The sequence below is a fragment of the Sprattus sprattus genome (assembly GCF_963457725.1).
Source record: "Sprattus sprattus genome assembly, chromosome: 19".
Classification (NCBI taxonomy): Eukaryota; Metazoa; Chordata; class Actinopteri; order Clupeiformes; family Clupeidae; genus Sprattus; species Sprattus sprattus.
The window spans coordinates 4566332-4637883 of NC_137917.1; the positions used below are offsets into that span (position 1 = coordinate 4566332).

General features: G+C 44.1%; 4 protein-coding genes across 6 annotated transcripts in view; 3 read left to right on the forward strand and 1 right to left on the reverse strand.

Moving 5' to 3' along the window:
- Positions 1-4305: 4305 nt before the first annotated feature.
- Positions 4306-12554, reverse strand: ttc24 (tetratricopeptide repeat domain 24; the record flags this gene model as incomplete). Its single annotated transcript, XM_080857357.1, has 11 exons — positions 4306-4408; positions 5629-5773; positions 5957-6048; positions 6175-6233; positions 6365-6442; positions 7693-7814; positions 8084-8212; positions 8856-9062; positions 11033-11234; positions 11788-12081; positions 12345-12554. The coding sequence occupies 11 exons, from the start codon at positions 12552-12554 to the stop codon at positions 4306-4308; spliced, it is 1641 nt and encodes a 546-aa protein (XP_080713483.1).
- Positions 12555-14066: 1512 nt separating this feature from the next.
- iqgap3 (IQ motif containing GTPase activating protein 3) lies at positions 14067-28994 on the forward strand (the record flags this gene model as incomplete). The annotated part of the gene is made up of 38 exons (XM_080857590.1): positions 14067-14100; positions 14509-14596; positions 14781-14937; positions 15109-15186; positions 15271-15347; positions 15463-15530; positions 15662-15775; positions 15937-16115; positions 16385-16466; positions 17521-17684; positions 17960-18047; positions 18288-18451; positions 18859-19019; positions 19496-19611; positions 19737-19900; positions 19999-20089; positions 20297-20464; positions 20857-20999; positions 21294-21464; positions 21827-21910; positions 21997-22068; positions 22200-22269; positions 22361-22569; positions 22839-22991; positions 23092-23255; positions 23480-23704; positions 23960-24100; positions 24238-24322; positions 24704-24936; positions 25129-25261; positions 25511-25613; positions 25744-25891; positions 26192-26279; positions 26656-26868; positions 27576-27742; positions 28101-28229; positions 28372-28480; positions 28881-28994. The coding sequence occupies 38 exons, from the start codon at positions 14067-14069 to the stop codon at positions 28992-28994; spliced, it is 4947 nt and encodes a 1648-aa protein (XP_080713716.1).
- A 2408-nt stretch (positions 28995-31402) lies between these two features.
- LOC308380005 (transcriptional repressor p66-beta-like) lies at positions 31403-56797 on the forward strand. Of its 3 annotated transcripts, XR_013969009.1 has the most exons (12): positions 31403-31532; positions 43315-43710; positions 44306-44639; positions 45563-45694; positions 46095-46226; positions 47095-47265; positions 47712-48075; positions 51269-51471; positions 51972-52208; positions 52911-53148; positions 53620-53888; positions 54042-56797. XR_013969009.1 is itself a non-coding variant. In XM_080857281.1 (11 exons), the coding sequence occupies exons 2-11, from the start codon at positions 43316-43318 to the stop codon at positions 53754-53756; spliced, it is 2343 nt and encodes a 780-aa protein (XP_080713407.1). In that variant the 5' UTR covers positions 31403-31532; position 43315; the 3' UTR covers positions 53757-56797. The 3 variants fall into 3 exon arrangements, 2 of the variants coding, with proteins under 2 accessions (XP_080713407.1, XP_080713408.1); XM_080857281.1 differs by having other exon boundaries at positions 53620-56797; XM_080857282.1 differs by having other exon boundaries at positions 52938-53148; positions 53620-56797.
- A 9541-nt stretch (positions 56798-66338) lies between these two features.
- Positions 66339-71552, forward strand: part of bbs9 (Bardet-Biedl syndrome 9) — a 149337-nt gene continuing 144123 nt past the window's right edge. The window contains exons 1-4 of the mRNA XM_080857808.1: positions 66339-66437; positions 68244-68364; positions 68647-68797; positions 71184-71248. Of these exons, the coding sequence (XP_080713934.1) occupies positions 68253-68364; positions 68647-68797; positions 71184-71248 (328 nt within the window). The 5' untranslated portion in view covers positions 66339-66437; positions 68244-68252. The remainder of the gene's footprint in view (positions 66438-68243; positions 68365-68646; positions 68798-71183; positions 71249-71552) is intronic.

Sequence of the window (71552 nt, forward strand, 5' to 3'; positions counted from 1 at the left end):
CCCGTCTTCCTGCAAAATGTTTCCAGAAAAACTTTAAGAAGCTTTTAATTGTTAAACTGTTTGAATACTGATTAACCAAAGAGAAAAGTTGGGTTTGGTCAAAGCACTAATTTCTGTCTGAGAAGAGCTCCAGTTACAGTCTCAGAAGATTTGCCCTGCTGAAGAGCCAGCATGTTACTCTGAGATGAGATGCGATGCGAGTGGCTAATGGACTTTATACAGTATGTAGGCAAGCTTGTCACTGCAATGTGTTACAGTCCAACTAAGGATGATACGTGCTGCCCTTAATTCCTTTCATGGTATGAGAGCAACTGTTTATCTCAGGCATGTGGCAAGCCAAATAATGCAATATATTACAGCTTTCCATCTGTGAAATATGAAACACCTGGTTACAGACAATATTGTGATATGCTGAATCCAAAAAGGAGATGACATGGGGTATTATGATGCTTACAAAGAGGTTGTTAATCTCTGTTAATCTCAGGTTACAAATTCGCCACCCAGCAGCAGTAGCACCCCCAAAACTCTCCATACCCTCATAAATACTTTAAGAGGAAAGGAAGGTTTACTTTAATAGTCTTTCCTCAGGAAGCCTTACTGAATTCCCTTCTGACCTACAAACGAGAGGTAGATTGACAAAGGCATAGATTAGGCTGTAAATACATCCTATGGTGACCATTGTCTGACACTAATGAGTATTAGATCATTAAGAATGGCAGATAGATGGTTTCCAATTCAGCAGCCATTTCACTCTTCACCATATAACGTCCTTCAGGGATGATCCGAGGTAGAGTCACTGGATCATATTATGACAAAACTAGACAAGAAAAACAAGGCGATTAAAAATAGCACTGTTTCCGACCTTTAACCTCTACACTCCTGACCTACCAAGTGTTTTGGCTGATTAATTTATTATTGACTACCTGTCAGTGCGCTCTTGTCAACCTAACCTCATTCTGAAATCTAAAAGCCTCTGTATGTGTCCCTCCCTTCACCTCCACTACAGGATCATCTGTCTGACTCACCTCTCACTGTACTGTCTATCAGCCCCACTGTTTAGGATCCTCCTGGGCCTAAACATTCTTCCATCTTCCCCTGAAAAGCTTCACTAATATCATCACTGTCAGCTCAATACAAAGGCATCTAGTGTGTGCATTCTGTCAACATTGTTTAAGTTATTTAGTTTGCAGTAAAATTCACCTTGAGGTAATTGACACACTTGAAGGGAAAGATAACGGTAGTCCTCAAATTTAAATGATACTGCCTTTGCTGGAAGTGACATTTCACCGATGCACGAAACCCTTACTGTTGTTAAATTGTGGGGGTTTCTTCTGTTACTCTTGTGATTTTCATGAGATGTATACAGTGAATAATATTGAGATACAGTCACCAATAAAGCATGAGTCACGCCATATTGTATTACCATGTTGTGTATGGCGCACAATACAGCCATCGTCATCATGGCTGAAGTGTTTGTTTAAAAATGACCAGTTCCAAACATCTCCTCTGATGCCTTTGAGCTCAGTGGAATAATGAGCACTATCGATCTGTGTAGTCCTCCTTTGTGTTTTTAGATTATTATTTAGACTGACTCAAAGCACATTTAGACCTTCAGGTAAAGTAGGTAGGGTACACATTTTCTTCTGTAGTTATGCTGCCTGGAATTTGTGCATGACCTCAAACCGATCACATTTAGCTATTCATTTGGGTAGTATGTATTTGTAAGATCATACGAACAAAGTTTACTTCATGATGTAGCAGAGACCAGACGCAGTATATCCCTTCCAGCCACAGCTTCTACTTTTCTATGCACCATTTTTATTTTGTTCAGCAATGACGTGCATTGAAACGTTTATATTCTAGGATAGGTAAGGTTACTTGTCGGTTATCACACTCGTGTGATTCAAAGAGGTGATGCAACAACTGCAACAGTAGGCTATAGACCCCAGGGTTCCAGTTACAGATTGTGTATTGTTCTGGGTAACTGTTGAGGAGCCGGCTCATTCCGTTTGGTTGACCACTGCAATTATGTCTTCAGGCACCTTGGACGGTGCCTGAAGGACACATGGAATCAAGTTTCACGCATTGGTCGTAAACTTAACCGCATAAACACAACTGCAACACGGTTAACTTTCCAGAAAAGCAGCCCTGCAGATATCATCTGATTTAACCTTTTCTCCAACCTTAACGATAACATAGCTTTTAAGGAAAGGTGTTGACTTTCTGCATTTTCTTTTTGCTGACTTGACACACCGGCTATTGAATGGTTATTACGACTTCCTCTGCAATCCACCTTGTCACTCAGAGTGATTCGAATAATTAAAACGGTATAACCGTTTTCTGCAGAGCAGAAATGTTTAATTTCATTGACTGATGCATGGAATCTTCAGATAATGCCAAGTAGGAAGTGTTATTTAAAAAAATAAGACATATTTCAGGTATTACATTTTAAACAAACACTATTCAAATACACATTGAAAAAGTGAATACCTGATTCCCCACCTTGTGTTCTGTTGAAGTCTTTTCGTGTAAATCATTCATGGAACATTCATGGTCATTTCCCGAATCAACATGCATTTTGCATAATAAAAAAAAATCCTTAGTGAAATTAAACTATTTCCACATGGTATCAGGTGACATTATTCACCGCAATGTGGAGTCTTTTCGTGTGCCGTGACGTTCTGGGTTCTAGGTTCTGTCAAGCAAGTTCCTGGTCGTTGAGAATTTCCGTCCGTGGTACCAGATATACAATTCGAACATGTTTAGCCCTTTTTGTTGTTTCGTCCAGTATCTGACTGTAACTCTCCGCAGTTCTCGCTTCTCCACGCAGCCTGCAGCTCTTCTGCTTAGTAGGCGAGTGTCTGTGCAGTAAGTGCAAGGCGGTTTCCCAAGCAGCCGCAGCTGTAGCGCATAGACGAGACGACAAGAGAGCGCTGTGAAGTAGGCGACACAGCGGAGCTGTCCTCACACAAGTGCTGAAGCTCTCCTGAGCGTCCGAACGCTCATGTCAAAATCCATCATCCAGTTGATTGACTGCGCGTGGAGACCCTTTATAGTCAAACACTGACAGCAATGCGTGATGGAGGACTCTTAAACGTGAATGCCTTTTCTCTTTTGAAGCCAATAACAAAATTGTGGTGTACATCATCAAGCAACAAACTAAAACTAAAGAAAGTGCTCCACAAATTGACAAACAATTATGACAAGTAGGCTAAGCTGTTCAATGGGCATACTAATTGCTACCAAGACCTCACAGATGACACACAGGTAACATATTTTGTACCACAAAATATAAAAGTATTTTCATAGCATTGTGACTATAAACTTGGCTAGATTTATATGTGCAAATGCTACTGACAGCTCTTAAATGTAACCAATTCAAGAATGGCAGTATCTTTTTTGAAGTCTGACCACAAATCTGCTGGTTGAAGGCAGCATTATCTTGGTTTCAATCGGCCCATTACTGAAACGATGCATGACATAATAATTCATGATCTTTCTGTCATCTGCAACTTATTTGGCAAACCTTTTAGTCACAAATTTGCCAGATTGAAATCTAGACCTTTGTGTCACCATGTGCAGTACCCTTGTCTTTAAAATGTCAACCACAAAGGAACAAGCTCTGGGCACTGAATGTGATTCAGATAAAAGTGTTTGCTGATAAAGCATCTGGGTGATCCCAGATGTTCATGCTGGTGTTTTATGGAAGCCATGTGGGAGAAACCTGATTTAACATGTCTGTCTTACACTAACATTTGCAGGGCCCCAAATGCATACATTAATACATAATTCAACAAACCAACAAATAAATAAATACATTATTGAATGAATAAATATGCAAATGAATAATAAATACTTCCCACAATAAAAATAAAATCCACAAGATTGTCCACGCTAGTTGGATACAATCACATAACGGTACAAAATCTGGACTTCCATCTGACAAGCACTGGCGCGGCATTCTGACTATTCCCAGAGTCTGGCTCTTCTGTACCACTAGCATCTGTGTGTTGGGCCACTGGTAACTCCCTAGAAGACACACACACACACACACACACACACACACACACACACACACACACACACACACACACACAAACACACACACGTCAGTAAAAACATCCCTAAAGAGAAATGCACAGTGTCCAGTTGAACAGCACAAAACTCACTTTCTTTGTTCTGTTGTCATTTGTTGAACGGTTTCATCTAAGAGGTCACCTGAGAGGAAAATGAAAAACTATGTGAACCACCAAGTTAAAATGACATGGAGTTTGTAATTATCAGATGGGTACTTCACTGAGACCGTCAGATGTAGCAGTACTTACTTTGCTGTGCATCTGTGGGTGAGTCTGAGTGGGGTGGGTCCTGGTTCTGAACATCAGGTTTCTCATATGTGTTATTCAGATTCCTGGCACATAGGGAGAATGAAGTTACAGTGGATTCCCAGCTGTAGAGCAGACATCTCCCATCCATTAATCCGTAAAATCGGTAAAATGCACATCTGCAATACTCAAAGATAACTGCAACTGAAAGCAAACGCAACTCAAGGCAAACTGGTCCAGGTGCCGAACATCTTTAACATTTATACACTAATCATCGGTTCTTCTCAATGGTTCCATCAGCCTGATAAAACCAATGGCCCATATTGGACAGAGGGTGCTGTGCGATATACTGCCCCACAGCAGAATGGGAGGGCCAGCAGTGCACCCAAGGTCGTTATCCTGCTCATTAATGCTCTCTATATTGAGTATTGCATATCTGTGGCCCATCCTTTCTCTAATCAGTGTCACAACAGACTGAAAAGACGACTCCCTGTAAATGTTAGCTAGTTAAGTCAGGGGGAGGATAGCATAGAGTGACACAGAAACACAGATTTTATGAGTCAGCCGACAGTGTCCCATGCGTTTCTGTGTAATGTCAGTATATAATGCCTTTAAAATCCGGGAGATTAAAATATAGGCAATCAACATCTGGCAATAATAGAATAAACTACATATGTCTTTGCACTGAGAGCAAAGACTGAGGGGCAGATTTTAATGAATTTTGTAATTCAGATTGCGTCTTTGATTCGTGTACAGGGGAAACTTCCAGAACCAGTATTCTGAGCACCAGTTTGGCTCATTTGTACTATTTAAAAAGAAACCTTTACTTTTGTTTGATTATTTATGTCTTGCCATCTCTTTTTCACTTCATCCAAGTACATGTAGCTGCCTGCTACACCAGTAATTTTGTTTGCTTTAGCTATACATTTTAGCATTTTTCTTTGAGTGGTGTAGAATTACTGCCCTGTGTAGAATTACTGCCTTTATCTCTCTGCTTGATGACACATTATTAGCATGCACTGTATGTCTTCCTTTCTTTTCTGTCGGTCAGTGATTCCACTCAATTACACTTCCATTGGACAAAGCTTCATGTGAAAAATATTATAGTGGCTTAATGTTCCAGAACAGCGATCAATGATCACCAAATTCTGAAATATTAAGCCACTTTAAGCTTAGATGTTTAACACAGGCCAAATCGCTGTTCATGCAGTGCTCTCCAAAGTGGCCGTACATGTGTACAATGTGAACACACATCTGTGTGTGTGAGTGAGTGTGAGTGTGTGTATGCCTGCAAGTGTGTCCTTGCCTGTTGGCCTCTGGAAGCACAGACAAATAGTCTGGCTGCTGTGTGTGGGGTGCTCCAGGATGTGAGTTTGACTGTGTGTGCAGCATCACTGTCTCTCCATGAGGCCTCTGTTCTCCATCTGCCCCTGAAGAAGAGGCTGCGGCTCCTACTGGGAGATAAACACACACGACCAGAGTCACAACCTTCACATACCACTCAACACGAGTCCGGAGTCTTATATGTCATTCTGTTTCAAAATCAGATGTAAGATCAGAACAAATATACCCTTTGAACAAACAGAAAACGACATTTTCCAAAAAGATGAGAGACTAAAGGTTGTGGTCCTTACCCAGAAATCCATTCTCTGCTTTGTGGTCGTTTAATTGATTTTTTCTAAGTGGACGGCCCTGAAAAGGCTCCCCTCCATTCATGTCTGGGACTCTGCAGTAACAAAAGAGTGAACATTAAGACAGCCATATGGATGCAACAACCCCCATTACATACTGTATACATGCAGTGCAGTTTGAGCCTAATCATTTTAACCGTGAATATGGTGTTGATGGTTACCTTCGAGGCTGTCTGTAGAAATTGCGGTCCTGATTGGCTCGCCGTGCAGCAGGGGCCCTCTATGGGGCACAAAAGCACGTGTGATAATGAAACTCAATAAGGCAGCCATTACAGGACATTGCAGACACACGTAAATATGAGTGTGGGGGAAATCCCTCCTGCAGCAGAACATGAGGATGTATATTCCTACCTGTTGTAAGGAGAGCCTGAGCTGCAGGGCCTCACTCAGTCTGTTGACAAGCCTCTCCTGCACCGAGGCGTCAGAATCCTGCAAGGCACAGGCAGAGTACCAAACAAGCTTTCATACAGAGAACCAAACAAGCTTTGAGACAGAAATACCTGACTCTGCAAAACACACAACTCTGAATAGAGATGACTGCTCAAGTTCGACGAATACAAACATATCCTGAGTAAGTCCTGAATTTTGCTGTATAAAAACATAACAAAGACAAGTTAACAGAAAGAGACCAACGAAGAAAAGCAGAAAAGAAAGGATTTAGTCCCAGCCCGAGATAAAACAAGGGTAAACCACAGAAGTCTGTGGGCAGCAGAGTAGATAAGGACGAAAAGGTTCAGAAGCCAAGCATGAAAGTAAGGTCAAAGCACCCATCAAAGGGACAGGAAGCCAGGCACTTGATGGTTTGTAGTTGATGCTGTGGCAGTTGGCAAAATTAGCTATAAAATGAGCTGTATTTTACGATGCCAATTCGAATAGACTGAAGCTAAATGTACACATACCTTGCATGTAATCCATCTGTGTATTTGTTCACAGGTGTCTGCATTGTAGTTGTGAGCAAGTGCCATTTGAGGGTATTTTAATCCCATGTTAGTATACTGGCTTTGAACAGGATGTTTTTTTTTTTTTTTTTTTTTTACAGATGTTCAACTAGCTTATCTGTGTGTTTTTGTAATTGTGAGAATGAGACGTGTGAATGAGACATGAAGTAGATGGATACATTAGCAATGCCAAGGCTTCCTTGAGCTCGTCTCCAACGCTCTCTTGTGGACTCTTGTGGCTCTGGCAGTAGTCAGGCTGTGCCCGTTCATGTGTGTTGGAGGAGTGGCTTTGGAGGAGTGGCTTTTTCGGTTGTATACTTTCAAAATCTATCTTACTCTTGCTGGTTTCTCCAGGATCGCTGCCCTAGCTTTAACACCAGCATTGAGGTGTTTCATCGATTTCAGTACAGTCATATCATTTAGTTTACAGCTAAAGAAATAGTAAATTAAGAAATATTAGGAAATATTAACAAGGCTTACAGTGACGCAGCTGAATATTTGAGATATTCCCTGACTACCTTTTGTGTATGTCTTGATGACTATCTCTGCTGGCTCCAGAAGACAAAGAAAGAATTCCTCTGTGTGTATCTTACATTAGAATTAGTTTCTGTGTCTCAAACTCTCGAAGATGAAAATATTTGGTTTCTTAAAGGAGAAGGAAATTTGAAGGCATAGCCACAAAAACAGATATTAGGACATTAGATAACACATATGTGACTGAAAAAAGGCATTGTTTCTCACCTTACACTTGGATAACACACCTAGGGCTTGTTTGTAATAAAGTGTGGCTTTGTCAGGGTCTCGAAGCTGAAGTCGATTTTCCCCCAACCCTTCACAAGCCTGCCACTGGCCCATGCAGTCCTCTGGAGAGGAAAACACAGGAGGAAGAGAGTGATCTATTAACAAGTCTGCTGTACATTCAGTTAAGTGAACACTTGCCCCTGAAGCCATTTATCAGGAAGGTGCAGCACCAATAAAACTTGTGTGAACAGATCATTTCAAATGTACAAAAAAAATCAGTTGAGCAACATTGATTTGTTTCTATGTGCATTTGAATAGGCCTTGAAAGGCTGTCAAATCCAGATATCATCAGCCTTCTGCTGTTAATTAGAAACCACCTCATGCATGATACCTGTGTCTTTGAAGGCCTGCAGAGCGTGAAGGTAGCTCTCGCCGGCCTCCTCCAGCTCTCCTAGCTGACTGTGAGCAAAGCCCAAGTTACTGAAGCACCGGCCCTGTGCCCGCCGGCTACCCTGTGACCCTGGACGGAAACGGAAACAGAAAAACTCTCTGATCTACTCAGTTCTTGAGTTTCAAAGACCAACTTAGAAACATATTTACTGTACATTTCAAAATGTTTTTAAGGTAACAGTATTTCTCTGCACGAGTCAATTTTTGTATTCTGAATCCATGTCTTAAATTGACAAAAAATATATTCTTTATCAACTGAATGTGTTAAAAAATATTTTGAAAAGATATATAAGACAGCTTTAAATGAATATAAATATATATTTAAGTAAAAAAAAAGAGTAACTGTACTGAATCCATCACAATAGTGAGCCCACAGCATGCAGTAATGCTAACCAAGATGGCAGATTTCACAGAAGTGCTGTGGTAAGCTGCTTCTGGTCACCCCTGGGGAACAACTATGCCTGCACATTCCATTTACGTTAAAGTAAATTGCCTAGAAGACAAATCACTGACATCTACAGGGAATTCCATTACTACATCAAAGGTTAGAGCCAGAAACCACCAGGAAACAAGGGGCAAAATACAATTTCTAAACATACAGATGGACAGGGCCATTGCCATTTACTGCACATTTTTGGCATTTCAAGCAGTCAAATGTTAATGCTACCTGTCTAAATCAAACTCTTATCATAGTTGACTTTTCGGTGACTCACCGTGTAAGGCTGCTGCCTCTCTGTGGAAGTCCAGCGCCTGCTGGTACTGACCCAGGGTATTGTGGACCGCGCCCAGGTTCTGGAGCACCACGGCGAGCCTGCGTGGTTTGGGCCGCACTAGGGGCAGGGCCTGCTTATAGCACTCAGCTGCCTCTGCAAACAGCTTCAGCTGGGAGAAGCTCAGGCCAAGCTCATTGTACAGCTTACCTGTGGTACAGAAAACCATACTTCACCATACACACAACACTGACTCTGGTAAAGAGCACAAAAGATCTTGTGAAAGATCATGTATTTACTGACTACTAAAAACATTCAGACAAGCATTTGCTTCAGAAGTATCCCATATTATGAACTTGAGGTATTTTAGACACGTAATGATTACAAATTCAGCAAATGTATTGGATGAAAATGATACAGTTGAATGCTGAGTGGCCTTATCTAAATAGTGTTCTCTGTGCAGTGTATAACTGAATTTTGATCAGCTACATTAATTAAAAAAAGACCCGACTTGACACTAAATGCTCAGTTTGGGGAGGGGTAGATACGCTGAGCAAATGTGACTAGAATGTTTGCCAAAACAATTTATTTCAAAAGACAGCAAAATCATTGTGCAATGCACATATATTTGTAGAAGTAAAGAGGCTTTTGGAGAAGCCAGAACTTCCATGAAAACTAGAAAATGTTGTCATTTTTAAGAGTGTGAGTAACAATCTAGTCATGTGATCATTTGACAAGTTAGATATATGGAAATGCATTGCTAGGACAACACCCAATCTGTGCCACTTGATCATTTCACCTGGATCATTCTTTTGACGATGTCAAATTAAGTCATATTCTATTTAAATGCTTTTAAAATATACAACATGAATAATATGTAGATCCAACATTTATTTCCAAATTAGAACATTAGCCCTGTATTCAGGCACGTGCACAGATAGACCCTAGTGGTGCTCAAGCACCTGCCCTTTTGCCCTGGATGAGAAAAGTGCCCCTTCTGCTGGAGCCAAATTCTTTCTTGATTCATCAATATTTAAGAATAAAAATTAATTTCTCTGTTATCAATTCCTCCCAAATGTGTTTTGATATCTGACGGGGCATTTATTTGAGTTCTTGTAAGAATGTCGCCCCGACATGCTCTGTGACGCTCACAGGCCCACGCTGCGCTCCTCCATCCTCCTCCTCCTCCACTTAATGCTCATGCAGCTGAGGGTGCTGAGCGCAAGGCCAAGCGGCTGCAGCCTACTTCTTCTCTGACCCGCAGCATCAGACAAACAGGTAATGACGGTGTAATCCTCAACGTTGTTTGGTGATGCATTAACCTCAACATTAGCGCCGCTGAAAATATTACGTCGCAACTGGTCCGACTTTTCCTAAAAAAATAAACAAACTCAAAACTCACGAAATCCGTGATTTCAAAGCCTTGTCCATCTGTTTACTGACGTCTGTCATGTTAAATGAAGAGAGAGATGGAGAGAGAGATACAGGCAGGCAGGCAGACAGACAGGCAGGCAGGCAAACAGGCGGGCAGGCAGATAATTTAAAGGCAGTTATACTGTTCTACAAATTAGACAAGTTCACTAGTTTTGTTTCATTTAAAATGAAAGGTAGGTCTTAAGTTGAGCTACATGACAGTCTGGTGAGGTATATTTTGGTATATTATTAGTGTAATGCTGCTTGTGCTTAAACTCAGTAAAACAGTAAAAACGAAATGTGTGTGTACTGTGTTGTCAGCTTTACAGAGATTATGTAAGTCACTCTTGATTATTATGCACAACATCGATTTATCTCATTTACAAAATTGGCAGCATAATTCCAAGAAAGGAGAGACTCCAAAAGCAGAAGGACAGGGAACTGCAGCAAGCAGCTCAGGGTAGCAGCTCTCTTTTATCTTGGATCAGGCCATCAACCAGTAAAACAAATGAGGGAAAATCAGTAACCCTACCTGGTTCAGAGGAGACCGTCACATCAACAATAAATATATAAGTTGAAAATATCCTACTGTGTTTTGTATCTATTTATTTATTATTATTTTTCATAAATAATTTTGGCGATGGGTGCCCTTTTTTTTGGTTTGAGCACCTGCCCCCCAAAATGTCTGTGCACGTGCCTGCCTGTATTCCACTATAACACATGTGATTCCAATGTATTTTTTCAGTCTCAGCTCTGAGGTGACTCACCAAGTAAATGTTGGTCCGTGATGCTCACACTGAGCTCCAGGCACTCAGACAGCATGGTGATGATGTCCTCAGATGAGAAACTGTCACACTGGAGCATGTGAGTGGTGGCCTCCTTCAGGGCTACGGCTGCAGAGTCGAGGCGGCCCACCACCCGGTAGCTCTCTGCCGCCCTCTGGAAAACCTGGGCTGCCTGACTACAGTCCTGTGGGACAGAGAGTCTATCAGATGAGATGAGATAATCGTGCAGCTCAGCAGATAGAGTTGGGTTCAAGTACTGAGAAGCACAAGCACTGCAGAAATGTCTTAGTGATGCTGTGAGTTGATTTAGATAACATCAGTTGATAGTATTTTAATTCAGTTGCCTTCATTCATCACTTGACTTCCCTTTCCTCAATTTCAATTGAGGAAAGTTTAACTTCCTGCTAAACTGGTTCAACTGACGTGACCAGCAAATCATGAAACTATCTTGAAACTCAGCTGTAAAATTCAGCTGACAATACTGCTGACATATTTAAGGGGTAAATGTACCAAGAGCATCTATGCACTAAAGGCAATGATGATTGTTAAGGTGTGCTGTGAAAACATTGTCCTCTGACATTTTTATCTTTCACTAATTTCCCTGTGTTAAACTTAATGCTCTACTATACTCTTTTCCAAAGCCTTCGCATTTAACATATCTCAGAGAAAGTGAAGTATATTATAAATCAGGATTAATGTAACTGGTGTTGCCCTGAAGCTATTGAAAGATGAATGACCTTCATGTGGAGGTGGCAGCGGGCCAGCTTCATGCAGGTGTCCCCCTCGCTGCTCCCATCTCCCTGGGAGCGATAGAGCTGAGCAGCCTGGAGATAGTGTCCTGCAGCCTGGGCCTGGTCCTCCAAGGCTTCGTGAGCCACACCCAGGTTGTACTGGAGGTCTGCCACCCGTTCCCTCCTCTCACCTGGCTGGGCTTTCCGCAAGAATTCTAGACCCTTCTGGGGCTTGCCAGCCTCCACATAAGCAGCACCCAGGTTGAAGGCACATGCTCGATGGACTTTCGTCTCCTTGATCTGAAGATGGTGTGCAGCATAAAGTGTTGGGTTTGAGATAAAGCACAAGGGATTACATTAACTTTAAGATTTGATCCTACATCTTAAGTAAGCTTAAGCTTAAGTAATCTTCTGGGGCCCTCAGTAACAAAATAACATTGATCTGTTTTTCAGCAATCATTACAACATCAAAAAATCGACAAAATTGCAGTGGAATTGTGGATTATTTTCTCTATTTCTGGAACATATGAATTGACAGGTTGTTCACCATGAGATAACTGTACCTCTACTGCAGCTTTGTAGGCCTTCTTGAAGAAGATCAGGGCTTCAGCACAGTCCCCTCGTCTCAGCGCACTGTGCCCAGATGATGTTAATTTATCAATGTCTGCCTGAACCTGTGATTCATCTGCGTTCCCACTTTTACCTCTCAAGCTACCATCACTCTTCTTCTTTCTCTTGCGGCCCTCACGGGGTGAAGGGCCACCAGAAGCCATGGAGAATAGATCACAAGGATTCTACATGAGAGCATGGTGGGAAAGCTAAGAAGAGAGACAAGGTTACATTACACCATGTAGGACAGATGTTAAAACTTCTTATCATTAAGTTTGAAGAACCCATGCACACTCTTGTGCTAGAAGACCACCTAAAGATATTGCATAGAGCAAATAGAGAAGGGCGAGGCGACCGCCTCATTCTCTTTGCAATGATTCACCACCACTATTTAAACTTTAATCACCAGTCTAATGTGACAGTGGACAGTGGGTAGAAATGTGTCGAGCCATCGTTTGTTTGAATTGCGTTAAACTCAAGAACGTTCTTGAAGAACCGCAAAAAGCTATTACTCTGATACTTTGTATGACCAATGTCAGAACTCAATGAACTCACGTTAATGTTAGCAAGTTGGCTAGCTATATAACAGTTGACTTAGCTATTGCCTGCTTCCGCTGTTGTATCCAGTGTGTATTGGGTTATACGGGGTGAACAATATGTATCGCTGTCACACTTACCCGTTTTCCACAGATCACAGAAATTCACGGATGTTCCGTTGGCGTGAGTCGGGTGTGGTGTTCTATCAACAATCCATCTAGTTCCCTCACAAAATGTCAAACTATGCCAATTTATACAACATTGGCTACGTAGCTAAACTATCCACCACCACAGTCATGTTTCAGTTAGCTTGGATACCTGGCTAGCGAACTCAGTTTACCTCCGTTGCTATAGTAATGTGACGGGCAATTTCTTCTCTTGTTGAATGAATGTGAAGGATCAATGTCTGAAATAAATATAAATATACATTTAAAATAAGTTTTATGCATGGCAAATATCTGTATCACAAAACACAGAATATAAGAAGTATGTAATAGGTAACTGCAACACAGTCCATGTTATTGTTTTTGTGATCTAATTGTTTTGTTTCTATTTTTTTATTTTTTTTATTGTAAAGCACTTTGGTCAGCGTGAGCTGTTTTTAAATGTGCTTTATAAATCCATTTGACTTGACTTGAGACATTTCAAGATATGTACTACAACAACCACAATGCAAAGCCTTCTGTCAAAACCCTGAGCCAATGAGGAGGCGCATTTTCTAAGCCAATGATATGCCAGCGGGATATTCAAACTTCATGGAACGTAAACAGCCCAGTCGGGTACATTAGACCAGACTTTTGGGGGAACTGCAGACGAACCTGTTTGGAACAACGCTATCCTCCGGAAAAAACGTTAGACGTATACAAAGTAACTTTGCAAGTATAAAAGCAGAATATAACGTGCATGGGGTACTAAAGCTAGCTACAGATAGAAGATTTCAACCTGAACGCAATTTAGTGACATCAAGGTCAGCTGTAGCTAGATTGAAATTGATGTTGCTAATTAGCTAGCATTGCTAGCTAGGTAGATAAGGTAATATCGGTAAAAAACTAAATTACCGTTGATTACAATCAAAGACCTGTTATAAGACCAGCTTTAGTAAACTTTGCGTTAGCGGAAACGCCATTTCGAAGCAGAAAATGGGTGAACCTGGTGGACAGACACGTTCAGGCTGTAAGTATCGTTGTCAAATATGACTAGGTCATTTTTATGAAACAAACGTTGTATGTTGGTGCTAATTGGCAGGTGTCTGCTGATGTTTGGCAATGTAGCTGCACAGCTAAAGAGGGTATTTGAAGCTAAAAACAAATCACTCCTCAATTAATTGAAGCAATATAACTGCTGCGTGCTAAGCACTAGGTGTTCATGAATTAACTTTTGGTAGCGACATTCATTTGGACTTTGGCAAAACATAATCTTTCTAGATGACTAGCTAGCCAACGTCACTGCTTTCGACTTGCTGCTCGCAGCTTTTATCATGCTTCACTTTGTACAAAAGTGGCTATTTTGTTTTCTATGGAAGTGGGGTGAAGGCCTATTTGCAGTTGCATTATTGTTTGATACAATTCTTGTATTACACAGATGAGCGACTGACAGCAGAAGAGATGGACGAACAGCGTATTCAAAATGTGGCATACCAGTATTTGTGCCGACTGGAGGAGGCTAAGAGGTTTGTTAAAACGTCACACTGAAACTGAAACAAGAATTATTACTTTAGGGAAATCCAGTATTGAATAGTTTTTTTTTTGTCTCTTAGATCGGAATCTAATCTTTACATTTCCTCCGTTGTATACACTGCCAATCATGAGTTCATGAGTTGTAAGTTTGTCTTGCCTATGTTGTATGTATAAAAGGTGGATGGAGGCATGCATCAAAGAAGAACTTCCTGCTCCCACTGAGCTTGAGGAGGGTCTTCGGAACGGAGTGCTACTGGCAAAGCTGGGGAACTTCTTTGCCCCAAAAGTAGTACCTCTGAAGAAAATCTATGACCTGGACCAGGGACGATACAAGGTTGGCTAAAGAGGAAGACAGAATTCTGATGCACTTAGAAGCTCTTTAAAACATTTATCAATCCAGGATGTGTGTATAAAGTTACAACCTCAGTCATACGTGAAATTTCAAGTATGTCGAATGAGTTTGTGATTGCGCTTTTTCTATGCTGCATGTTGTGTTCTCCATTAGGCAAATGGGCTGCAGTTCCGTCATACAGACAACATCAATTTCTGGCGCAATGCAATGGTGGAAGTTGGAATGCCATCGGTAAATAAGTATCCAGACAAAAAAGTTTTCTTCAGCATGTTTGTAATCTAAAACTTTAACATTGAGTTAATTCCTCTCCTCCAGATCTTCCATCCAGAGACCACAGATATCTATGATAAGAAGAACATGCCCAGAGTTGTTTATTGTATTCATGCCCTCAGGTAGGTATCTCCATGTTTGATAGAAGACGACCTAGGGTTTGGTATTGGGCATGTCTGACATTTATAAGTTGTTCTTTTGCATGGTCCTCTAAATTCAAGCTCATTGTTCCCCCAGCCTCTACCTTTTCCGTTTGGGTCTGGCCCCTCAAATCCAAGACTTGTACGGCAAGGTCAAGTTCACAGGTATAATCTTTCTCTCAGTAACACGTTCTTGTGAATGGATACGGTGTCACCTGTCACTTGAAGGTCAACATGGTTATCAACTCTGGTATTTTCGAAACAATATGTTATCGCATCTGGATGTTTGTTCACAGAGGAGGAGATCAACAACATGAAACTGGAGCTGGACAAATATGGCCTTCAGATGCCAGCGTTCAGCAAGATTGGAGGAATACTGGCCAATGAGATATCCGTGGATGAGGCTGCTGGTACGGTCAATCACAATTTTGTTTACTACAGAGGGTTGTCGGTTCACATTGTTTACACAATCTAGTCAACAAACTGCATGGTGCATGGTACTTGGTGAAGGGCACTACCGTTTGAAAAAAGCCAGTGTTAAACCAAGTCCTGTTCTCATTTTTGGCTCCAGTGCACGCTGCTGTGATTGCCATTAATGAGGCTGTAGAGCATGGCTGTGTGGAGGACACTGCTCAGGCTCTGAGGAACCCCAATGCCATGCTGACAAACCTGCAGCAGCAGCTGATGGCTGTATACCAGGAGATGCTGCGACAGGCTCGATCAGAGAAGGCTGCTAAGGCTTATATCAAGGTTGGCAAAGAAGGCATTGTGATTTTTCCTGGGCATATGGATGGGCATAATAATAAAAACATTGTTCATGGGGTAATGGACCCTATACATATCTTGGCAATATTATCAGGCATTTGTATGCAAAGGGTAGGGCTTATATGAGAACCAGATTTCCTCTATATGGTTTGAGTGAATGAATGCAATGCATTAACTGAATATTTTCCCTCATTTGTCATTGATAACATTTTATATGCAACAACACAGATGATTATACACCATTTTTGTTGCAGATCAATGGTTCAGCTGAAAAGGATATTTATGAGGAGTATCTCACCCAAGGTGAAATCCAGGACAACATAAACAGAATTAATGGTGTGTATAACTCTTCCTTCAGTGATTACTAAAACATGGTACATCTTTCAAAGCCATTTCAATTTCAGGCTGTATTCCTCAAAAACTAAATATTTGTTCTGCGGATGTTAGTTTACCTTAGTGGATGGGTTTCCAAACTTTTAATGGCAGGCCCCTTTTTGACAATAATAACACCCCTTGCAAAGACTGAGAACATTGACATGTAACCTGCAATGTGACTTTTAATTATGAAAAAAACAAAACATCTGCTGTGTCATAGCTTTTCTTAAACATTGTTTCTAGATTTGAACAGTTACGCTTTAATTTGATAAGAGTTCTGATTTAAACCAATATTTATGTCCTTTTGTATTAATAATTAGGCTAGCTAGCCTTTCTAACATTCAGGCTTAAAGGTAGGCAATGACCGTATTATATACATAGTACAAAGAAGGCTATAATCTCACAAAATAGGTCAGTTATAGTGTACTATGCAGTAGGAGCACTACCATACAAATTTGAGCTGTAGTTGGTTTTTCTAGGTTTTCCGTTCCATTTCTCACCCCCAGCCCACACTCCCATTGCTGTAACTCTGTGCCCTGCCCCACTCTTTGGGAACCACCACCTTTGTGAAGGTTTTCATATTAATGAACATGTGGTCCTTGGAACTGCAGGATTAACAAAAGAAAGGAAGCTGCACACTATGTTATGTACTCTGCCAGATAAATCAGTAGTTTGATACACATATTAGGCAAAGACAAATATCATGTATTATACGAGGTGGCACTCGTAGACAACCAGGGCATGGTTTTCAATGCTACGCCATTATACCTGACTTATACATTAAGCTGTACTGTAACGTTTCGTGTTTCCTAGGACGCCCGTAGCTAATTATACATTGGCTGTGACTGATGTAAGACCAAGATATGTGTTGCATTAAAATTTGTGCCTCATTAAATAAAAAAAAAAATCAAAGATTGACCCAGAAAAAGCAAAGGATGTTGAAGGTATTTACATTTTCATTTACTGTGAGTGAATGAACTTTGAGTGTACTGAAGTGTTGCACATGACCTTGCAGCGCGCGCAGCAGTGGAGAATGTGGATGAGGCTCTGGAGTGCGGCGATGCCCTAGTCCTCCTGTCCGCTCTGCAGGCCCCATGCCTGGCTCTCAGGGGGCTGCTCAGGGACAACAGCCCCTGGTACCTGGAGCAGCTGGCTAGTGACCGTGAGCAGAAGGCTGTGGTAAGGGGGCTTCAGTTACCTTTGATGCGGCAAACCCTATTTGTGTAATTAAATTATTGTTGATTGTTATGATCATGAATTATTGATTTGTTTACTATTAATTATTATTTGCACAATGGAACTATGGTTAACCTGGATTCTGATGTCTAAATTTGTCGTATAAAATATGAATGGTCCCATTTGTACGACATGTGATGCCAGATTAGAGTCTGTGTCAGAGCTGGTGGCCTGTGACCCTTTACCTGATATCCTGTATCCTGTGCCTTATCGCGTAGGACATCGGCTCTGTGGAGCCACTGGACCGTGATGAACTGCAGGAGGGGATCACGGTGGCTAACGAGGAGGTCCAGCGCTCACAAACAAGTCAGTTTCACACCTCAATCTCAGAGAGAACATGTCTATTCAGTGGTCTTGATTTGATTTTCACAAGCTGCTGTGAAATGTTGTTCTTTCCCTTTGTGCTGTCCTGGACAACCTGTGCACGTACACATATTGTGCAAAAAGTATCTATGTGCACGCACATTAGCACACAGAGGTTTATGTATACGTATATACTCATGTAAAATTACATTTAGAGATGATTGTGTATATGTGTTCATGCAGATCAACAGGCTATCAACAAAATCAACGAGGCCCTGCAAAGGGGGGATGCCCGCCAAACGGTGCGTGCTCTGATGAACCCTGATGCCCAGCTGCCAGATGTCTATCCCTTTGCTGCTGACCTGTACCAGCGAGAGCTGGCACCACTTCAGGAACAGTGCCCTGAGGTTGGCTTTTAGCACTTTTGTATATTGTTTCACTTTTAGCCATCAATATAAATGATTGATTGGTGTCTGGGATGTTTTGTGACATGAGTTCACTTGAGATTGATATGGTCAGCTGCATAATTCCATCTGTCAGAAACTAATCTCCTCGTTAAGTGCCCAAAATATTTCCATCCATACTGATGTGTGTGCATCATGTAATTTTCCTGTATACATAATGAACGCTTGCCAGCTGTTATAAACTATGTTCATGTTGTGTATTTTGAATTTTAATTAATTATGTAACATTAAATAAATTTAAGGAATGGATAATTTATTAATGTTGGTGTTCTTCTTGATTGGCCAACATTCAACGTATGGTGCATAATCACTTTCATTGGTCATTTATATAAATACTTTTTGCTCGTTAGGCTGAGCTGCAGCAGGAAGAGCTGTTTGTGGCGGTAGAGATGCTTTCAGCCGTAGCTCTCATCAACCAAGCAGTGGAGGCTCATGACTTGGGAGCCTTCTGTGCCTCTCTGGTCAGCTCTGCTGCTGGGCTGGCAGACATCGATGACAGCCTGATCCAGAGGTGAGGCCACAGGAAAAGAGGGTTGAGATCAGTCATGCTGTAGGTCCTCCTCCTACAGATCTCTCTCTCTCACATACTCTAAGCCCTGTCACACAACACATTATTCAACTCATCATGCCCAACAGGGTTGTGGTTTAACATGCCCGAACAGAGAGTACTTTTATGCAGAATGATCAACACTTAACCTTTAGTTAAACAGATTGAGTATGAACGTAACAAAATTAAGGTCATTATTGGTTCAATACTCAAACACCCGTACAGCCCCTTTGAGCTCTATTTCACAGAGCATTTGAACTCTATTTTTAAGTATGTACTTTTCTAGAGCAAAAAGCAAGTGTGGCTTAGGGTTGCAGATAGTGCTTTGTCAGACGGCTGCATGCCAACACTTTGATCCAGTCAATGGTGAAATTGATTTGTTTACTTGAGTGAACAGTGTGCACTTTGGGGCCCTGTAAATAATGCTCATTGCCTTTCAGGTACTTTGAGGAGCTGTGTGACTTGAAAAAGAATTCAGGCAGGGCTATGCTGACCTGGAATGACCTGCAAGGCGGCCTCAACGCGGTCAACACTGCAGCCCAGGACGAACATGACCGTGAGTGAAATAGTCATCAGGCCAGACATGAAGTTCAGCCTCAGAGAGTAACCTATAGAGTAAATCCACCTTTGATTTGTTATGGGACACTAATGCAAATTCTGGCTGCTTCCCTCTAACATCAGAGATCCTGGCCATCGGCATAATCAACCAGGCCCTGTGCCGCAACGACCCACAGAAGCTTTTGTCTGCGCTCTTGCTGCCCTCTAGTGGCCTGGAGGAAGTGCAGCCAGTGAATGCCAGGCGCTACCACGATGTTTTGCACAGAGCCAAAAAGTGCAAAGCTGAGGTGCAAACTTACACTACACACTGGATTTCAAACTTGCTAACCTGTGTTAACACCCGTGTAGGGAGTGCTAATTGGAAGCACCTATTGACCTTTCACAGCTGAGCAGAGACCCGGCTGCCGAGTTGTGGTTGGCTGATATCCAGGATGCAGTGCAGTTGGCCAATCAGGACAACTACAGAGCTCTAAAGAGTGAGTTCTCTATACACATGCACACCTCCCTCTTTTTACGGTTCACTAACTCGGACACTGGATCACCATTCTTATCAAAATATTATACAGTCCATCTGTGCAAGTGTACCACTGAACTTTGCTTTCACGGATCATACAGCCCTTTGGTTATATGGCATGATCATGTGTTGTACCTCCCCGAGTGTTAACGGTCCTCTGCTCTGCCAGTGTGCCTGGGCCTGGCTGCAGTGAACCAGGCGGTGAAGGAGGGCAAGGCGAGCCAGACGCTGAGGGTGCTGCGGCTGCCTGAGGTGGCCATGAGGAGCGTGGTGGGGGACTGTGCCGCCGCCTACCAGACTGAGCTCACGGCCCTGCTCCGCGCCAAAACGGCAGGAGGTCAGTGCCCATTTCCTCGCATGTGCCTCAGGGGTTAAATTGCTTTGTCACATGTTTTGGGACATGACCTAAAGCTTCTCACTGTCCATGTCTTTTAATGGGTATCGGTACCGATATACAACATTTGCATGCCACTATTTATATAAACTGCAAGAGAATACTTACAGTACTTATACTTATACTTATAGTACACATATAGTCTGCATTTATTTCGGAAAGTAATCATGATTATGAGCACTACATGGCAGTCGTTCCTCTTCTCCAGGGTAAATACTATGACCCATGATGTAATGTAGCTGATGTCAGGTAGTTTGTAGGTTTTGTATTCCAGGGAATGAGTCCTTGAGACAGAGGTTACTGATCGTGTATCTGTGTGTGTTTGATGGCATCAGGTGATAACCGAAGCCCTTGGATGCGGACCAAAATCCAAGATGGCAGCTCCTATTACTTCCACCTGCAGAAGCTGGAGGGCACCTGGGACAGGCCCCAGGGCTTTGTGCAGAACAGCATGTTCCTGGCCCATGATGAGATGCAGGTAACTCTGTCACAGTTTCCCAGCCCTGTATCCACTTCCACATGTCTATTATTAGGCCCTTTAATGAAGAACTAGTGCCATGTGGAAGATGGGCATAGCAAGAATAATGATGATGAGATTTTGTGTCATTTTTAATACATTCATTAAAAAAATCAACCAATACAGTATTAAATAACCGAAAAAAATGTTACATCTGCGTGTGATTTGTTAAGTGTTTGCAAATCTTCATGATCTTGTTGACCACGCTGCCTTACTCCACCTCAGTAACAACTCTAACCTTATTGCCCCCTGCAGGCCATTCTGAATAGTGTGGCTGGAGCCCACAGCAGGGAGGTGCAGTGGAAGGCCAGCAGTCACCTGGTGGTGGCGCTGCAGGCTCGAGTCAGAGGCTTCCTGGTCAGGAGGAAGCTGGCACACCGCCTCCACTTCCTCAACACCCAGCTGCCTGCCATAATCACCATCCAGGTGAGCATCCAGTTCTGTGGAACTGGCTCCCTCACCACACAAAAATTAAATACTAATTTTCCTTTATAGGGGTGGGCACACCAGAAATGCATCAGCAAGCCTACTGTGCAAGTGCATGCTTCAGTGACCTTATCATATCTACCATATCTGTTTTAATAGTTTCCCTAGATTCCTGACTTTAATATAGGCAATGTAATATTGGGCCCAAAAAGTCAAAAGGTGACTGGTGACTGGCTGCTGAACTATTTAGCCCCGCACTAGATTCACTGCAATCTACTGGAAATATGATTCTAGACTGAAATACAACCATTTCACAGTTTGTTTATGTAAGTCATTAATACATGTTTTGGCTGTGTTCTTAGTCTCACTGGAAAAGGTTCCTTCAGCAGAGGGCCTATAGACAAAGGCTGCAGTATCTCTACAGGAGCTGGAGGGCTGTTGTCAAGGTAGGGGATTCAGAACTGTTACTTGTCTTAATTGTTACCTCTGAGTCAAATGTGTCAAGTGATGTGAGTTTATGTAACCTCCTCAGATCCAAGCCACTGTTAAAATGTGGATCGCCCGCAGGAAGTATCTCGCCCGGCAGAGGTATTTTAGGAGACATGTAAGTATGCCATGCCATAACATGTGCTTCCCATAGTTATTTAAGGTTATAAATACACCATAGTGTTTAATTTCAACAAAGAACAAACATTAATATGTATATTAAAATGTATGGTATGATTTTTGTTTCAGGTTGGCGCCATCATTAGAATTCAGGCCTTTTTCAGAGCCAACAGGGCTCGCGAAGAGTACAGGATGCTGGGTATGTTGCACGTCACCAATCCAGAGGTGGTAACGAACAGTCTTGGTTAGTTCCTGTTTAAACCGCATCCGTTTCCTCCTCTTCTCTCTAGTGCACTCCACCACCCCTTCCCTGTCTGTGGTGCGCAAATTTGCCCACCTGCTGGAGCAGGGCGATAACGACATCCGCCAGGAGGGGGAGCTGCTGCGCCTGCGGGAGGACGTGGTGCGCAACATCCGCTCCAACCAGCAGCTGGAGGCCGACCTGGACATCATGGACCTGAAGATCGGCCTGCTGGTGCGCAACAGGGTCACCCTGCAGGTGAGGAGGAAGAGGAGTCTTGAATGTCACATGTGGAGATTTGTTTAGGTGTAGCATCAGATGCTGACAGTCACACAAGTTCTTGCATTCTTGTTTTTCCTTGTAAGAGAACTAAGATCTGAGCAGATCTGATCAAAGGTCTTGGTGGTTGACTTCCTTTGACAAACATCACCAGCACATAAACTGACGCTGCTAGTTTAGCTCCAATGGCTCCTCCCCTGCTAACACTTTTCGTTATCTTTGTATCTCCACGTGTCTCTTGAGAACAGGAGGTGGTCTCACACTGCAAGAAGCTGACCAAGAAGAACAAAGAGCAGCTGGCAGACATGATGGACTTGAACAAGCACAAGGGCCTGAAGTCTCTTAGCAAAGAGAACCGTGAGAAGCTGGAGGCCTACCAGCACCTGTTCTACCTGCTGCAGGTGAGTGCTAAACAATTTAGGCTGTTGAAATGAATACATGTCCGTTTAAAGCTTGACTTAACCACTGGGGGCCTGTGTGTGTGCCATGTTCCCCTCGCAGACGCAGCCTCAATACCTGGCACAGCTGATCTTCCTCATGCCCCAGAACAAGTCCACCAGCTTCATGGAGACGGTCATCTTCAGCCTCTTCAACTATGGCTCAGACTGCAGAGAGGCCTACCTCATGCTCCAGCTCTTCACCACTGCCCTGCGCCACGAGATCAAGTGAGGGAGCACACACACACACACACACACACACACACACAGTGTTAAACTTGATAATAATTTACATATGCATGTTTAAATCGATCTTAAGCTTGACTAGATTTGTATGGGAGTCAGTTTGTTTAAAGCTAAAGATTTCAGTTGATCAGTATTTCAAGTTGATTGATGTCACCTGCAACTCAGTCACCACCCAGTCAGTGATGTCCCCCAATCTCTTCTCCTAGGTTGAAGGTGGACCAGCCTCAGGAGGTTGTAACTGGTAACCCCACCGTCATTAAGATGCTGGTGAGCTTCTACCGCCACGCCCGAGGCCAGAACGCTCTGCAGGACATCCTGGGCCCCGCCATCAGGGAGGTGCTGCAGGACCGTACCCTCAGCATCCGCACCGACCCCGTGGAGATCTACAAGACCTGGATCAACCAGACTGAGTCCCAGACCGGCCACAAGAGGTCAGACTGGAGCACATTTACCCTGACTCCCAGGCATAATCGTATCTGTATGGAGTCAATATACATTTGAAATACTTGTTTGGAATAACTCCTGTCTGTAGACATTTAAACATGTCTCATGTCTATATCACTGGAAAGGCTTGACCCATGTCACAGGTTCTCCCACAGTTTGCAAGTGGTTATTGATGCTGTATTAGACTCTGTAGCTTTAAGCTATAGGCTGGTTGACCCTGTCTTGTTGTCCCTGCCTGTCAGTCCGCTGCCCTATGAGGTGAGTGCTGAGCAGGCTCTCAGTTACCCCGAGGTGCAGCAGCGCCTCAACATCGCCATCACCAACCTGAAGACCCTCACCGACCGCGTCCTCCACGCCATCACCAGTAACCTGCACAGGCTACCGTGAGTTTATAGCCTCTATCAAGCTCACCTGTTGCCTCTCTCTCTCTCTCTCTCGTTAGCTGACCTGTCATTTTTTCCCCCACATTCTCTGTGTAATCTGTATTGTATTTCCCTCTCCAATCCCTTACTTTGTTCAGTTATGGCCTGCGCTACACTGCCAAAGTCCTGAGGGATACTCTGCATGAAAAGTTTCCTCAGGCCACTGAGGAGGATCTCTACAAGGTAAGCAGGACAAACATGGAGCCATTTTGTACATGCAGGCACAAACACTCATGTATATACACAGCATACTCATGTATAGTCACTGTGTGAGTATCATTCTGGCTTCTACAAGCATTTTTACTCAACATGAGACTCTTTTCTGGATGCTTACCTACTCTATACAACCTTAGTGGACTGAAACTCCTGATTGTAAAGTTCTTTGCTTCTCTTATCCACTTAGAGTGAAGAGATGCCAGTCTCCACAAGACTAAACCATTTAAATATTTTACTGAATTCATCTTAACTCGGAGACTGCATGAAATAGTGATAATTTGAAAAGCCTCCCCCAGCAGAAAAATCAGAGTTGCTATGTCCCCCTTTAAACCCCAACTGTTTGTCCAGATCGTGGGGAACCTGGTGTACTACCGCTACATGAACCCAGCGGTGGTGGCGCCGGACGGCTTTGACGTGGTGGAGTTCTCTGCAGGCTCTGCCCTCCTGCCGGACCAGCGGCGCACACTCGGCTCCATCGCCCGCATCCTGCAGCAGGCCGCTGCCCTCAAGCACTTCCACGGCGACAGTTCCCACCTGCACGCCCTCAATGACTACATCACCCACACTCATGGCAAATTCAGGTCAGTGCTACATCTTTATTGTTTTCTTGTTTACTTTTCTGTTCAAGTTTAAAGTTTATTTTGAAGTGTGCTTCTCTTGTTATTGTTTTGTTTTGGTGGGTGCAACTGCGATTTTGGTTTGATTTCTTTGTCATGTCAGGATTTTGTCCGAATGGCTGAATAAGTCAAAAGCTCTCTGCTGCTTTCCTACAGGAAGTTCCTGAAGGCGGCATGTGACGTCCCAGAACCAGGGGAGCGCTTCGACATTGACGAGTACTCTGAGATGGTGATCCTCAACAAGCCCCTCATCTACATCTCTATCAGTGAGCTCCTCAACACCCACAAGGTAACACTTCAATAGCCTCTGATGACTGACTACATACAGTTCAAAGAATTATAATCAGAGATATTTGTTGACTGCTTGCACACTGCTTTGAACATTTTAACAACTCTAATGCTTAGCTTTCTGTTCAATGAGCACAGACAAAAGGTTATCATTTTGGTCAGAGTTCTGTGAATCAGTTCTTCCTTAAGATGCTCAAATGTAATGTTAAAGGTGAGCATGCCTAACACTGTGGTTGGTTGGGTTGTGTAGCTTCTCCTAGAGCACAAAGACGCCCTGTGTCAGGACCCTGCCGACCCGCTCCTTGAGCTGCTCAGAGACCTGGGGAAGGTGCCCTCTGTTCAAACCATAATTGGTAGGTTCCAAAGACATCAACATATTCCATTTGAACTTCAGAACGATCAATCAAATGTGCAACGTTATTTGCTTTTATTGCAGGTTTGAGTGTAGTGTTTTAAAACTTACTTTGGAATATGTGGTAACAGGAGAGGGGGTGGTCAACTCTGGAGACCCCAACATGGAGCAGACCCTGGCCCAGTACACTAAGCTGGAAGTGTCCCTGACCCTCACCAGTAAATTTGATGTCTTCAAAAACACAGATAATCTCCCCGATGCCAAAGGCATTCTACTCAGGTAGGACTGCACACAGCAGAATGCTAAACAAGCAAATGTTCAAGTGATTGAGAGCACCAGTGCTGTGGATTAGTCTCGATGCATATTTGGAACTGGCTGACTTTGCTCATCAGTTCCATCTCCTGGTTCATTCTACTGATTAGATCATCTGAATTGCTGATACAAATCACTGGAGATTTTTAAGATTAAACTGCACACATATTCTCAAGGTTGCACTTTCTAATGCATTTTAAAGAAATGGTACTTTGGGGTGGTACTCTGTGATTTGTAATGTGTGATGAGTTCTGCTTTGGTCTGCAGCACCAAGCAGCTGATCATCGATGTGATCCGAACCCAGCCTGGAGAGACACTGAGTGAGGTGTTAAAGGCTTCAGTCTCCACAGACCAGGTAAAGGCTTATGTCCTCATGAGAGACTCTTGCTAAATCATGACATGATTGTTTCAGAAAAAAAGTTGTAGTTTTAGAAAGGTTTAAAAAAAGGTGTCGTTACATGCATATATGTGTAAAACTCACAAAGTACAGAAAACGGACATTCACAATACAAAATAATACAGACAAATATTTTGTAAATGCAAAGGAGATAATGTAATGCATATCAGACACAGGGTAATGGTTAAGAGCAAGCATAAAGCAAGAGAAGAGGGATAGAGAAGGGTATTGCCCTTTCTAATACTCGGTGGGCAGCTGAGCCGGCGCGTGGGTGTAGCTGCTGGTGTTCAGTGAGGACTCGCTAGTACAAGCACCTGTGACCTTGGTTTCCCAGGAGGCGCAGCACGGCTGGATGATGCACCGCCGGGCCCAGAGGGACGCCGTCACCCCTGAGAAGATGAAGCGCAACCAGTCCCTCATCGCCGACGGCAACCTGTCCCTGGAGGAGAAGAAGAGGAAGATCCAGCGCAGCCTGCGGAGGCTGGAGGCTCTTGGGGTGCTGACGGCCCCCGACTCCGAGAACCAGATCCTGCAGCTCATCGCTAAGGTATGTGCATAGTGAATCACAGTAGCTGAACCTGTAAAGAGTGAGGGCAGCAGCTTCTCCAAGGCCCAAGCTTCAAAGGATTTTTTGGGGGGGGGCGGGGGTTATACATTCACAGTACTGTGTGTCACTTTGAACAAATACATTTCATAAATTTGTAATTTTGAAACTCTGCCTTCAACAAGTAACTTCACATCCACACCCAGCAGAGTATCAATCGATGTGAAGGTGCCTTGCTGCATCTTCAGCACAATTTCCAGTAACACATTCATTTTTCCATATCTTACCCAACTAAACTAAACCCTTCTACAAACATTGAATGAATCTGTAACCATTAGTTACTGTTTGCTAAGGGCAAGCATACTCCTACCAGTCCTCAGCCATATCATGTGGAACTACTATATTACTATTCAAACGACTTCTGATGACCACTTAAGGGTCTCACTTAAACCATGTGTTGCTTGGTGTAGATCTGTTTGTGTGGGCCCTGCGGCATTAGCAGCCTGCATTAGCAACCCCCTTTTAGAACGATCTGTTAAATCAACTGCATTCAGGTTTATTTGCCATTTGCACAGATTACGCTGATAATCAGTCCAATAAAAGGCTTACAGCAGGTTATCTCCCAGCATAGTAATTAGACTTGACATAATTGAATCTGGCTCGAGCAAACGAGGTGGCGTCGACAATAACGAGCCATGTCTGTCGAGCAGGATATACGGCACCAGCGCCTGTACCGGCAGCGCCGACAGGCAGAGCTGGTGAAGCTGAAGCAGACCCTCCACAGCCTGCACGGCAAGAGCTCCTTCCACAGCGAGCAGGTGGACTACTACAGCCAGTACATAACCACCTGCCTGCAAAACCTCACCGCCAAGAATGGGTAAGGCAGCCTTTTTTTTTCACCTGTGTCTGCAAAATGAATTGGCTGACAATAACGGAATGTCAAATTCCTTGGCTCATTGGCGTCAAATTTCAATGAATAGTGCATTTCTCCTTTGATGAGCTGCAACCGGAGAAAAAAAGATAGATGAATGAATCGTTGGATGCCCTTTAACTCCAAACCATGTGCAAATGGCACATGAGGGCTAATATGATTACAAATTATCGTTTGCTTTTTAATAACATGAATATGCATTGGCAGTTACATATTACAGTACATGATACCCAAACATTGCCTTATTCTATTTAAAGGAAATTATAATCCGTCTGTTTTGTATGCCTCTCCTTTTTGCTCTCAGTAAGGCGAATGGAAAGAAGGCTGCAGACAACAAGGGGAAGAAGAGCAAGCAGCCAGCCCTCACCTACACTGCAGCCCGTTTGCATGAGAAGGGAGTGCTGCTGGAGATCGAGGACCTGCCCATCACCCAGTACGCACCGTTTCAAACGCCACACACATGCCATTCATTCATCTACATCTATCCATCTTCAAATTCAAAATTAATTCAATTTCAATAAAAATTTCGCATCCAATTTCTTCAAAATCCTGCATCGATGTTCTCTCCTTCTTAGGTTCAAGAACGTGATCTTTGACATTGTCCCTGGCGAGGAGGGCGGCACGTTCCTGGTGAAAGCACGCTTTATGGGGGTGGACATGGAGCGCTTCCCTCTGAAATATCAGGTAAGCTCCACGAGAGACCAGTAGTGTCAGCCCTGAGATTGTGTTCATAGGTTTTGTAGGTCTGTAGACTGACCTATTAGTAGATAACCTCTAGAGGTAGAAGTGCAATGAGGACATGAAGAACTGGACTTTAATCCTCAATCCTGCCCTGTTTTATAACGTATTACTTATTTATTACACCAGGGACATCATTTACAACTATTTAATTACCTAGATATGGGCTGTCTTTCTGCTTCTGTGCTGGTCAAAGTTGTATAGGTACAGGTAGGAATATAAATGTTGGCGAATGGGAAAGGTTTGAGCAATATTCCTTGAGTTTTTATGTGTCGGTAGGGTACAAGAGTATCCAGTTGAACATTATAAAATCATTTCCCATCTTTGTGGTTCCTGTGTTTTCCAGGACCTGCTCCAGCTCCAGTACGAGGGTGTTGCTGTGATGAAGATGTTTGACAAGGCCAAAGTCAATGTCAATCTGCTCATCTTCCTACTGAACAAAAAGTTCTTTAAGAAGTGAGCCAAGGTTCTTTTACCATGATTGGGTGGTGTCACCACCGCAAAAACACTACCGTACTTCACTACTCCATAACCAGCACAATGTATTTAGATATCCGTATCATATGACACTCTTCCTATGATTATATATCACAGAGGCATTCACTTAATAAGGGAGCATATTTTTTAATATTTCATATCTCTTTTCGTATTGTAACACACTAGTTGCTTCAGTGACTTGTATTAAAGTGCACTTTCTGGTCCAACCTTGGACAGGTACGTGCACTGTCTGAATATTTTCTCTGAAATCAAACCGCTGTTGCAAACCTATCAAGTTGTCAGGGTTGAAATGATTTAAGCTTTGCTAACAGTAATATTTATATAATATTATTTTGTATTTTTGTATGCCGTGATAACTTCTATATGAGAAATAGTTTTACCGAGTTCATTTTTACGCTTTGAAAGGGAAATCAATAGTTTTGTACTACCCACTTGTTTTGTTTAAATTACATTAACGTTAGTTCACCCTGTCTTTTATTTATTATTATTTCATTGAGCGTTGTATTGATGATGCTTGCACTGATGCTTTCAGTGTGATTGCGTCGTCATTCTCTCTGCCTCCATTTTAAACCTCTGACCAGCACCTCATGCATTATTTATGGCACACACTTAAATAGAACACTCCAGACGGCTCGTATTATGCTTACAATCAGAGGTCCTGTGTCACAGGCAGCTCCCATTTTACTCACGGCGGCATGTAACTCTGGCAGACATGATGGCAATAAGGTAGCTTCCAGACCCTCGTAACCGCAGTCTTTCACAATGGCCTTCAGCAACTGAAAGAAAGCTCGTCCTTGTACTGCAGTGGCAGCTCTCTGACTTTCAAAAAATGTTTGAGTAAAGTTTGCTTTTAGGTACATGAACGGGCCTTTTGAATTATTGCAGAAAAAAACGGCTTTTTAAGCTCACCATTCAGATTTGTCTGCCTGAGTTATGTGCTCCATTGTGCTAGGCCCCCTCTGTCTTTTCATGCTGCCTTTTTGCAGATGAAAGGTAGTTTTTCCACGGCCAGTCTCCCCTTATGGTTGCTCATGCCACACAAGATTCCTCATTAATTACAGGCTCCAAGGTGTATTGTTTTGAGGTGTTGCTCACGCTGATAAGCAGTTTTATTTTTTGAAACACTATTAATTTCAGCGCAGACAATTTTGAAACTCCAGTGGTCTGATGGCAGCTTTTAAACTTCTGTTGAACCGTCTGCATGGGCCATTTTGTAAATATTTTCTATCCTCTACTCCTATCTAATTTCTTTCCCACTGCTCTCGTATCTAAATGTCAATTTTTATTTGTGACTTGTGATTTAATTGAGGTTGTCTTTTTCTTGTGCTTCCAAATGGTGTGAAATTCCATATTTTACTCCAAGGAACATAACATTTATGTTTTATACTGTTCTGAAAACACTCCTTCGTACATTTGTACTTTTTCATCAAACAATCAAAGTTTATCATGTCTTTGTTCTCTAAGGAAATAAAAATATAAATGATTCAGCCAGTAAACTAAAAAAAGTTTCCTGTGTCATTTTGTGATTCTTGTCAAGCACAAGATCCTAACCAGCAGTTCCGTCTTCAGCCCCTCACGGTTGCTTCTGCATCGCCATCAGGGGTCACGGTTACTGTTCTGGTCATGGTCATGTGGAGATGGTCGGGTCTTCTCAGATGAAGGCTACAGTTATCTATAGGGGAACAGATAAAGGAACGCTATAGACGGCATATGAATGCTATATGATACATCCCCCACAACATACTCGATCTTTGCCAACGTTAATTACTCAAAATAGACACTAGAGAGCGCGGTATCGCTGGTATTGAAAGTCTTAACACATGGTGTGGTGCATACGCTGATGAACATTGTCGGAGCTGGTGTAGACAAGTAGAACATCCGAGGTCTCTTGAATGTATTATGGCAGGGCTCTTGAGATGGGAGCGAACTAATTACATTAGCTCTATTATCTTAAGGGGAATATGTCATTGACTCTTGACGTGAAATTTTCCAAACTGTTCAAATAACTTCTGCCATCCATTTTCAAGGCATTATCCTGTGTAAGGAGAACTTCAACTGGGGTGTTGATTTCTAGAATCTGAAAAAGAGCGCTCTCTCCGCCATTTGCCATCACCAATCTAAAACTACGTCAAATTAGTTTTTCATAACTAAGAAGCACATTTTAAGGGTTGTTAAACGTCTGACAGGTCAATGGTGAGCAACGATGAAAATCCATGCAAAGCAACACATCAGTGTTCATTATCAAGCTGCTCAATGTCCCCTCCCCTTCAGAACGAGACAACAACATACACCTTAATAGGGGCGCGTCACCGACACAGTCACCGACCAATAATTTGCCTGTCTGAGCACAAACTGAGGGGATGAGCGCTTGTCGGGATCCAATCAGCGCTTTTGTATCGCTTGCCGGTGCCGGGGACTGGTCGCTAGAAGTAGCTGCAGCGTATCAGCATCCCTAAGCGAATCCGAAGTTAGTGGAACCTGCGGGGTAAAGGCGAGCGAGGTGAGACCGAGGATTTATTTGCGGCCTAAAAGATGTGAAGTAACACTTACTCAAATCATGTGCAGTCCTTTCTTACGTTCCTGTAGCATCCACGAATGAAAGTGCATGCAAGCGTAGGCCGACTATTATGAATGGAGATAAGCTATATGGTGCACGGTCGGACAATTGTTTAGTTACGCTCAGCTAATTGCTCGTGTGTACCGTTAAGAATCCCGTTAAAAGTGTACAATTTTACAGGTGCTTGTATAGTTTGTATTGTTATGTGTTGTATTTCATCAGATTATGGTAACGATCTTGTAAGATCCTACATTTATTTGCATATGTTTATTGCCGTCCGGTTTATTGTTTCATCTTGGGTCTCTTGGGGTTCACCCAGAACGGTTGAAAAAAGCGACCTGCGTCTTCCTGGCTGCGCAAGCACTGTACCTATCAATGTTGTGGAATATATGCAAATTCAAAACAAATGGTCATGTTGTGATATTTTATGTTTAACGGTGCTTAGAATCTAGGGCTTTTGTTTTTTTCTGGTCGAGTCACGGCTCGTGATTGACAGTGAGACGCTTGAAGTGCTGTGTCGTACAATAAAAGGAATCATGTAATGCATCAGCCATTTACGTAAGTGAAGACGTGTTCACCCTCAACTTCGTGCATGCAAATGGCTACCCTGGATTTGGACGCCTATCAGCTGTGACTGCTGTGACGACTAGGTTGAATGATCGGAAGAACCTGACAGATATAGACAACTTTTCAGGGGGCGATTACATTTTTGGGAGAGTTCGGCATCCTCTCGATTTATATCTTAACATCGTGGTCGTTAGTTTTGGGTGACAGAATTTGAGGTGTTATTCGCAACCTACTCACACAAGCCACTTGATACTTGCATGTGAGCACTCTATAGCTATACTGTACTATCCTGTACTGTATAACACTTACTGTAACGTTATTGTATTGCACATTGCAATTTAAGGCTGTTTATTTTGCAAGTCTAAGGATTGTAATCATGCTCAGGAGGACTTAGCTGTTTGCGTTGACCTGTTTTTACAAGGGTGGCAAAGCACCCATTTAAGCTGATGTGAGCGAGCCTGTAGAGATGCGATAGTATTCTGCTGCGGCATTACATCCTGCTACAACAGTTCCACCCGTGAGATCATTGAATGGCTTCCTACATCAGGTAATGTAGCCTACTCTTTATCACACCTAAACAATCAGATTGTCCTCAGTCAAGAGTGCATCCTATGAGTTTGAGTTGAAAGATCCTTATTTGATACGTTTGTTCAAACTAAAATGTTTTGACATGAAAGAAATTGAGTGAATTAGTTATCATTTTGGGGATAGTTAATGAGCCGATGTTCAGTTGGCAGAACAGTTCGTGCTGATATTTGAGTGAGAAACATTAACTCCAGGGTAAGGAGAATCAGAATCAGGGTGAGTTTTGGGAATTTTGTCCTATCTGTTAATAATGGAAGCCGTGAACAGTGAGGCTGTTCAACTCTACCAGCTCAATCTCCAGTTTCTCCTCCTGTTCGAGGTGATTTAAAATAATCTTAACTCTTGGATAGCATGGTCCACAGTTCAATACAGATTGTGGTGAAGTGTGTTGCCAACAGCAGGGAGGATGGAACTAAAGATGGGTTTGCATTTCTTTCTACTGTAAATGAAAAGTGCTGGATACGCTTATGTTGTGTTGTGTTGTGTTGTGTTGTGTGTCTGTGTGTGTCTGTGTGAGGGAGGGAGGGAGGGAGAGGGAGTGAGGCAGAGAGAAACAAGGATGGAGTATGTGTTGTCTCTTGGGCAGTGTAAACAAAGTGCCAAAGCCAAGTTTTTATAACTGTGGTTATGATGACTGTCTCTTTTCCATTGTGTAGTCTCAAATTTGGTTTGGGTTTACACTGGATATGGTGTGCTTTGAAACAGTGTAACTGTGCAACAGGGCGGTTTCTATGAACTATCCCTTTAGAAGAATTTTGTAGTCTCTGTTGTGTCTAGACACACGGTCCCAGGTCCGATCCCCTTAGATTTTACTCTGAAAATGACGCACCTGGTTACATTGAAATGTACAGGGTTTTATGAGAAAATAAGACAGATCTCACACAGGTCAATGTCATGAGTGTAGTTGTTGTGTGTAGTTTGTAATGATGATTCAAATGATTTGAAAAACAACATTTTTGTGAAACCCCACAAGTCATGCTAGGCATACAGTATTGACATCACTCCAATGATTCATTAATTTCTAGGATGTAGTGGCCTCCTCCACAGGTTGCATAATCAGATATCAAGATTCCTTTGAATTCCAATGCATCTTGGTTGTTTCCTAAGAGGTCATTGGGTCAGTCTAAGGTTTGCCTTTATGAAATTATCAGGAGGTGTGTGAACTGCTCAGTTCCAGGCATTCTATCTTGGTTCTTCAATGACTATAGGTTTGTTTATGTGGCATTGTTTGTAGGCGTGTGTGTGTGTTGTGTTGTTGGAGGATAGGCGGATGCTTCCTTTTTTTCTATCAGTAAGATTGATGATCTCTTCCTCTAAATTTCCTGAGACTGACTCCTCAGAGCAGCCATGAAGTTCTTCTGTAAAAGGCAGTTTGGCATGTCGAAGCTCTCCGCATGAAACGCGATTTTTAAAACACCCACAGGATGTTGGATCTGTTTGGACAGGGTATGCATTATTCATCTCTATCTTTTTCTCACCCTCTCTCGCTCTTTCTTTGAACAATTTCATTTAGTCCACCTCCATTTTAGGTTAAGTTCAGTACCGATGCCATGTTCTGATTTATTGTGTGTGTGTGTGTGTATCCTCACCCCTCCCCCACCCCCCAACACCCATGCATAGAGCCCCCCCATAAGAGCCCTCCCCATCCCTAGTCCCCCCCCCAAACATACACTCTCTCAAACACACACGCACACACACACACACACTGACGTCTTGACCACTAACGGCTACATATTAAGAGATAATTCCATACCCTGAGGTTACAAACCGGATCAAACTGGCTTGCACATTTTGACTGCGCTTGGCACCCTGGGTAAAGAGAAAAGAAAGAGTCGCGACTCTGCAGTTCTTAAAGGAACAGGAGCGTAACTCTGTGGTGACATCAGGTCTGTTGTCCCACTTTGACTTTATGCCTCTCTCTCTCTCTCTCTCTCTCTCTCTCTCTCTCTCTCTCTCTCTCTCTCTCTCTCTCTCTATTTCTCTCCCTCCTTTTCTTGGGTGGTTTGAGTCCTTAGCCACTTGCATCATGGGAATTCTGATAATTGGTCAAATTGGAGACATACACGTACACACAGCTGCTGGAGCATGAACGTGTTCACCGAAATAACTTACAGTAGATCATATGACCCCCACCCCCACCCCTTTCCCCCTGTTTCCTGGTAGTCTTAATCCTACTGTACCTCCCGTCTCTGACCAAAGCTGGTTTTCTAATGAAAAACAAGAGGTAGATTTGAGGGCTAAATGAAAAGATTTCCCATGCTGATGGTTTAAAAGTTGACCTTAGCTGAAGTAAAGATCATTTATGACGTTGGATTTCTTTTTTGCTGTTGCCATATTTTATACTAAATTCCGTCATGCAACACAGTAAGGGGCTTGCATGTTATAAATGAAAACACATTTTGCCCTAGCAATAGAAGTGGCTTTCACAGCAAACAGAATGAAACATATTCATTACAGTGTAATTCACTAGGAAACATTAGTCGTAATGTGGCCTCAGCTTGTAATGTCTGCAACGTTTGTGATGCTTGATGCTGAGTCTTTTGTTTCGTTCAGTGTCTGTTGATGTGTAATATTTATTTAATTGTTCAACTTGACCTCTGCTTTAGTCTGTCCTCCACCCTGTTCAAGGGCAACCTCTCGGCACCCTAACCTCCAGCCCCCTTCTCCCCAACCCCACCACAACCAAAGGCAACAGCAGAAATTACATTGATTAGTAGTACAGTCTATAAATAGATGAACCTGTTTCCATGGCAACCAGGGGGACGAGTTGTTGCCTTGTTTTTAATGAAGACCTGGGCTTTAGTGTCGAAGCGGAGAGTGAGCATGTCGAAGATAAGAGAAAGGGAGAGGGAGACCGAGAGCTTGCAGTAGGCTGTACCTTGCCAGCCTACAGACAGACCCTGGTTTTGGGATGGTTACTGCTAGCATCCCGGCCGACATGGGTTTGGTCATAGGTTTCAAGCTATATGTGTTGGCATTTTGGGGAACTACAGATTTCATGAACACCAGTTTGTATACCGACTGATCTTTGTTCGCTCCATCTCGGGAATGGTTGTGTGATGGCTCCCAATCTGGCTGTTGGTCATATCCATCTGCCCCTTCTCCTCATCACTCCCAGAAGCCCTCGGCGGTGCCAAGAACTTTTTTCTGACACAAATTAACAGCACTGTTCATTCTTCAGAAAGCGTTTTTTGAAAGGCTGTTTTTGCCGATGTGCCAGTGTGTGTGGGCTGCTAGTGATTAAGTGCCATCAGTCGAAAAACTCTGGCCCCCATACCAGGATCTCCGAACTGCGTAGCTTGTTACTTGGTTACATACTTTTCTCCCCTCTGAATATTGAATATCTGCTCAGAGACGGGGTAGAGAAAGAGAGCGAAAGATGCATCATCGCTGCCCATTACTCTTGTTTGTCCACTGGATAGGTCTGCTCTTAAGGTCACCAGCCATCCTTTTCTTCCAGAGAGATGCACTCACTAACACTTGTAATCACTATGTTTAACATGGGTTCCCTTCAGCCGGTAAACTTATGATCATTTGGTTATTAGCAGAAAAGAACATGACTGGCCCAGATCATGTGTGTTTTTGAAGGTGAGGGTCAAATCCCAGTGAAAATCATCCACAGCTTCAGCGGTTGCTTTTGTTTAGCTCATCTTTTTGATCATCTCTTCAAATAGTAGTTAAATAGGGATAAAGATAAGATGAGCAAGATCTTTCTGTTCTTTCTTTCCTAGATTTCTGTACCTGTATTTTCTTTTCAATTTGTTCCGTCCTGACTAAGCGAACACCTAGATGTAAAATACGGTGTTCTCAGCATAATATGCTCTATCCAGCATAAATAGTGTTTTTCTTGTGTGTGCTTTGTCTCTTGTCTGTTTCATTTCGAAGTCTGGGGGTGGGTTCCATCCTGACCACAGGCGTTGAGGTTAGGGTGATAATTGCATTTCGATAGGATTGTGGTCTGTGATCAATAGTAAGCAGGGCTAAATCTCGTTGGGCTCGCCCTAATTGTCATGGTGATGAGGATTGCACTGCGATGACTTCACGAGACCAGACAGTGGCTTTGTTTAGGTTGTTAAGATACCCCAAGCAGTGATCGATCAAATATTCTGCTGGTTGACAAGCAGCATGCGCCTTGAGGACTTCTTCGTCTCACATTGACGTGGCGTGTGTAATGCGTTTGGCACTGATGAACTGATCTACAGATGGAGGCCAGATTGGGACTAGTCATCATGGCTTCCAGTCAGATCTGCCAAACATGTTTCTGGCGGCTGCCATTTTGGAACATCTTCTACAGCTGATCGAGCACCAGGGGAACCTTTTGTATGGTATTTTCTTTCTTCCAATGGTCTTTGGTTATTTTGGAAATACCTTTTTCCAGAGTGACTAAAAACAACTAAAAACCTGATGACCATGCTGTCAGTCAGATGATTTTCATAAATGTCCGTCCTGAATGAATCGGCATGAATTGCTAATGCTATGTGCATGACTCATGTGTGGCAACACGGCGCGTGTGTGTGCCTGTGTGTGGAGGGCTGTTTTTTTTGTGTCGTCGTCCGTTACATAATTGTTCAATAGCGAGGAACACTGTGGACCTGCCCTCTGCCTGTGCCCTGGCCTCTGAGACCCTGCTCACAGGCTAAGAATGCACCCAGAGCCCTCCACACATCTCCACTCAGCCTCTCCCTGCAGCCATGGACAGAGTGCTGAGAATGGCAGCGCTTTGAGCTCCACTCACAAGAGGGAAAACTGTTGAAAATGGGTTTAATTAATTTTGTACAGATAAAATGTAAACTAGCCTTTACTAATAAGTTACTATGAACAAACTGTGTACAGGTTTCATGAAGGTAATTCTCAGGTTGATGTCTTGTTTTGTCTACCATGCCTCATCCTTTGTCATGTAGACTGCTCAGACTATATAAACAGTATATATAGTGTTTATATGTATAGCCTACATGTTATGACATTAACATTGTCATTTCACTCTTGTAAGAGGGTGTCAACTTTCATCCATTCTGTGAAAGAATTGAACCCATGTTATTTGTGCTTTTGCTAATGCCCTAGTGCTGCCAGTACTCCAGATAAGCTACAGAAGGCTGATCACAGACTACGCCTTCAGTACAGTAAGGCTTGTGAAATGCATTTCTTATACTGGCATCTGCCAAAGGGGCCATTTTAAATGTAAACACGTCTCAAGTAGCCCTTATATAGCTTTCTGTTTGCTTTATCTTTCTTCGGCTAAATCTTATCAAGGTAGTGAAAGAGGTCACCCCAGGCAACTAACGTCTGCAGTTCCATGGCTGACCTTCTGCTGTAGGAGACGCTCCAGAAGCACCAGTGGAGTTGTGCATGGTCAATAAAGACAGTTCATGTTTCTGTGCCTTGCAGGGCTCTGCTTACCCCGACCCAACTTTGTCACTTGGAAGAGTTAACCTTTCCAAATAACTTGCACATTGTCCCTCTCTCCATTGTGAGATTTCAGTGGATTGTTCTGCTAACAATAACGCTTTTGTGTGGAGTTTTGGTGAACTTTGACCCTCAGGACCAGCCAGCCAGTGAATCTATACTCTGCCTGTGGTAGGAGCATTTGTTCTGGTACACTGCACAGCAGAAAATATCAAGGCCACATCAGAGGGTTGTTGGATTATCACACTGCTGTAGACCAACTCTCACGACCATAGCGTCTACATTCACAATAAGACGACCCCCCCCCCCCAACACACACACACACACACACTAGGCAAATCGGTGGCGTCGTCTACATAAACTGAATGAAAGTAGGTGAACGTTTCATGATGAACGGCTAAATAGCCTACCGTGCTAGGAGATAAAAAGCAGGATTTTCAGTTCATTAAGAGAACTGGCATGACAAATGCAGATGAGCAGTATTTTATGATTCCCTTTGAAGTCAGCCTATTGTCTGAGGCCGGCCACAAGTTTTGCCGAACATCGTCATCCTTGTTGACATGGTTACTCGGCCTTCACAGGGTATATAGTTCATTATTTGAACAGGGGACGCATAAGATCAGTGTCAGGTTGTTGACCTGTTTGGAAACATGAGTGACCTGTAGTGCCTAGAGGGGTAGCAATGGCTTCTGTGTGACTGGCAGTGCAGAGGGGGTGGGGGATGGGCACCAGGCAGGCTCGATGGAGCTCTCCCTTTTTTTGAGTCGTATGTACAGACAAGCTTCTGATTGACACCCAGATGCCGCGTGTAGCTACATAAAGAGTCGACTGGTTGTGTGGGGGAGGGGCGCTGCAGAAGTTGTCATTGTAGACGAGAGGGGCACAGCAGGGGATGTCCTGTCTCTCTCTCTCTTTCTGTTGTTCTCTCTGTCTGTCTCCATCTTTCGCTCCATCTCTTCTGTCTTCCTCTCTCTCAATCCTTCACTCTCTTATTCATCCTGCCTGTTCCCTGCATGTGATCCATATGGCTGTATTCACATCTCTTTCTTTCTCTTTCTCCCTCTGATTTTCTGTCTTTCCCCTTCTACCGTAATCATACACTTTCGTTTCTCTCTTCCTCTTTCTTTCTTACTTTCTGTTCATCATTCTGCCCACTCTTTTCTATCACTTTCTCTTCCACAGACATGCTCTCTCCAACACAGTCTTCCTTGTGATTGGTGGTCTGCCTCCAGTCGGTGTGTTATTTTCTTGTCCTTCTTTGTGTTGTTGTAGAGGCTGGGTGTGCCCGTGGGGAACAGGACCTGAGGATATGTTTATATGGCTCTTTGTTGGCATCACACAACTGTACAGGAGTTGGGGGGGGGGGGAAGGAGGGAGGAAGTCAAACAAAAGACCCTTATACTAGCGTGGTGTGTTAAGTCTGCGTGCGTGTCCATGTGTGTGTGGGTGTGTGGGTGTGTGTGTGTGTGTGTGTGTGTGTGTGTGTGTGTGTGTGTGTGATTGGCTCTTGCGCTGAGACGTTTTTCTTTTTCTCCCTCCTTCTGTTGACGGAGGCACGAAGCTGTTTTGCATTGTAGCTCAGCATCCCAGTATTCACACTTGTTTCCACCGTGTGCTGGTGTGATTTTTTTAAAATTCTTTCGCATAAACACACAAACACACACTCACTCGCTCACACACACACACACACACACACACAGATACATTTTGAGTCCCCTGCAGCATTGCTGGTTTATTTGTGTGCTTGTGTTTTTGTTTGGTTGTTTTTTCAGCTGCAAGGCGGGCGAACGAGTGAATAAGTGAGCGAGTGAGAGCGAGTGATCCATTACAGTGTCGGCGTGCAGTGGCTGTCTGGCTAGTTGTGCTGTGCTGTGCTGTGTTGTGCTGTGCAGTGTTGTGCTTTGCTGTGCTGTGTTGTGCTGTGCTGTGCTGTGCTGTGTGTCCGTGGAGCTCCCACTGATGGCCACTGCCTCTGGAGCTCCGCTGCTCCTCCTGCCTCTGGAGCTCCGCTGCTCCTCCTGCCTCTGCTGCTGCTGCTGGCCTCTCCATCTTAGCGCCTCCTCTCCTCCTCCTGTGATGCCGGAGATGCCTGGAGGCGTCGGACGCTTGTGTGGGCTGGCAGTGTGCCCAGAGCTGCGTGTGTGTGTGCATATATATGTGTGTGTGTGTGTGTGTGTGGGGTGGAGTGCGCATGCGTGTGACAGTTTTTTGGCAGGGAGGGGTGGAGTGGGAGGAGGGGAGGGGGCGTGGTCAGTAGTGTAGGGGTCTGGTGCTCAGAGCATATGTGGGGAACAGTCATTGTATTATGTAAGGGTGGACGTGGAGATGGGGAGGGAACTAAGAGGATGAGGTGTGTGTGTGTGTGTGTGTGTTGAGGGCATTGGAAGATGCGGGCACACTCACTCGCATCAAAGGGCAGTTCTCATTGGCCTGTTGGAGGTGGGGGTGGAGGGGGGTCATGATTGGGTTGGCTCCTGCTCACCTTTTTCTGTCTGTCATATGCAACCTCTTACTCTCCTTTTTTCCCTCTCCCTCATTCTTTTCACTCTTCTCTCTGCCCATCAAATGAAGGTGGGTGGATTTTGCTGTAAAGTTGCAGTTTTTTCCCGAGATGTGGGTGTTGTGGGTTTTTTTCCTCACTCTTTTTGGGAGAAAAAAAGGAAATGGCAGCCTTCATGAGTCACAATCTGTTGCACTGACATTAAAAAAGGCTAACAAGAGCAACCAAGACTTATGCAGTGTGTGTGTGTGTGTGTCTGTGTGTCTGTGTGTCTGTGTGTCTGTGTGCCTGTGTGTCTGTGTGTCTGTGTGTCTGTGTGTCTGTGTGGGTGCGCATGCGTTTATTTGTGTGTGTGTGTGTGTGTGTGTGTGGGTGTGTGTGTGTGTGTGTGTGTATGTGTGTGTGTTTCAGAGAAAGATCTCGAGAGTGAGAGACAGACATAGAAGCAGGGAAGAGAAAGGGAAAAAAAACAATGTGTGCGTCTGTCTGTTTGCGCATGGAGGTTTCGCCCAATGAGGCATTTTGCTCTAATTATAACCATCCCACCATCTCTGCACCCTTCCCCCACTCAGTGCTCTCTCTCCCTTGGCCCAGCCTGGGCTCGCTCCTGAGGCCGTGTGGGCTCTGACGCTCAGCACTACTGGAGGAAGCACTAATCCAAAGCCTGGCCGTGCAACCGACCCGGTCCAAAATCCCCCCCCACCCCAAAAAAAATCCTGTTACAATAGCCTCCGCATTCTCCCCCGACCCCCACCCTCCTCTCAGAGTGGATACAGCGAGTATCACTGCACTGCATGTGTGTCTGTGGTTGCCAGTCTCTGCTAAATGACTGTAATGGAGGGAAATGTCGGCCACGCACGCCGCTCTGCCTCCTCAGATGGAGTCTCCCACTGTTTGTGTAGGATGAGTGGTGGAGGCGCGCGGAGTGTGGCTTAATCCTGTAAGTGGAGCCTTCTTTGTGTTGCAGTAGCTGGGCGCTGTTGGCTGAATTCTCCTCGATAAATCAGGTGTCCAATCACAGTCTTGCCTTGTTACGAGTTGTTAAGTCATCGTTTTAGTTTTTTCTGATTTAGCTGTAATGTGAAGCGTTTTGTTTTTCTCGTTGGTCGTGTCAGGATCAGTCTCATGTTCACTCGTAAACACACAATCATAAGCAAATGCAGAATCTTTTTCTGATGCTCACATACAGACATAGAAACACATTAGCGAAATGTGCATGTGTGCGCACACACACACACACACACACACACACACACAAAGGCGCGCGCACACATTCCTCTGACCCATCTGATTCACCCTGTTGCCCGTGTGTGAGCTTTTTTTTATGGCTGGGTTTTGCATACACACGTATCTCGCCCCAGCACACACGGGCCTAAACAGTGTCTATATTGATAGAGCCCAGGGGGCGTGTTCTCTCCCAAGATCAGATCATGTTGCGACCCTTTCATATCGCATACTGTTTGGAACCAGGGCCATTGTCCCACCAGTTGCAATTTTGAAAAGTAAGACTACTGGCATGCTCTGTGGCGTATTCTGGTAATTGAAGAGGAAGTGGCACTACGGTGTAGTGTCTGTGGACATATTCCATTTATCAACCGGTGTCAATTACAGTAACCAAGGTCAAACGCTCTGGTACTTCCCTGTATCTGCGCGGAAATGAAACACAGAGTCAAATTGGCCTGTGTAAACTTTGTCTTTATCGAGTCAAGAATCTGACATTGAGGTGTCGTACAGGGCATAACCGAACACATGCAAACACACACACACACACACTCACACACACAACACACACACACACACACACACACAGACATACCCAGACAGACAAAGCCAAAGCCCCGGGTGGCGTGGATGGTGAGAGATGGCACTTCAGAGTGTCGCTGCCTAGCACGGTGAGGTGATGGCAGTTGGTTTAGGCACAATCTGAGGTGCAAACGTTCCCAGTGTGGTTGAAGCTGCAGGCTTTGTTGTGTCATCAGAGACCTAAAAGGCCATTCACCAGCTGAGGATTTCACTTTTGTTCCTTCGTGTTGTGTTTGATGAGGTGAATGCAGTCCCCCCAAAGAACGCCATGGAAAGTTCAGTTCAGTAACATATAGGACGCGCTGCTGTGTGGTTCGCGGGTTTGTTTTCTTTGTATTTTGTCATTTAGAGCAAGTACTTTTGTATTGGAAGGGGTTTTAAAAAATGAAAAGGGTATATGTTTACAGATGTGAAGGACATCTGTTGTTTTTGATACTGCTGGGGCTTCACTGTGAACCCACTGTTTTATAGGGCTCCACATACTGTTTGACTATTTGTGACTGTGTTTTTTTTTATTAAATGTAACTCGTATAGATGAAAGCTGTCTATAAACGGCAACAGAATGTCGTGCCAGCTAGCCTATGTGCCACAGTCCCCTTGGAAAAGTGTTAACTTTCTCTTACACACACCCTGTTCTACTTACTGTATGGCCAACCCTCTTACTATTACAAATGTCACTCACACACTCAAACACACACACACACACACACACACAAAGACACAAAGACGCACACACACACTTGTACACATTGAAATAGACTGTATCTCCTTTCCCAGAAGAGACCAGTCCCCCATTTGTTCCATCCTGGTCTCTCTAATACACACACACATTCATCCCCCTGTGCTGTCTGTTGTCTCGTCCTGCAGGATGGACCGGATGAGTGAGGAGGCGTTGCGGCTCAACTTGCTGAAGCGCGGGCTGGACGCTGCTGCCGCTGCCGCCGCAGCTGGCCACGAGCGCGCCCAGGATGAGATGCTGGCCAAGCGTCTGAAGGTCGAAGGTCACGAGGCCATGGAACGCCTAAAGATGCTGGCCTTGCTCAAGCGTAAGGACCTGGGCGGCCTGGAAGGGGTCGGGGGCTCTGGGGGCCTCCTCGACCTGAAGGGGCCCTCGGCCAGCGCCCATGGGGCCATGGCCTACGCCGCCTATGAGGAGAAGATGAACGGGAGCCTCCGAGGGTCTGTCATGTCCCACGGCCTCATGGGAAAGCATGGGAAGGAAAATATGGGTGACGAACCTGTGGATATGAGCGCAAAGAGGAGGTGAGTGATGCAAGAGTGATGTAGACATGATGTCACCTCTTTGTTTGGTATGTCTTTAGGTTCTATATGTATTGGGGTGTGTCTTATTACTGCATTTAAATGAGCGCAAAGGGGAGGTGTGTGATGCAAGAGTGATGTAGTCAGGATATCTATGGGTTTTGTATGTATGTATGTATGTAGGGGTTTTCATGGATTCATAAGCTGTGTCTCCTTAATATTACTTGTATCTATTATTATTGAAATAGGCGAATTTATGAGCTTATTTTCTAAATAATCTATTATAATGTAATGTTCTATATCATTTCGATTATGAAACACTGTACTATACACCATCATTAATTTAGTATTTAATGTAAGTTGCTCATCTTAAAGATCGTGACACTTGAAAGAGTCAGATCATGTGTACATGTCTGTGTACATGCCTTCACTGTGCAGTATATAGTAGATTTGAAGCGTTTGATGAATCCAAATGTAATTTAAATACTCAATCAATAACTTTCTGTAAAAAGATGCTCTATCGATTTCTGTTTGTCTCATGGAATCAATATTGAGTGAGTAGTGATTCATTGACCAAACCACCATTCAACCCCCTCAGTGACCTGGATCGAGACCGGGAGCGGGATCGAGACCGGGAGCGGGATCGAGACCGGGAGAGGGAGCGTGATCGAGACCGGGAGAGGGACCGAGACCGGGAGAGGGAGAGGGAGCGTGATCGAGACCGGGAGAGGGACCGAGACCGGGAGAGGGACCGAGACCGGGAGCAGCACCGTGACCGGGAGAGGGAGCGGGAGCGAGATAGAGAGAGGGAACGCGATCGACACACTCCCTCCCCAGATGTGATTGTCCTGTCGGACAACGAGGCCTCCAGCCCCAAGGCTGCCTCCCGCGGGGAGGAACGACTCAAGACTGCAAACCTGGACATGTTCAAGGTGCGCTGAGTGAGAGAGAGAGAGAAAGAGAGAGAGAGAGAATGAAAGAGAGGGAGAGAAAGAGGGAGAAAGAGGGGTCACAGCTCAACAACACACACAGGAAAATATAACATTAACAAGCCCCTGCTGCCATGCAAAGATATACAGCTTGAACAAGTAGTAGAGAAAGAGAGGTGAAATGTAGCAACATCACCAGATTTTTCTCCCATCACTTTTCCCTCATGTACGTCTTTCAACTGGAATGCTCTTAGCAGATTGAGATAATGGCAGTTCTTGATGTCAGAGTGGTCAAGATTTCAAATCTTTCTAGTAACAAACGATCTCTCTCACTGAATTTTGACCTGGAGAAGTTTGTCAAGGGGTTTTGTCCATTTTCACATCATTGTCCACATCAGTTACATTGGTCAGAGAAATCAAAACAGCTGGCATTGTAGAAGGCCGGGGGAAATTTTTGTAGCAATGTTTGTAGTTTTATAGAAATGCATGATCACAAAAAATCATTTTAATTCAGTCATTCTACAGTCATTCTGTTGGTATGTGTGTTAATGTTTAATTTGGAGCTGAGGATGCTCCACTGTTGACAAAAGGAAGATTAGCAGGCGGTGTGTGTGTGTGTTCGTGTGTGTGTGTGCACGTGTGCATACTTCATAAAGTATTTTCTCTCATACGTCCGTATTGCATTTACCAGGATGAGAGTGTAGAGGAGAAACACATGCTATGTTTGTAATGAGGGTGTGTATGTATACACACTTTTGTGTTGTGCAGCTTCAGCATGTGGACAAGAATCAGGGTGTGTGTGTGTGTGTGTGTGTGTGTGTGTGTGTGTGTGTGTGTGAAGATACGTCTGTACATGCATTTGTGTGTTTTTGTGTACGTGTGTGTGTGTGTGTGTTTTCTAACCTGCGTTGTGTTGGCGTGTGCAGGGCAAGAGCATGGAGGAGCGTCAGAAGGTGATCAAAGCCCTGCAGGAGGAGCTGCGTCTGGAGGAGGCCCGGCTGGTGCTCCTGAAGAAGCTCCGGCAGAGCCAGCTGCAGAAGGAGAACCTGGTGCAGAAGGTCAGTCGCCCGCTCTCTTGCCCCCTCAGACGTCAGCCAATCAGCCCATCAGCGAGGCTACACAGACGTGGAGGCCTGGCTATGAGCTCTGGGTCTTGCATGTCTATCAGCTGTGTGTGTGTGTGTGTGTGTGTGTGTGTGAGAGAGAGTGTGTGTGTGGAGGTGGAAGCTGTGTATGTGTGTTTGCATGAGTGGATACGTGTGGGTGGGTATGTTTGATGATGTTCTAGCTTCTATGCTTGTGCATACTGTATATTGTATGTTCATATCCCTGTGTCCACCTCCCTGTGTTATTATGTGGATTGTTGTGTTGGTGCAGATTGTTCCATCTCTCTCTCTCTCTTTCTTACTCTCACTCTCTTTCTCACTCTCACTCTCTCACTCTCTCTCCCTTCCTTAGGTGCCTGTGGTGCAGAACAGCTCCTCCATGGCTCAAGGCTCGTCTGTGCACAGCGCTCAGGGGGGCATGGCCAAGCTGCCCGTCAGGCCTGGACTTCACAGCCAGGAGCCCCAGAACCTGCGCTCAGTGCAGGTTAGCAGACACACAGGGGTGGCGGAGGGGTCATTGGTTCCTTTCAGTGGAAATGTGAACAAGAGAGTCTTCTGTCACGCTCCTGGCTCAGTGGCCTGTGGGCGCAAAGCTATGCAGTCATGAGTCTGTCTCGCAGCCTAAAACTGCACTCTTGTTGACGGTAGACTGAGTTGACAGTAGACTGATCCCCAGGAATGGTGTGGGGGTGGGGTTGGTGGTGTGTCAATTTGGGCTTTTAATCCCGGGGTCGACGGGGGGTGGGAGCTTTACAGTCTGTGGGGTTTAAGTCATGGCTGTGGCTAGAAGGCACATTAATGGAAGCGTTTAACATTTGGAGCATAATGTGCGGAAAAACCACAGGGAGGCTCCGTTTTAGAGTGGAGATATGCCCTTAGTCTTGTGATTGCCATTGTTCTCTATCGATGTTGTAGCTCGACTGCTTCCATGGGTAGTTCATGATATTGGAAGGGTTTGAGTCGTGACGGTGGACAAAGGAATTCTGTGGCTGATTGTGCAACCAACACATCTTGGCTGCCTGTCCTCAAAGGGAATGGTTTTAGGCCATCAGTTGATCATTTTTTTTTTAGGTTTGACTGCCACCTAGTGGCCATGTAGCATACATATAGTGTAATAAAATGTCTCAAAGGGATAGTAATGTGCACAATGCTTTTCATTTGTCAAAACGATCATTAATTATATACTGCATGTGTATAAATGTTTATTATTCCAATATAAATGTATTGATAAGTATATGGGTCATTAGAACTTGTATTGTTGTGACCAATTGTTTCAGCAGATTAGGTTTACAATAAAACTGTAAATGTCTCTTAAACTAGCCTTTACCATCCACTTCCCCCTCCTGCCACAGGGTCATTCTGTGATCCGGTCGGCAGCCAATGCCTCCATGCCCACCATGATGATGTCCCAGCGAGTCATAGCGCCCAACCCAGCCCAGCTGCAGGGCCAGAGGATCCCACAGAAGCAGGGAGTCATGCGAACCACTGCGGGGACCATCAACAACACTGTGAGCTACCAGCAGGTAAGTCCCCCCAGTGCACCGCCCTGGGCTCATCATGGTTGCTGGAGGACTGCAAAAGAATGTGAATGTGTGATGAGTTCATGTTGAGTATGTTACCTGTGACCTTCACATGAGTGTGTGTGTGAACATTTCTTGAACTAATATCTTATATTCTAAAAGTGTCCCATTTAGCTAGACTCTCTCCATGTCCTACCTGTTCTGTAACTGGGGTAGCGTGTGTTCTGTTTGTTAGTGGAACTGTTCCACTGTATATTGATGTGATCGTTATTTCTGCATTTAATTTTTTGGTAACATGGGCTATGTGAATATTTGTTTTTATATATTGCCCTTTTTTCTTAGCTGTCTTTGACTATTAGGCTATTGTTTTTTTCTGTGTGTATCTGCATCTCTGTCTGAGCTTGTGTGTGTGTGTGTGTGTGTATGTGTATGTGTGTGTGTGTTTTTAGGCCACTTCTCAGCAGGTGTCTGCGTCTCAGCGCTCCGGCTCCTCGGCCCTGTACATGAACCTGGCCCACATGCAGGCGGCGGCGGCCGCGGGGGCAGGGGGCATGGGTGGCGTGTCGGGCGTGGGCGGTGCCAGCCCCTCTCCTCTGCCCAGCCCCGGCGCTGGTCCGTCCCTGCAGGACCAGGCCAGTAGCCAGGCGGCCGCCAAGCTGGCCCTGCGCAAGCAACTGGAAAAGACCCTGCTGGAGATCCCGCCGCCTAAGCCGCCCGCCCCGCTCCTCCACTTCATGCCCTCGGCCGCCAACAGCGAGTTCATCTACATGGTGGGGCTGGAGGAGGTGGTGCAGAGCGTCCTCGACAGCCAGGGTGAGTCGGGGGCAGGAGTGTTGGTGGAGCGGGGAACCAGGGAATGCTTTCAGGGGGACGTGCTGCTGGGGTGCAGGGATGGAGTATGGTGTTAACCAGTAGTGTGGGGCTGGGGGAGATGTGTAGAGCTTAGAGGGGTGGGGAGGGGAGGTTGACATGAGGCTGATTGGATGGACCATGGGGACTGGGGAGAGTAGTGAGACAGTGAGGACTGGGGAGAATGGTGAGACAGTGGGGACTGGGGAGAGTGGTGAGACAGTGGGGACTGGGGAGAGTGGTGAGACAGTGGGGAGGGTGGTGAGACAGTGGGGACTGGGGAGAGTGGTGAGACAGTGGGGAGGGTGGTGAGACAGTGGGGACTGGGGAGAGTGTTGAGACAGTGGGGAGGGTGGTGAGACAGTGGGGACTGGGGAGAGTGGTGAGACAGTGGGGAGAGTGGTGAGACAGTGGGGACTGGGGAGAGTGGTGAGACAGTGGGGACTGGGGAGAGTGGTGAGACAGTGGGGACTGGGGAGAGTGGTGAGACAGTGGGGAGTGGTGAGACAGTGGGGAGGGTGGTGAGACAGTGGGGACTGGGGAGAGTGTTGAGACAGTGGGGAGGGTGGTGAGACAGTGGGGACTGGGGAGAGTGGTGAGACAGTGGGGACTGGGGAGAGTGGTGAGACAGTGGAGAGAGTGGTGAGACAGTGGGGACTGGGGAGAGTGGTGAGACAGTGGGGACTGGGGAGAGTGGTGAGACAGTGGGGACTGGGGAGAGTGGTGAGACAGTGGGGACTGGGGAGAGTGGTGAGACAGTGGGGAGAGTGGTGAGACAGTGGGGACTGGGGAGAGTGGTGAGACAGTGGGGACTGGGGAGAGTGGTGAGACAGTGGGGAGAGTGGTGAGACAGTGGGGACTGGGGAGAGTGGTGAGACAGTGGGGAGGGTGGTGAGACAGTGGGGACTGGGGAGAGTGGTGAGACAGTGGGGACTGGGGAGAGTGGTGAGACAGTGGGGACTGGGGAGAGTGGTGAGACAGTGGGGAGAGTGGTGAGACAGTGGGGAGAGTGGTGAGACAGTGGGGACTGGGGAGAGTGGTGAGACAGTGGGGACTGGGGAGAGTGGTGAGACAGTGGGGAGAGTGGTGAGACAGTGGGGAGAGTGGTGAGACAGTGGGGAGAGTGGTGAGAGCATGGGACAGTGGGGACTGGGGAGAGTGGTGAGACAGTGGGGACTGGGGAGAGTGGTGAGACAGTGGGGAGAGTGGTGAGACAGTGGGGACTGGGGAGAGTGGTGAGACAGTGGGGAGAGTGGTGAGACAGTGGGGACTGGGGAGAGTGGTGAGACAGTGGGGACTGGGGAGAGTGGTGAGACAGTGGGGAGAGTGGTGAGACAGTGGGGACTGGGGAGAGTGGTGAGACAGTGGGGACTGGGGAGAGTGGTGAGACAGTGGGGACTAGGGAGAGTGGTGAGACAGTGGGGAGAGTGGTGAGACAGTGGGGACTGGGGAGAGTGGTGAGACAGTGGGGAGAGTGGTGAGACAGTGGGGACTGGGGAGAGTGGTGAGACAGTGGGGAGAGTGGTGAGACAGTGGGGAGAGTGGTGAGACAGTGGGGAGAGTGGTGAGAGCATGGGACAGTGGGGACTGGGGAGAGTGTTGGGACAGTGGGGACTGGGGAGAGTGGTGAGACAGTGGGGACTGGGGAGAGTGGTGAGACAGTGAGGAGAGTGGTGAGACAGTGGGGAGAGTGGTGAGAGCATGGGACAGTGGGGACTGGGGAGAGTGGTGAGACAGTGGGGACTGGGGAGAGTGGTGAGACAGTGGGGACTGGGGAGAGTGGTGAGACAGTGGGGACTGGGGAGAGTGGTGAGACAGTGGGGACTGGGGAGAGTGGTGAGACAGTGGGGACTAGGGAGAGTGGTGAGACAGTGGGGAGAGTGGTGAGACAGTGGGGACTGGGGAGAGTGGTGAGACAGTGGGGACTAGGGAGAGTGGTGAGACAGTGGGGAGAGTGGTGAGACAGTGGGGACTGGGGAGAGTGGTGAGACAGTGGGGAGAGTGGTGAGACAGTGGGGACTGGGGAGAGTGGTGAGACAGTGGGGACTGGGGAGAGTGGTGAGACAGTGGGGACTGGGGAGAGTGGTGAGACAGTGAGGACTGGGGAGAGTGGTGAGACAGTGGGGAGAGTGGTGAGACAGTGGGGACTGGGGAGAGTGGTGAGACAGTGGGGAGAGTGGTGAGACAGTGGGGACTAGGGAGAGTGGTGAGACAGTGGGGACTGGGGAGAGTGGTGAGACAGTGGGGAGAGTGGTGAGACAGTGGGGACTGGGGAGAGTGGTGAGACAGTGGGGAGAGTGGTGAGACAGTGGGGAGAGTGGTGAGACAGTGGGGAGAGTGGTGAGAGCATGGGACAGTGGGGACTGGGTAGAGTGTTGGGACAGTGGGGACTGGGGAGAGTGGTGAGACAGTGGGGACTGGGGAGAGTGGTGAGACAGTGGGGAGAGTGGTGAGACAGTGGGGAGAGTGGTGAGACAGTGGGGAGAGTGGTGAGACAGTGGGGAGAGTGGTGAGAGCATGGGACAGTGGGGACTGGGGAGAGTGTTGGGACAGTGGGGACTGGGGAGAGTGGTGAGACAGTGGGGAGAGTGGTGAGACAGTGGGGAGAGTGGTGAGACAGTGGGGAGAGTGGTGAGAGCATGGGACAGTGGGGACTGGGGAGAGTGTTGGGACAGTGGGGACTGGGGAGAGTGGTGAGACAGTGGGGACTGGGGAGAGTGGTGAGACAGTGAGGAGGGTGGTTAGACAGTGGGGACTGGGGAGAGTGGTGAGACAGTGGGGACTGGGGAGAGTGGTGAGACAGTGGGGACTGGGGAGAGTGGTGAGACAGTGAGGAGGGTGGTGAGACAGTGGGGACTGGGGAGAGTGGTGAGACAGTGGGGAGGGTGGTGAGATAGTGGGGACTGACAATCGGGCAGGATGTGGGGAATAAGGGAATGAGGTGTTATTTGTATCTACTACTGTGTATTTTCAAAAAGCTACTGTCTTTACAGTGTCTGGGTGTACTGTATAACCCTCTGTGAGCCCCATGACCTTCTGATGTGTGTACAAGAAATGTTCATTCAACTGCTTTGAATAGAGACACCATTCATGTTCTAGATGATTTTATATCAAGAAAGTGGGGTTATTGTCTCATGTTGTGTTGTCTGGTGGACAGGAAAGAACCGTGGGCCTCAGGCTCCCACAGACCCATTTCTGTGCGCCCAGTGCAAGACGGACTTCACCCCCCACTGGAAGCAGGAGAAGAGCGGGCGCATCCTCTGTGAGCTGTGCATGACGTCCAATCAGAAGAAAGCCCTGAAGGCTGAACACACCAACAGGCTGAAGAACGCATTTGTCAAGGCCCTGCAGCAGGAGCAGGTCAGACCAAAGAAGCCTTTCCCAACATTCTCTTGCTTCACTGTTTCAGTTCATTTTCCTTTTTGTGTTCATGAATTTAAGCTTGACTTGGTTCAATGCCTTAGTACCATTTGTTCTACGAGCATTGTTCCTGTGATACCTTCTTACAAAGGCTTTACAGCTGGGCAGAAATCTGGGTTTCCTGGCATGGCCCAAGATGGTGACTATGGATGGAGAGCTGTGCATTTAGAATTCTGACTGATTCAGATGTTGCATTGGTTTGTGCACTGCCATGACTCTAATGTTATTAAGTAATCTGAGAGCGGTTCTGAGGTGAAGGGCACAGCTCTCGACAGTAGAGAGCACCGAGGCACAAATAAATGGATGTGTTCATCTGAACCCTTCTGTCTCTTTAAAAGAATTCTTTCAATGTTGTCTCCTAAATCAGACATATTTTAGTTAACTGGCTGTAATGTGTGTGTGTGTGTGTGTGTGTGTGTGTGTGTGTGTGTGTGCTACAGGAGATTGAGCAGAGGCTGCAGCAACAGCAACAGCAACAGCAGCATCAGCAACAACAGCAGCAGCAGCAGCGTGAGCAGCAGCAGCAGCGAGAGCATCAGCATCAGCAGCAGCAGCAGCGAGAGCAGCAGCGGGAGCATCAGCAACAGCAGGCCGCCCTCTCGGCTGCCAGTTCTGCCGTGAGCGCCAACAGTGTGAGCAAGGCCGAGTCCATGATCAGACACCACGCCCTCCGGCAGGTAGGCCTCCACACTTCATTTACGCCACAGCCAGGGCCTTCTCAGCACAGTGGTCTAGGGCAGCTCAGGCGGGTGGGACAGGTGGGATTATGACCTCTCACAGTCAGCACACACAAGGAGCTGAAGACATACACACCTAATAGATTTTGAAGTGTCTGTCGGTCTGTCAGACTTGCATTGATATGTGGTAAAGACTTAAATGCCTGTTCACATGATTTACACATCTGGAAGAGATAGTCAGTTGGAGTCAGTTATTTTCTTATACTGATAATATACATTGTGATGTTTGTTATGTGATTTTTCTTTATTGTAATATTCAATGAAACTTTGCATCTATCTGCCTGTAAGTGACTGCGGCTTTGATCAACCTAGCAAATCCAGCTTTATGTTATAACAGTGACTGGCTCTACTGTATGGGGTTATGGTAGAAGGCTCATATCCCAGTGAGCTCAAGTATAAGTGTAACTTCACTGTGCTATAAGTCGCCTGAGGTAGAGGTATCTGCGGAAAGCTGCAGAGTGTTATTCTCACTAATTGTGTCTTAAGCTAATGTCTCACCTGCTGCAGTCAATTCATTTTCCACACATTGGATTAATTTACTAGAATGTGCTATCTAATTATGTTTAAGAAGATCACAGTAAATTCTTGATGCTTATAAATCTATGTTATTAAAGTTCACATTCTTTTCATCCGTCTGAGAAGAGGGGTCTTTTTTTCCCATTCCCCCAGGCCCAGCACCCCCAGACCAGCCAGTCTCAGGCCTCTCTTCAGCGGAGCCTTTCCAGCTCAGCGCGGGGCGTGCTCTCCAACTTTGCCCAGGCCTCCCAGCTGTCTGTGGCCAGCAGCCTGCTGGGCATGACGGGCAAACACGGGCACGGGGGCAGCAGCTCCAGCAGCCGAGCACAGCACGACAGCCGGCGCCAGCTCTACAACATCCCTGGTGATGAATGGAAAAATATGTTTTAATGGCTGGATTTACTGTGAGGTGTTTATGGTCCCTTCACTGTGGCCTTTTGGGACTTGTAGCTAATCACTCAGAAAGCAACAAAGGTTACTAGACTGTATTCTTGAATGGGATTCCCATCAAACATTATCCACAGGACAGGCATAACAATCATAAACAGGAAACAGACTAACTTGATTTGCTCTCTAGAGGAAACTCTCATTCTCTGCATTTAGGTCAAACATAATATAAACATAAAATCCTACATTGGATATCATAAGAAACATTACTGCTTAGTAATGTTTCTTATGATATCCAATGTAGGATTTTATGTATATATTATACGACATTACTAAGCATATACTATACTACATTGTATCTCTACTGTTTCCCCCTCTCAGCTACTTTTACACACTAGATCTGCTCTCTTTTCTCACTTTGTTTGGCCTCTCTGTCGTTGCTCTCCAGGTGTGAACATTGCCTACCTGAACCCTGCCAACGTGGGCGGGCAGAAAGGCTCCAGCCTGGCCGACCGGCAGAGGGAGTACCTGCTGGACATGATCCCTCCCCGCTCCATATCCCAGTCCATTACCGGCCAGAAATGATCACCCGCCACCCAACCACCATGCACCTGACCTATGGCAACGCCACACACCATTCCCCTCCAGCACCCTCTTCCCCACCTCATCCAGCGCCCGTCGCATGCAGTGCCTGTTAGTCTGCCTACCAACCAAACTGTAAGAGCGACACAATCAAAAATGCTTAGTTAAGAAAAAAAGAAAAAAAAAGTATATACGTATATAACAAAAAAACAGATAACCTAAGTCACTTTTGACGGAGGAAGCGATGCAAAGCTTAAGATTTTTTTTTTTGTTTGTTTTTTTCCTCAGTATTGCCACCATTACGTCCAGCTAGCCATTACCTGTTACCTGACAGAGAATTCTGTCTTTCACCATATCGGAACTAAAATGTGTGTGTGTGTGTGTGTGTGTGTGTGTCCACATGTGCGAGTGCACATGTGTGTTGGGATGCCATGTACTCTATTTCTTGCGACATTTTTGTCAAGTGTTACTGTCTTAAGTAGTGTTGTGGAAGTTGGAGGTCCGTTTGAAGAAGGCAAACCTTTGGCGAACGCCCCTTTTTGATATCTGTGTCAAGCATGCATCTCTCTTCAATGTGTGCAGCGCTGAGTAATTCTGAATAACTGCAGCTGGACGCACACACCACCGGAGGTTTTTGAACGGCAATCTCTCTTTAGAAAAAAAAAGTAAAGAAACAACAAGTCATCTTCATAAAAAAGCCTTATCCACGCCGCTGGAAAAGACTGGAGTGATCTTTTTGAAACGATGATCGATTGCGTTTTTGAAAAAAAGGAGAATAATTGCAACTTACTTGGCAATACTTAATTAAGTTGTCTGAAACCTTGGGCTAATATTTTGGTACCTTTTCGCCCCCCCCCCCCCCCCCAACTCGGATCCTAGAACTATCTTGAGGCTGATCTGAACCCTTGAATATGTCTGAACGCAACACACAGCACTGAACGTTCTCAACAATGTTTTTATGACCGAGGACAAAAGGCCGGTCTTTGCTTCTTGCTCGCTCTCCACGTCCTTGTGTTGTCAGACAATTCAATCACAACGAAAGTCACTGCTCACAACGTTCTGCCCAAACAAGAACTCTGCTGTTCTTCAGGGGCTGGATTGAGAGGACGGACACATGTCTGAGGTTGTCAGTCTCTGGGAGAACCCTTGTATATAATGTATCTATTTATGGATTTAAAAATATGCGAGTACGGGTGCCTTTTCCCTGGTCTTTCTGTTACTCTTAAGCTTTGTTTTGTTCCTTTCCTTATCGGTTAATTGTCCCAGTTTCACCCATTTATTCTTGTTATTATTATTTTGGAGGGAGGGGTGGAGGAGCGAGGGTGGGGCGGCTTTTAAAGTTTATTTTCTTACTAGAGGTAAGATTAGTGTTTGGATTTAAGCCTGCATATGTGCAGCGTCTTCTTTAGATTGTTTTTGGTACCTGAAAGGGACCTTTCTGGAAGACGATAATCAACTCATTATGAGAATTTCTAAAAATAAAAAACAAACAAAAAAAAAAACTGTCAGCATCTATAGGGATAATCTATAGCCTGTAAGACTCAATGAAGCAAAATTCAAGGGCAGCAATTTATGGGTATGACAAAGTTACACAGTTACACATTAGTGCTTGTGGTGAGTGTTTTTTTTCCTAGTACTTGTGTTTTGGGGGATGTGCATAGGTCAAAGGGTATTATTGAGAGTACCTTTGAGATTCTGGGCCTATGCTGCGATGTTTTTGATATGAAACTGATTTATGCACACAGTATGTGTTATGGTAATGGGGTATCTCTCTCACCCCTGGTTACATTCTCTGAATTCTTTTATGGCAATGAAGTGAAATCAAGCTCAGCATGCTTGACTCATTGTCTTTCTTCGATTGGTTAACCTTTCGTACCTCCGCGCATCGTTTTGTTTGTGAGTTTGACAGGATTTGGAGGCCATTGCCAGGATATTGCAGAACAACAGGTAGAGGTCTCCTTAAGCTTGAGCAGCAGGTGCAATATTTGGAGAAACAGGGAAGATCCTAATCAAAAGAGAGTCCATTTTTATTTATTTCAGCAAGACCTTATGCTCCTGAAGTCCACAAATATGACTTTTTTTAATGTTCATTATTCTGTCTCACTATTGTAGTGTATATTCTTCTATGTACATCTGTGTTTGTGAAAGGAAAAAAAAAAATACCCTGACGTTCATTTCAGCATTTTATACTGTTTTTAGCCCATTTAATTTCATGGAATTTTTTTTTTCTTCAGATATTCAATTTAATCTCAGCATTGGTAAACTGTTTACAGTATGGCATAAAAAGACAAAACAATTGCTTCAAGAGTTATAAAGATGTATTGTAAATAAGCCTTTTCTCCTTTGTAGATTGAAACCAAGACAGTTGTATATTGTGTAGAAATGCAAATCAAAAGCCATGGATATTGTGAAACTTGTCGTTTGGCTGTGATCACTGTGTATTGTGCAACAAGTGTTCAAACAAATGAGTTTTTAAACATTTCCTTTCTTTCACTGTAATGATCCAAGTTCATTTCATTCACTAGTGTATTTTTTGTAATCTGTAGTGGCAGTATGATCATTGATTTCTTGTTTCAATCTATTCAAGAAATGTTTGTCTGAGCTAGTAATAGGTAACTAATCTATTCCATCCGCTTTATTTATGTCAATAGAACTGAATGCTGATTTGATTTATGAATGACTTTAAGAAGAAAAAAAAACACCCAGTTACACCCAGTCAGATCTCAGTCAAGAAGGGGGTGGAGGGGCTTCAGCCAGCGATAGGGTTGTGCATGACCCGGTCACGGCGCGATCACTGAGTGTCCCCAGGTCCAGTGGTCTCTCCCGTGCTCATTGGGTTTGCTCTAAACTGTGTGGTGGTTTTCTTTATCTCGTGAACCTTTGGCACTCTTGCAGGAACATTCAAATTGAATGTAGACACTGATGGATGGAAACAGGAGTTAATAGACTCTTTTCTTTCTTTTTTTTGGCGAATATTGGCCTGTCTGTTTTCAAAGTAAAATGATATGACAGAATTCTAAAAAATAAATGAAAAGCATAATGAATCGCACAGTGAGTGTTCTATTCCCAGAGTGTCTTGTGCTGAGAAGTTGAATCTGTGCTGACAAATATTACAGGCGCGAGACATGAGTTTCACTTTTAAGGGGTTGTCGTACCAAATCGAACGACAATAATTGATTTTTGTCGCTGGTGTTAAGCGTTTACAGTTGGTTATAACCTCTGCTAGTCTACAATCCGGGCTTAAACTTTGCAGAAAATTCTTTCTCTGCTTTTGAACAAACAGAATCGCACATTTGAAACCATTCCACTCATTCAGGGATTGGATTGAGATTACTCTCCCTGCCATGTTGTCATTTCATTGGCTTTTCATCTTGACATTTTTTATTTAGTCTGTTGTGGTCCTTTGAAACACCACAATGGGACAAACTATTTTGTTAGTGTATAATGGTGGTACTGGGGTCCATTCAATCATTTTCAGACTTATTCCAACAAGCCATTTCAATTCATGGAACCATCAGTGGACTGTTGTCACTTAAAACCACACAGCCTTTTCTGACATACATTTGTAGTTGGAATATTTTGCAATTATTTCTCTGACCGCATTAACAATGGATACGAATTATATATTCCCCTGCCACCCCCAAAGAATTTCCTGTGAAAACATTACAAAGTTACCACAAAATATAATGAGAAGGCACAGGCAAGAAGGCATTGCCTTTGATCGTCTGTGGAGCCACCTTACAAGTAAGTGCTAGCTTTGCACTGGTGCCTCGAGCCAAACACAGCCAGTACAAAAGAAAGAGAAGGTAAAACACACTCTACGAGGGTATAGCAAAGATCATTTTTTGGCGGGTTAACCTTTTGGTCATACAATTTCCCCTGTTGTTCCAATATTCCCATGGAGTTCCTTCGTTTATTTTAGCTTTGTCGAATGCTGGTTCCAGTGCTCAAAATCCATTAGTTGCCTTTCAGACCAAGACCATGTATAATGATTTTTAGACTAGACCAAATCTCTAACAAGCCTTTTAGTCTTATTATCTCACAATTTGGCAAAACATTGTAATTTTCAACTCCAGTACTTTCAGGGGTCAAACAGTGTCACCCTGTGTCTGTATAGTTCAGTATACGGACATCGACTGTATATAGTCTCTCTGTATAGTGCATATATTATATGCAGTCCTCTATACAAACCTCTATATACAGTCATTGGTTTGGAGCCTTGGGACATTCATTTTAAACAGTTGTGTTGTCTTTGACAGGAGGCACAGTGGTTCACCCAATTCTACTGAAATGTGAAGAGATTCAAGGTATACATTGTAATTGTGATACAATAGGAACATAATGCTCCAGAATAGCCTCACCTAATAAAGACAATGATGCACCTTTAGTTATCTATGACGTAGTCTGAGATGAAATGTGCTCCCATCAGTCACTAAAGCTTTCTTTCTTAAGATCAAATATTTTCTTTCAGGGCATCCTGATCATGATGGCAGTAGGAATTATAGAAAGGAAATCACACATGAAATAGCTGGATTCAGTGAGACTTAGATACAGGCTAAGTTCAAAGGTTCATATTGAAACAAAGAATATGCTTAAGACTTCCTAAATGAGTGTTGTACTCTTAAAGGAAATTCAGGGATGTCATGAATAGCTATCTTGACTTTCATTAACTAAACAATTATAATGATGCATAAAAAAATGTTGTGTGCAGTCTGTTGAGCTGATGGCTATGAATAGGTGTTCATATTTGCACCACTTACAGTACCTCAGTGTTTCAGGGGGCTCTCTAATGCATTCAGTATGCCCTAGTTACAATTTGACATCAGTGGTCTGACCATGTGGGACCCATATGTAACATTACACATGCCTCCAGGTAGCTTTAAAAAGGGCTGCTAAGTGGAGGGAGTCGAGAGCCAGTTTCTCAACTAAATTTGCCAGAGTTGGACATCTCTAGCGGTTTTCCAGCAGCCATAGAACCCCCATTTTTATTTGTAATACATTTAGATTCGTTTTTAATCTATTTTCCCTGACTGACCAATGGTGGTTTTCGTCCAGTAGACAGAAGCAGAGGCACAGATGAGTAATTAAGAAGTTATTGGGAACTGCAGAAATGCAACCTCCACTGCAATTTGCTGTATGGCCCATACCAATAACTGCTACTTCTGTAAACATACATCTTATATATTTTTAATAAAAAAGTGAATGACAAGGGTAGAATGTCCTCAATGGTTCAGTCTTCAATGGGCATACATTGGTCTCAGGTCAGGTTGCGTATAACTGTTGAAGAAAAAATCAAACAACTAATTGTTGATCTAAAGATTATCTAAAGGCTGAGTACATGAGAAGATTGTATGTATTGCTGGATCTGCATATATATATTTGAAAGAAAATGGATCAGCCTCTTTCTTTAGAAGATAAACTAACTTTTTATACAACACGGCATCCCGAAGCTAGCTTAACCTGACCCCCATCCCCTTGGTCCATTTATGCATGTATGAACAAATCAGTATCCAGTGCCAAATTCTACTAGTCAATATAGAGGCGCACAACTCCTACAGATAAGGGCTATCACCAGTAGGGGGCAGCAAAGCACTACAGAAAAACATCCAGGCATAGTTTTCCAGACAAAAAAAGGTTTGACGTGGCAAGTTTGGGAATGTGTTAAACATTTGGAAGAACGTATTTATCGGCTCGTTGGTCTAGGGGTATGATTCTCGCTTAGGGTGCGAGAGGTCCCGGGTTCAAATCCCGGACGAGCCCCATTTTAGGGTTGATTGACAACTATCAAAAGTAGGATGTCATGCAGAACATATTCTCGACCTATTCAAACATAAGAATGCAGCATCAAACCCTTATGCTCCATAAATTAGCGATGTAGCAATGCGTTCTTCTGTTTGAAATCACAATTGTACTGGTCCATTGGCTGAGCAGGTCGTTTGCTAGGTAATAGGTATAAAGTGAGAGAGAATTAATTAGAGAGAATTGCCTTCTGTTCCATTGGAATGTGCCATCACATTGATGAAAATAATCAGTCAAAATTCCTGTTTTCCTTACTTTTTCAGCAGGCCTACTAAAATTCTGTTAAGTAATGCTTTTTTTCCAAAAAAGGTTTGTCATATTTTGGCAACTGTCTGGCAATATATCTGTGCCAGGAGCTGTGACAATGGAGGGCTCAATGTCATGTCAGCTGTCTCCACAGATGTAAAGAATGGTAAGGGTAAGGAGAGAATGTTAGAGTTAAATCCTCTGCAATGGGTCAAAACAGAAGAAGAAATGTGGTAGGCCTACATATGCAACACATTAGCTTTGAGAGTTACATTTTTACTTTTTAAATGACTTTGGAGTAAAGTGGCAAACTAAACTATTAGCTTAATCAAATCCGATCATCTGAATACTGAGAAGATGACATGGAGTAGCTGGAATTTCTAACTTTTAAGAATAATGAATAAGCCTCTTTCTTAGAAGTGTTGGGTAACTTTAAACATCACGCTGCATGCATCATTCCTTTCTTACATTTCCCTCGAGATTAGTAATGTATCCATTTATCTATCATCTATCTATCAGCCAGACCTGTCCTCCGTCCTTCACTTAATTCATACATGTATGAATTAATCAGTTTCCAGGGCATAATACTCTAGGGACAATAAAGTAGCGCTCCCTCGCAGCTTCTGCAGGCAGGGGCTTTCACCGCTAGAGGGCAGCAAAGTGCAAAATACGAATATGTTGCAGTTACAATGTGAGTGAACGTATTCTGTAGAAAAGAGGGCTTTGACGTGGCATGTTCTAAAAATGTTTTTGAGGTTTGGGCTATATGTCTTAGGTGGCTCGTTGGTCTAGGGGTATGATTCTCGCTTAGGGTGCGAGAGGTCCCGGGTTCAAATCCCGGACGAGCCCTCCTTTATTATGCGGAGGGCTATGTCATGCAGAAAATATTCTCGACCTATTCAAACATACCAATGCAGCATAAAATAGGCTCCAGAAACTTTCACTGGTCCATTGCGGTTTTCAATGGGTGAGCTGGTCATTTGTAAGGTGATAGTGTATAGTCACAATTCAACAAGGTTAAAGAGAATTCCCTTTTGTTCCTTTGGAATGTGCTATCATATCAGGTCAAATTCCTGTTTTCCTCACTTTTTCAGTAAAATCCTCCGCAATGAACAGAAAAAGAAATGTGGGACATACAGTCATGGACAAAAATATTGGCACCCCTGCACTTAGATAATGCACCACTACTCCCAGAAAATTGTTGCAATTTGAAATGCTTTTGTTTTCACATGTTTATTTATTTAGTTTGCATTGGAAAAACAAAAAATCTGAGAAATAATGTCAAATCTGACTTTATTTTACACAAAACTCAAAAAATGGACTGGACAAAATGATTGCCACCCTCAACTTAATAATGGGTAGAACACCCTTAAAAATAAAGAAATACAAATATCTGAAATGAATTGCTTCCGGTAGCCATGACCGTGTAAAGGGTAACACCGCACCTCTCTACTGGAATTTTGGACCACTCTTCTTTTGCCAACTGCTCCAGGTCTCTCACATTTGAAGGGTGCCTTCTCCCAACTACTGATTTGAGATCATGCCACATTTGTGCCATGGGATTAAGATCTGGTCTCATCTCTGACACTTCAGAACTCAAAGTCAAAGTCAAAGTCAAAGTCAAAGTGTGTTTATTATTGCATGTACCAAATTGCTTCAGCACAGCAAAATTCTTACGACTTGGCAAGCATCATTCATCTACGCAGTAGACGTCATACATATAACATATACCAAAAAAAATAACATAAAACTCTGTAACACTATGACAATAGAACATATAAAATGTAACATTAACATACAACAATTTAAGAACAACATATAGCTCTGTAACACTATGACATTATACCAATATAACATATAACATATAACATATAACATTAACATTCAACAATTAAGACAAATAACATTAACATTCAACAATTACAGTAGAAGGGCTAGCAGCAGTTAAGTGTGAATTGAGGCATGTTAAGAATTGAGGCAAGTTAAAAAGTTTTTAAAATTGTGCAAATATATCTAGGAAGTGAATTGTATGACTGGGGGAGCAGGGAGTAGGTGGAGGTGGCGACTGTTCAGTGGGTCAGTGTTTCTGATTCAGAAGCCTTACAGCCAGGGGGAAAAAGCTGTTTGTGAGTCTGGTAGTCTGTGTTCGGATGCTCCGATAGACCAGACGGCAGCAATGAGAATAGTCCATAGCCTGGGTGGCTGTTGTCCTTTAAAATCTTTTGTGCTTTCCTCAGGCATCTACCGTTATAAATGCCTTGCACGGAGGGGAGATGGCTGCCAGTGATACGCTCCGCTGTCTTCACCACCCTCTGCAGGGCCTTGCGGTTGGCAGCGGAGCAGCTACCATACCAGGCAGTGATGCAGCCTGAGAGGATGCTCTCAATGGTGCATCTGTAAAAGTTTGTTAATGTTCTAGAAGACATGCCAAACTTCTTGAGTCTCCTCAAGAAGTATAGCCGCTTCTGTGCAGTTTTGACTGCTGAGCCTGCCTGCATGGACCAGGTTAGGTCATCCTTGATGTACACACCGAGGAATTTGAAGTTGGAGACTCTCTCCACTTCAGCTCCCCTGATGTGTATGGGGTCCTGACCCCCCCTCTGCAGCTTCCTGAAATCCACGATCATCTCCTTGGTTTTGCAGACGTTGAGAGACAGGTTGTTGTCTTGGCACCATTCTGCAAATACCCTTACCTCATCTCTATAGGCGGTCTCATCGTTGTGAGAGATGAGACCCAGGATGGTAGTGTCGTCTGCAAACTTCAGGATGATGTTGGAACTGTGTGTTGCCACACAGTCATGCGTGTACAGGGAGTACAGGAGGGGACTGAGTACGCAGCCCTGGGGGGCCCCGGTACTCAGGGTCAGTGAGGAGGAGGTGTGGTTGCCCATTCTCACCACCTGGGGTCTGCTCGTCAGGAAGTCCAGGATCCAGTTGCACAGGGGTGTTTTAAGACCCAGGCCCCTGAGCTTCGGGACGAGCTTGGCAGGCACAATAGTGTTGAATGCTGAGCTGTAATCCACAAACAGCATCCTCATATATGTGTTGCTCTTTTCCAGGTGGGAGAGGGTGGTGTGTGTTGCTAGGGCAATGGCATCGTCTGTTGATCGGTTTGGACGGTATGCAAACTGAAAGGGGTCCAGGGTGTTGGGAAGGGTAGAGCAGATGTGGGTTCTGACCAGCCGCTCAAAGCACTTCAAGCAGGTTACTGATGTTTTCTTTGGTATGGGGATGATGGTGGCCTGCTTGAAGCAGGTGGGGACTTCAGACAGATGCAGTGATAAGTTGAATATGGAGGTGAATACCTCCGCAAGCTGGTCAGCGCACCCCCTGAGGACGCGGCCTGGGACTCCATCGGGCCAAAACTCTCCAGTGCTTTGTCTTAACCATTTCTGGGTGCTTTTTGAAGTGTGCTATGGGTCATTGTCCTGCCTGAAGACCCATGACCTCTGACTGAGATCCAGCTTTCTGACACTGGGCCCTACATTGCGCCCAAAAATTATTTGGTAGTCCTCAGATTTTCTGATGCCATGCACACAGTCAAGGCATTGGGTTCCAGAAGCAGCAAACAACCCCAAAACATTGGTCCAGCTCCACCATATTTGCTTTTAGGGACCGTGTTCTTTTCTTTGAAGGCCATATTTCATTGTCTGTAAACTGCTTTACCAAAAAGCTCTACTTCAGTCTCTCACTCCCAGAATGATTTTGGCTTCCCCAGGAAGGTTTAGGCAAACTCCAGTCTGGCTTTTTTATGTCTCTGTGTCAGCAGTGGGGACCTCCTGGATCTCCTACAATAGCATCTCATTTCAATCTAAAGGCGACGGGTAGTGGGAGCTGTAACCGTTGTACCCTGTGTCTGCAGGGTAGCTTTAATTTATTTGGAAGTTGTTCTAGGTTTTTTATCCACCATTCAAACAATCTTTTGTTGCTTTATGTCATCATTTTTTCTCTTCCTTCCACATCCAGGTAGGTTAGTGACAATGCCATGGGCTGTAAACATCTTGATGACACTGCTCACAGTGGACACAGGAGCATTTCAATCTCTGGAGATGGACCTGTAGCCTTGAGATTGTTCCTGCTTTCCTACAATTTTGGTTCTCAAATCCTCAGACAATTCTTTGCTCTTCTTTCTTTTCTCCATGCTCAGTGCGGTATACACAGACACACAACACAAAGGTTGAGTCAACTTTGCTCCATTTTAACTGGTTGCAAATGTGATTTCTACATTACCAGCATCTGTAGCTTGCCACAGGTGAGTTTAAATAAAGATTAAAGGAGCATTACATGATTGAAATACAATGATTTCTTACAATTTTGAAAGGGTGCCAATAATTTTGTCCAGTCCACTTGTGTGAAATAGTGTCAGATTTGGCTTTTCTTCTCTGCTTTTTTGTGTTGTTCCATTGCAAACAATAGAAATCAACATGTGAATACCAAAGCATTTGTAATTGCAACATTTTTTTGGGAGAATTGGTACATTATCTGACAGAAGTGCAGGGGTGCCAATATTTTTTGTCCATGACTGTATACCCCACATTAGATTTGAGAGTTACATTTTTACTTTTTTAATGTCTTTGGAGTAAAGAGGCCAACTTAACTATTACCTTAATCAAATCCGATCATCTGAATACTGAGAAGATGTCAGGGAGTATAGCTGGAATTTCTAACTTTTAAGGAAATTGAATAAGCATCTTTCTTAAGAGGATATGCTTACTGTCTATATCATAGGTAACTTTAAAGCTCACAATACATGCATCATTCAGACTTCCGTCCTTAGCGCCATTCATGCATGATGAATCAGTTTCCAGAGCATAATACTTCTAGACAATAAATAAGCGCTAACTCGCAGCTTCTACTGACAGGGGCTTTCACCGCTAGAGGGCAGCGAAATGCTAAGAATATGTTGCAGTCAACATGTAAGTGATAGTGTAATGTTGACAAAGGGTTTGACGTGGCAAGTTCTGGAAGCTTTATAATGTCAGGGCAAGCATTTCAACGTGGCTCGTTGGTCTAGGGGTATGATTCTCGCTTTGGGTGCGAGAGGTCCCGGGTTCAAATCCCGGACGAGCCCTTCTTTATAGTTGAAGAGGGTTTGTGATTGACAGCTGTCAAAAATAGGAAGTCATGAAGAGCATATTCTCAATTATCTAAACATGCAAACGTACCATCAAACCCTTCGGGAATTAACCATGCGATAGTAACTTTGGCCATTGCCTTGTTTTAAATTATGATTCCACTGGTCTATTATCGTTTTTAATGGCTGATCTGCTCATTTGCTAGGAGACAATACAAAAGCGCTCCCGTGCAGCTTCTACTGACAGGGGCTTTCACCGCTAGAGGGCAGCAAAGTTCTAAATAAGAATATCAAGAAAATCAACGTGAGTGAACTAAGAAAATAGGGATTTGACGTGGCAAGTTTTCGAGTGTTCATGAGGTATGGGATGAAAGCTTATAGTGGCTCGTTGGTCTAGGGGTATGATTCTCGCTTAGGGTGCGAGAGGTCCCGGGTTCAAATCCCGGACGAGCCCTCCCTTATACCCCTCTAGACCAACAGAGTGCTGTGATTTGACAAATGTCAAAAACATAAGTCATGAAGAATATAACCTGTCCTGGACCCATTCAAACCTATAAGTAGCCTACGCCAAACCCTAACCTTTCAGGAAATAATGATGTCTTAGGGGCCCATGCTTGTCTTGTTTTAATAATTCCTCTGGTCCCTGAATTTTGCAGCTCGCATTTGTGGTCTATTTATGTCAATGAATATGTCAGTGTCATCAGAATTAAAAAGTCCTTTCTCATTGTTTATGAACAAGACATTCAACATGCTTAGTCATGTTATCAGTGTAATAATCTCTATTAAGCACTAAAAATAACTGATCATTATAACTTGTCTCCAACTAACTGAATACTATGTTGCATACGTTTATTGCTATCCATGTCACTAATTTAAACTCAACACGTTTCCAAGTGAATGTATACTGTAAGAATGCAGTAGGAGGATGTAGTCAATAACCTGAAAACAAATATATTCTCATTAAAAACTACTGAGAAACAACAGAAAGATCTTCTTGAATGCCAGAAACATTCTTTGTGAAGGAAGTAGGCTAATTCTACAGTAGCCTATAAAATAACAACACTGGTGATCATAGACTTTTAACCTTAATTAAAAAAATTACTCTAATGCCGGCTATCTATGGCAAGAACTACAGCAGTAGTGTGCTGAATATATGATGCTGGCAGGGTGTACACGTTGTTGTCATGTATTTGCTTTCTTCCCCTGTTCCCATAAAAGCGTTTTAATAGAATTGCTTGTATACAGAAATTTAGTTTAAAAAAAAAATGCATACTGCACCTATTACAGATGTTATTTATCTAGGAAATACTAATATTAGAAGTTGCTCCTGGCACTGTTCTGTATGGAAGCCCTAGTCGCAAAAGGAATACATTGACTCCATTTCCCATATGGCAAGACTGTGCCTTGCCACATCCGTTTCTGCGCACACCTCTAGCTTTTGCTACTGCCATGACAACAGGGAGATGGCTTCACGTTAGTTGCTTGAGACATGGCAGCGATAGCTATGTGATTTCTACGAAACAGCCTTTAGGATTAAATTAATCGGAATCAGTCGAGTTTAAACGGTGAGTAGTTTTGGTCTCATGCATAATACATGGATAACCCCACAAGTTTGACAATGTAACGACTTATCCCATATGTTGCTAGCCTAATGTTAATTTCCACAGGTTGTGATAGTCCTTGCCTCAAGCCACTTAATTTAGCAAGCTCGCTAAATACCGTTAGCGATGGCTAATTAACACCGTTATTATCTGCCTGCTACTGAAATTATGTGCGCGCACACTATCGTGATGATCGTGAACGGAAACCAACCTGCATAAACACAGCAAACTCTTAATTTGGAGGTGTAGCATGAGTTATTGATACAATGTTGATTCACCTGAAGAGAGGACCTGGCTAGCTACGCCTGTAGGTTGTGAGTTCAGTGAGTATCTGAGTGTCTTTTTAGTCGGTCCTAGGCTATCTGCAGCAGTTGTCAGCTGGCAAGCTACATTTGTAGATAGCTACACAATATTTACTACCAGCAGTATTGAACAATCCCATGCTTAAGCTGAGCCATTCGAACATTTACGTTTAACGTTACTTCCACGTTTAGCTTGGTAGCCCCCAAGAGGTGTTACTTGTACAACTTGTTATGTTCTTCACTACTAGAGCAGCTTCGAAGACGAAAAGATGCGAAAAATAGAAAAGTATGAATGAGCAAATAAGAGACAGGAAGTTGGTGATAAGCTCTTATGAACTTTGCGATGACAAGTTATGTAAGTATCGCTTGTTAAATTAGTAAACTCTCTCAGCTTGTTAAATCGTCTTCTTCACTTGTGTTATGAAGCATACCATTGGATATTCAGTTGCTATCTGCAAATGGTCACTTTTAAACATCCGAATCCGAAGCAATCTGCTTATACCCACTCATTTACACTGTCGGTAGAAGGACATACAAGTCTTCCATCTCCTATCTGTGAGCAGATACTTGGATAATCCCTCTTGATGAACAGATAGTGACTGAGGGATTTCACGGTCTCATTAACATGGCAGTTCAGAGGTGTGTTGCAGGATTATTCCTGGTCATCTTCATATCCTAACAATATGTTATATGTTGAACACAAAAGCCTTGGGATTGGGAATGATAATCTAAGGTATATGTTGCTCTCAAGTTCTTTCTCTTTCTCTGTTGAGGGGTCCTCTCTCCTCTGGATTAGCTGTCTATTCCACCTGCTCAGCAGTTAACAATAAGGAAAGCAGCTTGGCGTGCTGTGTCCAAATCCCCTGTCACATGATTCATTTGCATAGTGTGAGGATGAGTGCCTAGTCACTAGAAGACTATGCCTGCCACATAACCTGGTTTTTGAAGTGATCCTTGACACACAGTAGGGGTCTTAGCATGAGGTGTCATTGAGGAGGGATTCCTGATTCGCTGGATGCAATAGAACTCATCTGAAGCAATATTTCAATAAACAAGTTTCAGACACACCAAAGACTGTTAAATATGAATGAATATATTTAAATTATGGATAAATAATGGTTAGGTTATTTAAATTCTTGTTGGCAACATTGTGTTCCTATCACTTTACCTCTTGTTTAACTTTTGCCATCAATTCCTTTGTTATCAGTTGCATATAGCCTACATACATGTGTGTCAGCTTCACACAAGATGTTTTGTGTTAAATGTTTTGTAGTAAATGTGAAATACCGCTAGTCCTATTTAAAATAGCCTAACTGTGTGCTCTAAATGTGAACTAGAATTAAAAAGCAACAATTAGCCTAAGGCCTGTGGCTGTCCACTTTGGTTCAGCTAAAAGGATCCAACTCTCCTGTCAATGAATAAACCCTACCAGTAGCCTACCATTAATTATTCTCCTTGTGTTGTGTAGAGCTCCAGCATGTCTCTGTTCAAAGCAAGGGACTGGTGGGCAACAGTCCTGGGAGAGGGCGAGGAGTTCGACCAGGGCTGCCTGTGTGTGGGAGATGTGGACAACAGTGGAACTGGGCTTGGTGAGCAAGCATTGATACAGTGAACTAATACAGTTAATGGGATTCCATGGGAAGAGACAGCCAGTGAGATTTTTTAATTATGGTCTGCTAAATAATACATTTAAATGTAAGCTGAAGTAGCTTCAATGAATTAGGCCTCTTAATGTAAAGTAAGCCTAAAATCGCTGTTAATGTTATTGTCTTAGAGTTGATTGTCTGTTCTTGTTTTGTGATTGGACTGTCAACAACTTGCTGCATGTACTTATGACTGCATGCACTTATGCACTTAATTCTTCTGTACAGATAAAATTGTGGTGGGCAGCTATATGGGGATGCTGCGAATTTTCTTGCCTCACCCGTCTACACCCAGCGAGGTGTCGGAGGCGGACGCCCAGCTGCTGGAGGTGCACCTCAGAGACCCTATCATCCAGGTGGAGCTGGGCAAGTTTGTTTCGTAAGTAACAACATCGCCGCTGATGGCGTCAGGGCACCTGCCAACTGCTTGACGTATTATCAGTCATATTATCACTAAACGTTTTTTTAGAACTATGCTGATCAAAATAAATAAATAAAATCACTGATATTAATTAATATACATATAAATAGTGAATATTATGGTTTTTTTTTCTTCAGTAAAGTAATTTGATGAGCTGGAAGGATAGTTTTGGCAATAATATAAAGTCATCATTATAGATAAGAGGAGATGTGAAAAAAGCCCTTCAGAATATGACCGACATATGCTTTACTCTGTTTAAACCCACTGAAGGAATAGCAGGAACAAATCAAAGCCAAAAGGACGCTTTATGCCATTCTATTTACATAGTAATTACAGCATGCTGTTGATATGGGTTACAGGAAGCTCACATAATACTTCCCCTAGTACTTTATTGTGTGTAAAAACATGGGACAAATGGATAGATAAAGATTCCAGCACCACTGTTGATTAATTAAAGCCTTAATTTCAGCTGACATTTTTTGCGTGGTGTTTTTTTAGTGACAGCAACATCATATTAACGCCATGAGCTATAATTCCTTTTGTTGTATTTACCACATAACCTCTTGCTGGTTTCTAAAATGGGTCTTTCACCCATGTCAGGTGTTATCAATAAGCGTCAACCATCACTGCAAGCCCCATCCAGCAGTTTCAGGGCCACGCAGAAGTAAAATATTACTTAAAATATTTTACCTGGTCACAACAGAAAGTTATAGTCAGCAAGGCAGCACATCAAACAGTCAAACCAACATGATTTAAAAGATGGCCTCACAAGTACATTTGAGCACTGATCGTTGGGAGGAAATGATGTTCTAACTGTCAGCATTCACTATGCATTAAGATTAAACAGTCAGTTCACCTGATACAGATCGAATTAGCCTAATCTTCCAGTCACCCTGCGATAACCCAGTCACTGTTTGGCTTATCCAGTTAACCTCTTTGCCCACCTGCCCACTAGATTCTCGTCCTGGCAAACTGTCAATGATTTCATGCAAGTAGCATCCCAGTCACCTGTGATTATTATCCCCCACTACAGTTCCAAGTACTAGAGTTCCATTTGATTTCTTTGTTGCCTTACTGTGTTTTTTTAAAAAACATTTTAAAGCTTTGTAACGTAGTACTTTGTTCCTCTGGCTCAACTGGAATAGCGAGATGCTAACAGCAACAAGATCATGAGTTTGATTCCCAATTTTATTTCAAATTGTATTTTGGACATTGCAGCTGTTTGCTGCCTAGAATTCCATTTGCCTGAATCAAGTTTGTAGCCTACTGATGTTGTGAAAAATACGAGGATTTTTCCAGAGTGTTTAAGAAAGAATGAAAGACAGGGTGGGATGGTTTGAATTGTTTTGTCAGTATGGTAGTCTGTCATGGGCACACAGGGCCTCCAGATTCAGCTTGGCTGCTTTCCAGACCTTCTCCACAGAGTGTGTTCCTTAAGGTCTCAGGCTGTTTGCTTGTGTTTCGCTGTTTCTCCCCCCCATTGTGGTTCATTGAGTGATTCATTTCTGTCACTGCCACCGTCGGGAATAAATGAAGGCCTTGCTGGAGACATATTGTAAGCATTGTCTCAAAGTGCCTTGCCCAAAGATGCTGAACCGGCCTGACCTTACCCTTTGAAAACAAAATCTGGTGCTCTTCTGTGTTGAGGTGCCACAGTTCCAAACAGCTCCAGGGTTCTCTCCCTGTTTATGTCCCCAAACAATGTCTCTGGGCTGGGAGACGTGAAATGTTCAGCCTGCACAGCCACCAAGGGTATGTGAAAACCTCAGATCAAACATGCTGGCCTGGGAAGCTGTTTCCCCTCTTTAAGCTCAGCACTTGATGGCCTGACACTGTGCTGTTTTGGTGTTAGTAGTGGTCACAGTTCTTGGAAAAAATTTGAGATAGGTTAAAGAGGTGCTTAAGCAGATCAGCGTTTGTCTGCTCGAGATAGATATCTAACCTCTACAACTTGGCAGAATTAGGTCCTGTAACCTTGCCACACTCTTTGCATGCATGTACAAACACTCACCCTTCCTTCATCGAGATTGACATGGATCTCTCACATTACTTACTTATTTACTGTAACTACCCCACTAGTCCTGCAGCGGCCATGCAGAGGTTGTGGTAGTAGGAGGTAGGGATTATTGATCAATTGATCAAGCCTGCCTAGGTGTGTGGCGTATACAGGGAGCTATTCATGCCCTCCTCCCTGGCTCTCTGTCTCTCACGCTTGTTTCACACACATGGAAATCTTTGCCCACATCACTGCTTCGTTGTGCCCTGCCGTTTCCTCTGATACAGTGTTTCTGAGAGAGAGAGAGTGGGACCTGTTCTTCCCTTATGGTGCTATGTCTCCCTCCAGGTGTTCAGAACTCCTTCACCTAGCTGTGCTGCATCCCAGAAAGCTCTCGGTTTATGCCGTGTCAGGTAAGCCATTATCAGGTGCCATACAGTGGTTTCATGTGGTGAGCCTTGTCCTGGTGTTGGTCCCAAACCAAAAGGGTCATGTTACATGTTCATGTGTACACTCACCTATCGTCATGTTACATGTTCATGTGTACATTCACCTATCTTCATGTTACATGTTTATGTGTACACTCATCTATCGTCATGTTACATGTTCATGTGTACATTCATCTATCTTCATGTTACATGTTCATGTGTACACTCACCTATCGTCACTCATGTTACATGTTCATGTGTACACTCATCTATCGTCATGTTACATGTT

Coding starts and splice junctions, on each gene's coding strand:
- LOC308380005 (XM_080857281.1), top strand. CDS start 43,316: ATGGACCGGATGAGTGAGGAGGCGTTGCGGCTCAACTTGCTGAAGCGC. Junction 48,076..51,268: donor GAGCGTCCTCGACAGCCAGG/GTGAGTCGGGGG, acceptor TCTGGTGGACAG/GAAAGAACCGTGGGCCTCAG. Junction 51,472..51,971: donor AGGCCCTGCAGCAGGAGCAG/GTCAGACCAAAG, acceptor TGTGTGCTACAG/GAGATTGAGCAGAGGCTGCA.